This window comes from Phyllobates terribilis, unplaced genomic scaffold (assembly GCF_046119375.1).
Source record: "Phyllobates terribilis strain yellow unplaced genomic scaffold, ASM4611937v1 Scaffold_8__6_contigs__length_399053987, whole genome shotgun sequence".
In the NCBI taxonomy this organism is placed as follows: Eukaryota; Metazoa; Chordata; class Amphibia; order Anura; family Dendrobatidae; genus Phyllobates; species Phyllobates terribilis.
Window position 1 is genome coordinate 21266384 of NW_027362768.1, and position 72089 is coordinate 21338472.

The 72089-nt window shown below is 45.0% G+C and overlaps 1 protein-coding gene and 1 long non-coding RNA gene across 3 annotated transcripts; one reads left to right on the forward strand and one right to left on the reverse strand.

Moving 5' to 3' along the window:
* Positions 1–2435: 2435 nt before the first annotated feature.
* Positions 2436–59676, reverse strand: ASPM (assembly factor for spindle microtubules). 2 transcript variants are annotated; one of them, XM_073642860.1, is made up of 31 exons: positions 59318–59676; positions 56649–56792; positions 52902–54627; positions 47687–47779; positions 46989–47096; positions 46523–46669; positions 45285–45530; positions 42564–42631; positions 39927–40068; positions 39576–39706; positions 38674–38849; positions 34085–34230; positions 32907–32992; positions 30917–31135; positions 30304–30508; positions 29735–29883; positions 27493–27621; positions 24408–24602; positions 19789–24282; positions 19127–19276; positions 18069–18235; positions 17774–17933; positions 15895–16104; positions 15441–15590; positions 15131–15322; positions 7477–7669; positions 7228–7382; positions 5560–5736; positions 3761–3936; positions 3279–3344; positions 2436–3004 (listed from the first exon to the last, which is right to left on the reverse strand). In XM_073642860.1, exons 1-31 carry the CDS (start codon positions 59558–59560, stop codon positions 2902–2904), a joined length of 10746 nt encoding a protein of 3581 aa, XP_073498961.1. In that variant the 5' UTR covers positions 59561–59676; the 3' UTR covers positions 2436–2901. The 2 variants fall into 2 exon arrangements, with proteins under 2 accessions (XP_073498961.1, XP_073498962.1); XM_073642861.1 differs by lacking the exon at positions 3279–3344 and having other exon boundaries at positions 59318–59675.
* Positions 23911–30637, forward strand: LOC141156655 (uncharacterized). Its single transcript, XR_012247697.1, has 3 exons — positions 23911–24639; positions 27447–27606; positions 29567–30637. It is a non-coding gene; the product is annotated as an uncharacterized lncRNA (long non-coding RNA).
* Positions 59677–72089: the final 12413 nt, after the last annotated feature.

The following is a 72089-nucleotide window of genomic DNA, read 5'->3' on the forward strand; positions in this document are numbered from 1 at the left end:
TTTAGTAGATTGAGGGTTGAGGAAAGGACGGATTCTGGAAATATTTTTGAGCTGGAGGCGACGGGAGGTGGCAAGAGCTTGGATTTGGGGTTTGAAGGATAGGGCAGAGTCAAGGGTTACTCCGAGGCAGCGGATTGTCAGTACAGGGGAAAATGTGATGTCATGTATTGTGATAGAAAGATCAGGTGGGAAAGATATGCGAGATGGGGGAAAGATAATGAGTTCAGTTTTGTCCACATTGAGCTTGAGGTAGCGGGAGGAGAAGGAGGATATGGCTGATAGACATGCTGGGATTTTGGACAGCAGAGAGGTGACATCTGGGCCAGAGAGGTAGATCTGGGTGTCATCAGCGTACACATGGTACTGGAAGCCATGGGATTTTATGAGCTGTCCCATGCCAAGGGTATAGATTGAGAAGAGTAGGGGTCCTAGGACAGAGCCTTGAGGGACTCCAACAGAGAGGGGGCGGGGTGAGGAGGTAGTGTGGGAGTGGGAGACGCTAAATGTGCGGTTAGAAAGGTATGAGGAGATCCAGGATAGGGCAAGGTCTTTGACGCCAAAGGAAGAGAGGATCTGTAGTAGGAGGCAGTCAACTGTATCGAAAGCAGGGGACAGGTCAAGAAGAAGGAGTACAGAGAATTGTCTCTTAGTTTTAGCTGCAAGTAAGTCACTGGTGATTTTGGTAAGGGCAGTTTCGGTGGAATGGTGGGGGCGGAAGCCGGATTGTCGGTTGTCGAAGAGAGAGTTAGATGAAAAGTGGGAGGAAAGTTCAGCGTGAACGTGTTGCTCAAGGAGTTTGGAGGCAAATGGGAGCAGCGATATGGGGCGAGAGCTGGACAAGGCGGTTGGGTCGAGGGATGGCTTTTTGAGAATGGGCGTGATTGTGGCATGTTTGAAGGCAGCGGGGAAAGTACCAGAAGATAGTGATAGGTTGAAGAGATGGGTTAGGGATGGGATGAGTGTGGAGGCGAGGTTGGGGAGGAGGTGGGGTGGGGTGGGATGGGATGGGATGGGATGGGGTCGAGTGCACATGTGGTGAGGTGTGATTTGGAGAGGAGACGAGTAAGGTCTCTTTCCGCGATGTTGGGAAGGGAGGTTATGGGGGTAGGGAAATGCTGTGGAAAACAAAGGGATTGTGGTGGTCGGACAGTTAAGACTTGCCGTGTTTGGTCAATCTTGTTTTTGAAGTGTGTGGCAAACTCCTCAGCAAAGATGACATAGGTCGGAGGGGGCAGTGGAGGGCGGAGGAGAGAGTTAAAAGTGTTGAATAGCTGTTTGGGGTTGTAGGATAGGGGAGATATGAGGGTTGTGAAGTAGGCCTGTTTACCAGAGGTGAGTGCTGATTTGAATGCAAGTGTTGCTTGTTTGAATGCAGTGAAGTCATCTTGAGTATGTGTTTTCTTCCAACGCCGCTCAGCAACCCTGGACGCTTGTTGAAGCTGTTTAGTGAGGTTGTTGTGCCAGGGTTGCCTGTTGACTTGTCGCGCTCTGCCATGCACAAGAGGGGCGACCGAGTCAATAGCTGATGCGAGAGTGGCATTGTAGAAAGCAGTGACGCTGTCTGTCATGGAGTGAGGATATGGATGTCAGTGGTAGAACAGAGTCAGAGAGTGTGTGTGTGTCTAGATGTGCAAGGTTTCTGCGGGGGTGTGCTAGTTGCCGGACATGGGTGACCGGTGGGGAGGACAGGGATGAGAATGGGAGTAGATGGTGGTCAGATAGGGGTAGGGAGGAGGTTGTGAGGTTAGATAGGGAGCAGAGTCAGGTGAAGATCAGGTCTAGTGTGTGTCAGTCTGTGTGGGTGGCTGAGGAGGACCACTGAGTAAGTCCAAAGGATGAAGTAAGCGACAAGAGTTTGGATGCTGCTAGCTGGCGAGTGTCAGTGGGGATGTTGAAATCGAACCCATGATGATTGTGGGAATGTCAGCAGAGAGAAAGTAAAGAAGCCAGGTGGAGAATTGGTCAATAAAGGCAGTGATCGGGCCCGGAGATCGGTATATGACAGCCACTTGGAGATTGGAGGGAGAGTAAATGCGGACGGAGTGGACTTCAAAACAAGGGAGAATAAGGGAGGGAAGAGGAGTAGGGCTAAAGGTGCAGTTGTTAGAGAGGAGAAGACGCACTCCTCCACCATGTCTGTTACCAGGGCGAGGAGTGTGGGTGAAGTGGAGGCCGCCGTAACACAGTGCAGCAGGGGAGGCAGTGTCAGCCATGTCTCTGTGATGCCCAGGAAGGAGAGATGACGAGCGGTAAATGATGAGACATCTCAGTGTGGCTACGAGTTGCGCAAACTATGTAGCTCATCGTTTTTGGGACTGCGTCCTGGGCGATCTCCTGCAGTCCCACCGCGCCCTGTTCACGGAGGACTTTGATGTACAATTAAACCCAGTGAATGCAAAAGCCACCAAGTGAACACAAGACTCAGGAGTCGGAGATGTTAAGCACGGTTCTTTATTGTACATTATATTTTAATTGTACAAAAGGCTATTTACAGCAGGAAATGTATATTACAGTAGCGTTCCAAACAGGTGGTTTTTTTTTTGTTTTGTTTTTTTAAAGGGTTTTTCCATCTTAGCCTCATGTGGCAGGAATAATTCTGTCTAGGGGCCAGACACAGGAGGTTGTAATAAGGAAAGAGTCGGGTACAGAGCGAGCTACAGAAACAGCGTAGCTCAGCTCCCGTAGACCCAACCTCATGTGGTTGGCGCCTGGACAGAGGTGGAGGTGGGAATAACCCTTTCAGCTGAGAATAGCAGCATGGTATTGGAGATGATAATTGTATATTGGAAGCAAATCATTTTATCAAAATAAACTTTTTTTTTTTTTTTAAACAATAAAAATATTCTCATTTACAAAGCTTTAAAATTTCATTTCCAGGATCCATTTCACTGTTGGACAGACTCAGATGGACATCCCGAAGGTCAACATCACCATCTGGATGGCTTTCAAGGGGTCGACCACTTCTCGCATGTTGTCTTTTCTTAGCACCCAGTCCGGCTTTATTCTGTTAAGAGATTTGGCGATATTTTTGTAAAACTATACAAGAGAGACAGTAATATTTATAAGCTGGAAGGATTGTAGTACAAGCTGCCAAGCTGGTGTTGTAGATACAGGGTCACATAGGAAGAATTAGAGACACATGACTGAATAAAAAATAGCAGAATATATTTCATATCATTTGCCAAAGGACAAAACTCAGACTGACACACAATGTAGCCACTGACTTCATTTTTCATAAACCAGTAGTAAACATGAAAAGAAGTAACTTTGTAATATACCTTATCAGAGAAATCTGCTGCTTTCTGCTCCTGGACTGACTACTCACTTTCAGTTCATGGGTAAATCTGCGTTTAGTAAAGATAAACGATGAGATGACAGTTGGTGCTTTTAATACTCTATGGAGAGAGGAGCTGGAGGCAGATACAGGCATTCTGCTGCAAGTTCTCCTGAAATTACTGTTACATTCTCCATAGAACTTCATGAGCACCAACTGTCATCATCTCTTTCAGTAATGAGAACGTTTATATTCATGGAATGCCATAATGCCCTTTAGAGAACATGAAAATGTCATTGTGTGCCCCTTTTACACAGGGTGCTCACAACCATATCATTTTTGCCTGGAGTGTTCCCTTAACATCTCCATCCTTATAATTTTGAGGTTGGAATAAAAAGCCTTTTGATTTGTTCTAGTGACAGTCAACAGTAACCAATGGGGGAATAGAAAGAACCATTTACATCAATAACACCAAATGGAGCATACCTTGAAACAATTCTTGTCCGCACCGGTGTTGCTTGAAACGAGACATTGCCAGCATTCTGAGAAGGGCTCATTAGCTGCTGTCTGATATTTCTGGCAGTGTCCATCCTGTGTTTTCGTGCTGTTAATTTGTAAATGCTACAGACACGATCCAGAGCTTTAGGTATGGCACAGATTTCCTGAGGAAAAGAAATCTACATCAGTGGATTCACAGAATTTTAAAGTTCACTGTATTTGTTCTCCACAAATGAAACTACAATACGCTTAAAGAAGTTGTACAGTACTTTAGATTACAAAAAGTCTTAGGGGCCCCAGGGGGATACATTGGGGGGGCAAATACCTTCTGTTGCAGATAATGCCTGTGAGCGGCGCCACCGATGGCGCCGCTCACAGGCATCACGTGACCCCACGCTGACATCACGACAAGTGAGGCGTGACTCAGTGCTGGGGGCCCCGCGGTGGCTGCTGGGTTACCTTCTGCATCACACCCAGCATCCACCCACTTTCCCAATGCATGAGGAGAGGTAGAGCGCGCGGTGGATGCCGGGTGTGACGCAGAGGAATAACACCGCCCACAAACCAGCAGCCACCGTGGAACACAGAAGACAGAGACCCCCGGCTGCTGCCAGCACTTGTCATGACAAAAGCGCTGGCTGCAGCCGGGGGTCACGTGATGCCTGTGAGCGGCGCTAACTGCAACGTAAGGTAATTACAAAAATCCTTAGGGGCCCCAGGGAGATACATTGGGGAGTAATATAAAGTACTGGACAACCCCTTTAAAATGTACACATTGTGATATATTGCAGAATGCATTCAGCTAGTGGGGATCCATGGACTCACAGCACAGCTGCATCATATGAAGCTGGCGGGGATCCATGGACTCACAGCACAGCTGCATCATATGAAGCTGGCGGGGATCCATGGACTCACAGCACAGCTGCATCATATGAAGCTGGCGGGGATCCATGGACTCACAGCACAGCTGCATCATATGAAGCTGGCGGGGATCCATGGACTCATAGCACAGCTGCATCATATGAAGCTGACGGGGATCCATGCTCTCACAGCACAGCTGCATCATATGAAGCTGGCGGGGATCCATGGACTCACAGCACAGTTACATCATATAAAGTTAGCAGGACATCCATCCTCTCACAGCACAGCTGCATCATATGAAGCTGACGGGGATGCATGGACTCACAGCACAGCTGCATCATATGAAGCTGGCGGGGATCCATGGACTCACAGCACAGCTGCATCATATGAAGCTGGCGGGGATCCATGGACTCACAGCACAGCTGCATCATATGAAGCTGGCGGGGATCCATGGACTCACAGCACAGCTGCATCATATGAAGCTGACGGGGATGCATGGACTCACAGCACAGCTGCATCATATGAAGCTGGCGGGGATCCATGGACTCACAGCACAGCTGCATCATATGAAGCTGGCGGGGATCCATGGACTCACAGCACAGCTGCATCATATGAAGCTGGCGGGGATCCATGGACTCACAGCACAGCTGCATCATATGAAGCTAGCGGGGGTCCATGCTCTCACAGCACAGCTGCATCATATGAAGCTAGCGGGGGTCCATGCTCTCACAGCACATCATCATATGAAGCTGGCGGGGATCCATGGACTCACAGCACAGCTGCATCATATGAAGCTGGCGGGGATCCATGGACTCAGCACAGCTGCATCATATGAAGCTAGCTGGGATCCAAGCACTCATAGCACAGCGGCATTATATGAAAGATGGCACTGAACACAATGTAATCACATTACATCAAGCACCTACCCGAGCTCTTTGGGAGTTCAATGCAAAGATTGACAGGAGACAGCAGGTCTTTGTAAAAATGCTGCCCCCTTTATCGGACACTTTATCTCCAGCTTTCTCCCTGTAGATCTGCATTAAATCGAGGAGAATTTCGACAGAGTTGTGCACCTCGTAGACTGCAAGCACCGTTCTTTCATACTGAGGATAAAATGTATAAGGAATTCCAGTTTTAGGCTTTGTGGACATGACAGCATAGGAAATCTAAGGAAGCACTGGCAGTATAGGGAACAAAACATTGTACACTTGTGATTAAGGGGCTCCAGACATGTAAGAACAGCCACGTCAGGAGTTGTGTCATTGTGAGGTGGGACGCCAGGACTCACATTTGAGCTTGATTGATTCTTTTCCAAGCCAACAACACTTCTGAAAGGTCAGGGTTTTTTTTTTGGAATGACAGCATGTCACTGCTACAAATACTAAAATCACATTAAAAGGTGTACTTCAGATCATTCCTCTTACATATCGGGGATGGGGGGGCAATTGCAGCTGGTGACATCCAGTCTACTGATACTTGCAGGAAGAAACCTGTTATAACCCTTTAATGGACTGAAACTATAACGCAGATATTTCCAAGTATTTGTGGTAGTTATCGGGTGCAAAAATAGCATTTTAGCGGGGAATCCTTTATGAAACTGCTGCAAGGCTTTTTATTACAAATATGAATAAAGAGATGAGGGATCCACTATAGGAAAGGCATAGCATACTTTACATAGTGCACCAGACTTAAACGGGTTGTAAGGCCTTGGGGTACAAGTCGGCAGTCACTATGCGACTAGACTTGTGAATCCTCACATCGCACACAGTGTGCACACCGAGGATTCTCCGGTGCCAGGAGTGGGCGGTCATATGACCACAAGTGTGTGATTTGCAGACTTCCAGCCACATTCTGCCTAGAAGTATCGGCCCTCGCTCAAGACACTTTGTAAAGTGGCTAATGGTTGCATAGTCGATGGGAGGTATGTGTCACAGATGGCGGTTTTCTGATGTAACCCGGAGTATTTTCTCTAATGCACATAAGCACTAAGAGGTTCGTTTGGTGCACCTGGGACCGGGTTACGGGTAGTTTGGAGAGTTGGGTGGGTCTAGCTACCCACATACCTCACCTCTGGGTGTGGTTAACAGCCTATAAAATGGAGGCTGTTTGGCACATGGTCTGTGTGTCTGGAGGGAGACTCCGGTGTGTGGTTGTCTCCAGACTGGGCTGTGTACTGGATGCCTACCAGCCTGTGTGACCACAGCGCTGGCTAACCAGAGACTGTGCTAAAAGGACTCTTTTCTTTGTTTTTGCCTGCAGTTTGCTTTTTGACTGGTTTATGAAGCCAATAAACAGTTAGGAACATGCCTCCTGTTTGCCTCCCATCGCACCCAAGTGAGTATGATCCCTACAATTTGCATTGAGCGAGGTGCCGAGCAAGTCTAGTTGGCATGTGATCGCATGTATGCAAATCACGCACTTGGGGCCACACGCCGACATTGGAGGGAGCATGCTGTGAGGATTCACGAGTCTCCAGTCACATAAAATTACTGCAGACATATAGCCTAAGGCTAGACAACCACTTTAATAACCTTTCCCCCCTTTGTGCAAACACAAGCAGCGCAGACAATAATAATCCCAATCTGTATGCTCACCTTTGACAGGTTTAGCAGCACCTGAATTGACAGCTTGATTACTTCCATGCAAGGTATGCTCCGGTTACAGCTACGAATCAGGGTAAATATGGTCTTCACAGCCCCACTCTGTGCCATACTCTCACAGCAAACAGAGGACAGTCTGGTGGCCACCTCTGCAGGAGAATAAAGGGAAACAATCGGCATTGAGGATTGACCGTGACCTAGTAAAACACCTGTATCAACCTTCTGATGGACTTCTAAGCTCACCAAGATGCTGCAGAGCTGCCAGGATATAGGAGAGGTGCTTGTAGGTCAGCAGGTAATTCAGTGCAACCATCGTTCGGTTACAAAGTTTATCTTCCTCTTTTATTTCTTCATTTACTGTGTGTAGACGCAGTCGCAACTTTTTCAATACTTTGGTATCGTGTGCTTTCCTCCACTGATGTCCTCTCCACAGGGCCTACAACGTGAGAAAAAACCTCAGTTATGTACTTTGTATCTCATACAAATCAGTAAAAGACAAAACAATAAAACAATTTCACTGTAGTGTTACTTAGCAGTAAAGCACAGTTTGTTTTTCTGCTGCAAAAAGAGCTTATAGGAAAAAACTTTTTGAAAGGGGACAACCCTAGAGCAGAGTTAATGTCTCCAAAGCCTCACATCGACATCAATCTCCTGATGTCACGGCCAATGGTTTCTCCATCTGCAGTTCTAGTGATGGAGCACGGGCACGGTGTATGGTGTAAATGTAGAACGAGCTAAAAAGCTTGTAACAGAACTTCAACATGACGTTTCAAGGATGGAGCGAGACTGCCATCTACTGGCCAGAGACAGTCAAGCGGAACCAAAATACACAAAGGAAGTTGCAGGCAGGGGAGATTCAGAGGCTGGACCCGATCAGGTGACTTCCAGGAAGGAGTTCAGAGAGATAAGAGGCCAGCACGCCAAACCTGAGGGGTCTTTGGCGCCAAGCAGCAGAGAGGAGCAGACGTGCTCCCTGCGTCCTGAGAAACCCCGTGTAACAGGCCAAATCCAGAGGCCTGAGAGGTGCTCCAGCCGGGCACCGGTAAAAGAGCTCCGGATCCCTCACAGTTGTGACTCGAGTGCTGTGCCTGCTGAGGATACTAGGAACCTGATCGCTGTGCTGAGTGAGTTCGCGGAACCTGACGTCGGCCGCCGACAGACGAGGCCTGGACCCCCCTATCCAAGGCTCGAGAGACTGCCTCCAACGGCCAAGCAGAGAGGAGCTGCATACGTGAGCAGGGCCGTCACTTCCACTGCTCACCCACGGTACCGGGGACAATTGGGTTTAAGTACTCAGGTTGGGAGGGGGACGGTTGGGGCTAAAGTAGCACAACGTGATTTAATTGAATTCATCCGGAAAGAGACTCACGGCCTAGCAGGAATAACCGGTGACCCCCGCTAGGGCCAAATTCACGGTTAAAGAACTTGTGTGGTGCTTCTCATGCTTGAGGGCATCACCTTACTTTAAGAGACTGCGCCTTACTTTAAGAGACTGCGCCTTATTTTAAGAGACTGCGCCTTATTTTGAGAAATTTCGTATTTTTCTGATATTTCAAACCACTGTTCATTACCCTTGTTGCTAATCCCTTGTTTCAGTATACCTGTTGTATAAAACTGTTTACAAACATTTCTGACTGTTCTCGCCTTGTGTCTCTGTGCGTTGCATTCCGGCACCTGCATTACATTTGGCGTAGTCGGCAGGATGCAACATTCAGACGCAGAGATGGCGGATCAGTCTATGGATGGGTCCGGCCGGAGCCATATACCCCTGGGGGCTATGCTCAGCCATCTTCCCAAGTTTACAGGGGATGGCATGTCACTTTGGGACTGGGCAGAAAGACTGAGAAGTATGCTACGTATGTATCCCCTTGACCCTCTAGCCCAGGCGGAGTTGGCCCTCCTAACCCTTGATGGAGAGGCCCGACAGACTGTGATGTACCGCCCACCTGGGGACCGTGACACCGTGGATAAAGTGATAAAAATTCTAGAGGACATGCACGGTGACACTACAGATTTGGGACACTTGCGCTTACGGTTGTTTCAGCGGGTCCAAGGGGAAAATGAGACAGTAAATCAGTATGTTAGTGATATGGGCCGTCACTTCCTGTAATGCATTAAGAAAACTCGAGATGGGAACCGAGGACTGGGACCATTGGATGAGGTGTTGCGTGACCAACTGATTGCTGGCTTGAAAGACCCTTCCCTGAGGCAGATCCTGAAGGAGCGGCTGCGACTGAGCCCCGATATGGGCTTCCTGGAGGTAGGGGCTGAAGCTAGAGTCCTGGAGAGAGAAGTTCCTGTTCTCAAAGCCACAGTTAGAAGTCATGAGGCAATTGCTCCTGGATTCACCAACCAAGAGCCTGATTGGGTACGGGAAATACGTCAGGAAATTCGAGACATTCGGGATGAGCTGAATTCTATTAGGAAGACTCCTACTGCCCCCTTGCCGACGGACCGTACTGCTCAACGCGGACGGAGACCAGAACGAGAAAGACGTTCCTATCCGGCCCCAGCACGACATGTACCCGACCTATCGGCAGAATGAGGACCGGAGTGCTGGACCTGCGGAGGTAGGGGGCATATCTCCAAAGACTGTCCCAACCGAGAAAGGAGGAGGAGGGGACAGCCGTTAAACTAAAATGCCCCACGGTTGTGGAGCATACCGTGGGGTCTCGAGCTTCAGAGAGTAGAAGAGGGAGCTCTGAAGACATTGTCTCCGAGAGGCCCATTATCTGGGCTGAATTCAATGGGCAGCGGATCCGTTGTTTGATGGACACCGGGTCTCAAGTGACCACTATGCCTGAGACGTACTTCCGAAGTCACTTTCCTGAAGTCGCTCGTTCCTGCCGGGAACCCACTGTCAAACTGGTGGCGGCTAATCAACTACCTATCCCAGTAGCGGGAGTAGTATGGATGTCTGTGCGGGCATGTGGAAAGGACCTCGGTCGAAAAGGGATTGTACTGACCACCGGGCCCGGAGGCGATGGGCCCATTGTAACCCTGGGCATGAATGTGCTGAAAGAAGTCGGACAGTTCCTGGCTGAGGGCTGTAGCAAAAACAACTGGACCCGTGCCACTCGAGACCCAGCTAACAAGAGAGTGTTCCAGCACCTCGTGCGGGTCAGTCAGATTCAAAAGTTGCCCACTACCTCCCAGTACCTTGGTAAGGTATCGATACCGCCCGAAGCCACAATAACACTGCCGGTGGGACAGACTGTACTCACTTTGCCGGTGCTGGCACATGTGTCCTTAGAGGGCGTGGACATTCAAGTTGAACCAATGGAGGGAGAAGAAGCGCCCTCTGGACTCCTGATTGCTCGAACTCTGGCCACCGTGCGGCACGGTCGAGTACCCGTGCGCTGCATCAATTTAAGTGGCACCAGTTTACAGTTGTTGCCCCGACAAGAGGTGGCGCGAGTGTGCGTAATGCCGGAGGCCCTTACTAGAGCTGACGCTATAGGGCTGGCACCTGTGGAAGGAAAACCATGGACCCTAGAGGTGTCCCTCAATAGCCAGGAACATGGAAGAGAACCGTTGGCTGGACGCCACCTCCTGGAAGAAATGGAAGCTAACCTGACTGAGTTTTCTGCTGGACAAGTGAGGCAGATCGAACAACTTCTACAGCGATATCAGGGAGTGTTTGCACAGCATGAAGATGATTTCGGGTGCACTCGGGACATTCAGCACGAAATACCCACCGGAAATACTGCTCCCATCCGAGAGAGATATCGGCAGATCCCGCCTCAAATGTACCAGGAGGTGAAAGAGCTATTGGTCCACATGTTGCGGAACGGTGTGATCCGTGAAAGCCAGAGCCCCTGGGCGGCTCCGATCGTGCTGGTCCGAAAGAAGGACGGTACCCTGAGATTCTGCGTAGACTATCGGAAGCTGAATGCCTGTACAGTACGGGACTCCTATCCACTCCCCCGAATCGAAGAGTCTCTATCTGCACTAGGGAGCGCCAAATTCTTCTCCTCCCTCGACCTGGCCAGTGGCTATTGGCAGGTCCCAGTAGCTGAGAAGGATCGTCCGAAGACAGCTTTTGTTCTCCCTATGGGCCTGTTTGAGTTCAATCGAATGCCGTTCGGACTAACAAATGCGCCAGGAACCTTCCAACGGCTGATGGAGAGATGCTTGGGGGACCTCAACTTTGAAGCCACTTTAATATATCTGGACGATATAATTATCTATTCCGCAACGTTTGAGGATCATCTCCGCCGATTGGAACAAGTGTTAGAACGGCTACAAAGGCACGGCCTGAAAATTAAGCCTCGTAAGTGTCGTCTCTTCAAACGAGAAATTGAATATCTGGGGCACACTGTGTCCAGTGCAGGGGTGCACCCCACTGCGGAGAAAGTAGCTGCCGTGCAGAAGTGGCCCACGCCCGCCAATCTAAGGGAACTAAGGGCATTCCTGGGGCTCGCTGGATACTACCGCAGATTCATTAAAGACTTCGCTAAGATTGCGAACCCGCTCAATGAATTGCTGAGAGGAACAGCCGGGGGAGCCAAGCGGCAGCCCATTCAGTGGGGCCCACGACAAGAAGAGGCATTCAGAGCATTGAAAATGGCGCTAACAGATGCCCCGATTCTGGCCTACGCTGACTTTTCGCAGCCGTTCATGTTGTACACTGATGGAAGCTTGCATGGGCTGGGAGCAGTGCTGGCTCAAGTACAAGGAGGGAAAGAGCGAGTGATCGCGTATGCCAGCAGGTCACTCCGAGATACGGAGAAGAATCCGGACAACTACAGTTCGTTTAAGCTGGAGCTACTAGCACTGGTGTGGGCCATGACCGAGAAGTTTGCTGAGTACCTGTCAGGGTCAGAAGTGCAAGTGCGGACAGATCTCCAAGTGGGCCAAAGGGTTAACGCCAAACTGGGCGCGTTAGAACAGCGGTGGGTCGCAAGGATGTCCAAATTCCAGTATAAAATCGCCTATCGGTCCAAGGCCCTGAACACACATGCAGATGCCCTGTCCCGGGTCACTCAGGCGGGGCCGAAGAAGGACAGAGATGAGGAGCTCGAAGGCGACGAGATCCCGGATTTCAGCCAGTTCGCCGCTGCTGTGGTCGACGCCCAAGAGACCAGAGGGGAGCCGAGGCCCACTCAGATTCTGGGACGTTCAAGAGACGAATGGATACATCTGCAGCAATCCGACCCGGAGCTAGCAAAGTTGAGAGAATGGGTCGCCCTTAATCAGAGACCCGACCAGGAAACCAGAGCCGCTTCACTTCCAACTACCCTACAAATCCTAGGCCAGTGGGAGAGGCTCCTCCTGAAGGATGGCTTGCTATGCCGAAGAATCCAGCTGCCTCGAGAGTTTGATGTTACCTGGCAAGTGGTAGTTCCAGGAGCACTAGTAACACAGCTAGCCCAAGAAGCTCATAGAAGAGGTGCTCACTTCGGAGTAGAAAAGACCTTCCGGTGGTTGCAACGGCTGGTGTATTGGCCTCAACTGCGACAAGAAGTCGAGGGGGTCTGCCGAACATGTCGCCAGTGTGAGTTGAACAAGCCCCAGGAGCAAAGAGCTCCCATTCAGACCATCCGAACTTCTGCCCCCTTGGAAGTCTTGATGATTGACTACTTGATGGTAGGAACTTCATACAACGGTTATGGACACTGTTTAGTCATGACTGATCACTTCACCAAGTTTGCAGTAGTGACGCCCACTAAAGATCAGACGGCAGAAGCCGCAGCCAAGGCCATCTGTCAAGATTTCATCCGGATTTATGGGTGCCCGAAGCGAATACATTCTGACCAGGGGGCCTGCTTCCAAGGACGAGTGATGGATGAGCTATACCGCATCTATGGGATCGACCGTTCCCGGACAACGCCCTACCACCCGCAAGGGAACGGGGCTTGCGAGCGCTTTAACCGAACCCTGTTGCAAATGTTGCGAACACTGGAAGCGGACAAAAAGATGAAGTGGCCCGAATTCGTGTCCGAGCTGGTGTGGGTGTATAATAATCGAGTTCATGCAACCACCGGCTACACCCCCTACATGTTGCTGTTTGGAAGAAGTGGCCGAGAAATCACCGACCTGGAGCTAGACTCAGAAGACCCCGGTCCGGGCAGTAGCCCAAGTACCTGGATTCGAGAACACCAGCGTCGACTCCATACCGTGAGAAGACTGGTTGCTCAGAAGTTTCAGGAAGTAGAGCATGCAGTTCGGCCCCCGACCACAGGTGGATCGCTTCAGCCAGGAGACCGAGTGCTGGTGAGGGCTAAACGATTTGGGAGTAAGCTGGACCATCGTTGGGAGGCAATACCATATCGAGTGGTGAAGAAGGTTCACCCAGACAACCCCGTCTACGAGGTTAGGCCCGAAGGGGATGACACCGAGACATCCAGGGTGTTGCACCGTAATATGTTCCTCTGAAGCAGAAGTCTGTAACAGGGCTGGGCCCTCAGACGTGTTGGCTGAAGTGCCACATACAGGAACCTTGGGGGATGAAGAAGGGTGGGCCACAATGCAGTTGGGCCCGTCAGAACCGTTGGTGCCACTCCCGAGTGGAAGTCAGAATGAGTCAGGAAATGATTTGCAATCCCCAGTAGTTGATTCCTCGGATCTCCCGGAGTCTCCTCCGCAAGAAGAGCCCCGCAGAACTGAGCGGGCTAATGCCGGAATTCCTCCTAACCGGTATGCTCAGGAAGAGTTTATCTGGTCTCGAATCCAACAGAAAACGCAGGAGTGTGCCCAACTCCTGTCTGAGCTTGCACTGCCTGGAAGGAGACATCAATTCTGCGAGGAGTCCACTCGCCCGAGGACTGGCGAGCAAAAAGGAGGGAGGAATGTAGAACGAGCTAAAAAGCTTGTAACAGAACTTCAACATGACGTTTCAAGGATGGAGCGAGACTGCCATCTACTGGCCAGAGACAGTCAAGCGGAACCAAAATACACAAAGGAAGTTGCAGGCAGGGGAGATTCAGAGGCTGGACCCGATCAGGTGACTTCCAGGAAGGAGTTCAGAGAGATAAGAGGCCAGCGCGCCAAACCTGAGGGGTCTTTGGCGCCAAGCAGCAGAGAGGAGCAGACGTGCTCCCTGCGTCCTGAGAAACCCCGTGTGACAGGCCAAATCCAGAGGCCTGAGAGGTGCTCCAGCCGGGCACCGGTAAAAGAGCTCCGGATCCCTCACAGTTGTGACTCGAGTGCTGTGCCTGCTGAGGATACTAGGAACCTGATCGCTGTGCTGAGTGAGTTCGCGGAACCCGACGTCGGCCGCCGACAGACGAGGCCTGGACCCCCCTATCCAAGGCTCGAGAGACTGCCCCCAACAGCCAAGCAGAGAGGAGCTGCATACGTGAGCAGGGCCGTCACTTCCACTGCTCACCCACGGTACCGGGGACAATTGGGTTTAAGTACTCAGGTTGGGATGGGGACGGTTGGGGCTAAAGTAGCACAACGTGATTTAATTGAATTCATCCGGAAAGAGACTCACGGCCTAGCGGGAATAACCGGTGACCCCCGCTAGGGCCAAATTCACGGTTAAAGAACTTGTGTGGTGCTTCTCATGCTTGAGGGCATCACCTTACTTTAAGAGACTGCGCCTTACTTTAAGAGACTGCGCCTTATTTTGAGAAATTTCGTATTTTTCTGATATTTCAAACCACTGTTCATTACCCTTGTTGCTAATCCCTTGTTTCAGTATACCTGTTGTATAAAACTGTTTACAAACATTTCTGACTGTTCTCGCCTTGTGTCTCTGTGCGTTGCATTCCGGCACCTGCATTACATAATCTAACCTTTGTGGACAATATATCCACCAGACATTAGGTATAAAATGGGGCAATTGCCCACCCCAATCCATTGTTTCAATGTATAATTTCACAATTATCTCATACTGCGCCTGTCTATATGTATATAGTACACTAATAGCCCTTTATCATGCTGTAGGTACCTGAAATTTTTGGATTCCTCTGGCCACTTTAGCACGTTTTCTGCATTGAAGGAAAATCCTGACGTTTCTCTGGATTTTAGTGGCAGCTTGATGCCGGCGCTGTAACCATCCTCGCACTGTACGCTGCAGAGTGATGATCCTTTGCTGGGTGGTGTGAAAGTTTCTTCTCTGTACTCTTGAACGATACCATCTCTGCAAAAAATGCCACTTATTAGGACTTGTGCCATCACAGGTCACAGCCCGCGTCTCAGCCACATGATGGCTATACCTGTACATTTTGGCTCCTGTATACCTGAGCAAGGTAATGTACCTGTATGTAAATCACACGGATAATATGATTTTGTGCCCTTTTGAGAACCAGGTGATTTCGGAAAAACCTCTGAATCCTGATAGCACATAGGTGGTGATGAACAGCCGAGCTGAACCTCAGGAGCTGCCGCTCTCGCTTTATACGAGCAACCTGGAAGAAAAAGCATTTAAGTAAAAATAAAAGGCTAAAAAGAAAGTCGGCGGTAAAGAATAATGGTGTCGAATATTTATACTGGTGCCAGTGCTGTTAGAACAGAGAATGGATGAGACTCATGTAAGAACCACCAGACCCTCAGTTTAGGAGTCCAGTGGGCGGTCTCAAGCAATGATTGACAACCTTTTCTGAATGAGTCTGAAGTCACAGTCAATTGCTGAGAAAAAGCTGATTTCTAAGCCGTGCATAAATATTATTTTACCAAATACAATGCTGTGTACATTGTGTCTACGGCAGTCACCTGGTGTCTGAGCAGCCAGCCTCGGCTACACGCCTGCAGTCTGATCACCCAATCCTTCAGCTGCATGTAACGAAACAGCTCGCACCTTCCTTGCTGCAAAGCCCTAAAGCGCTGCTGTAGGGTCACCGCTGCACCCCTCAGTCTGAGGAACTGCTGCCGCTGCCAGAAGCCTCTGAAGGCCGCCTGTATCACACACGCTGCTCGCCGCTTCTAAAGATAAAGGACATCCGCTTTAAAGGTTTGCTTCTCCACATGTTACAGGAAGAAAACTTGTGCTATTCAGTCATGGATTACATTTCTCAGAATAAAAATAACTTCAAACAAACAAAATCGGTCAATATTTCTAACACTGAATTATTCTCATTTTTAAAGACAAAAAGTGATTTTTTTTTTTTATTTTTTATTTTTTTTTTTTTTAGAAAGCACAAAAATACAGTGAAACCAATCCTGCTCCCATACTTATGTAAGAATACAAAACCATTGCAGACACACTATGCTCAGCACAAAGTGCCTTCTTGTAATCATACTTGAAAACTAGAAAGTTTTTTAAAAAAGTGCACCGACCAAGTTTTTCTTTCCTATAGGTTCTAGCTTGTTAAAGGAGTTGTAGATAGGGCCCTGACGGGGGCCTGATACACCTACAGATCTTCAGCACGTTTAGGGGGATTACAACTTTATTTAAAAAAACAAAAACACAACAACAACACACAACCTACAAACCACATGGATTTAAAATGAAAGTTTATTCACAACTGAATCTCTAGCACAAAGTTACCCAATGAACGCGGCTGCAGATGTTGTGGGTTATGATAAGGGTATGTGCACACTGTCTTGTAGACGCCAGCGTACTTGCTGAATTCTCCAATACAAAAATGCTTCAGGAAGACGCTGTTGCTGTTTTTTTTTTTGTTTGTTTTTTTTAAGCAAATTAGTTTTTGCGGCGGCTCCACTGGAAGTGTCTTTTTCTGGAATTTAAACATTAAAGTGGCGAACGGCTTACAAGCAGAAGTGGTGTAAAAGCATGAACACTCTGCTTTATCTGTTCTCGGCTTTTGAGGATGTGACAGAAGATGGAAGATGTGCACAGCTAGTAGCTTTCACATTGCATTGCATAGGTTTATTCTTTATAGTAGTTTAAGTACTTTTTTTTCCCCTCAGTGGGTTCCAGAAGGAATCGCACAAATCCTAAAAATAGCTTCACATGACCGATTTCTCCACATCCGAGAAAAACTGTCCGATTATTCTGATCACAGTTTGATCATAGTAACATCAGTGTTTCTTGAATGTGGAAAGAAGGTTTCAGTCGAGTGCCGTCCAACTTTTTTCACGGACTTCTATCACCGATTTTGAGCTAACACTTGGATCAAAATCGGATATGCCTCTGAATTTTTCCACAGATCACTCCGTCCAAGAAGGAGAGGAGGCGGAAAAAAAATAAAAATCAGACATGTGCACAACCAATGCTATCCGTGAAATCACAGAGCACACATGCAAGAAAATGCTCCAAACATATACTTTACATACTCTGAATAAACTATTTATTCATTTCAGTGGGGAAAACACTCAGTGTGCATACGCTTCTGTATTGTTTTTTATGGCCTCAATATAAACTTGAGTTTACACCCCAAAAAAATAAAAAAAAATGTAGCTACTTAATGAAGAATTAGAAGTAGAAACAAAGACTCCAAAATGTGTGTTTTTATTTGGTTTTCAGCCTGACGACGCTCTATGCCTTTAATGCAGACATTGGGCTTAGGCCTGATTTTGTTAGCACAATACCGCAGTCAATGATCGTTGTATAGCATACAATTCACCCTCCCCGAAGGCCTGGTGGTCCCATCTTTAGAATCATATAGGTAAAATATGTGAGATATCATACCTGATGAAGCTCTCTTCTGACGACATATCCTTTATACACTGATTGAAGTGTTTTTGCAGCCTCTCGTTTTTGCAGAAACCCTTTGCGGATATGCCTTGTAACGAGGGTCTCTCGCCATCTCCTCTGAATGCACACAGCGGCCTTTCGAAGGTCAGTAAACCTAAGACCATAGACAGAAGCCCGGTCATCACTGCATTATGCTCCCAATACTGAATGTTTCTAGACAATCGTACAATCTCCATAGATACAGATCCTCCTATACATGTAATGATCCTGCCATGGCAGTACAGCTTACCTCGCCCTCTCATGCTTGCTTCTCAAACGTCTCTGAAGACTTGTAACAGTCCTGATAAGGGTCATGTAGTTTTTTCGGATAGTGTAGGATCTGTAGAACCGCTGGATCACACAAGCCGCTCTCTCCTTTTTTAAGAATGACCGGATTTGGGACCCTCGAAAGGCTGCCTGTTTTATACCAATACCAAAAAAAAAAATGGCAAAAAAATAAATATAATTTACAGCAATTTTAGCAAAACCACCTTTTTTGTAGACATAATTCAAACTCTATGAATCCCTTTGTTATAAAAACAAACAATGTAAGACTATATTATTACACTGTATTCTACTGACATCAATAGAAGTCTGGTCTTCTGCCCAACATTTATATTAGACGTCGCTATGGACTGGACTCCTCTTTCAAATGAATTTCATTTACATAGAAGTGCCCAAATTCAGGAGCTTCGCTGGAAAAGTGTTGTGTCCTAATGAGCGGCAGCATGCATGAGAAAAATGTAAAAATAATATATATGCACCAAAATTATGGCACAAAGAAAACCAACTAATAAGTTGGTTAAACCTAAATCTGGCAGAGTTTTTTATGTTCTAGTCTAAGAATTAGACAGCATTAAAGAGGTTGTCCACTACTTTTACATTGATAACCTATTCCTAGGATAGGTCATCAACTGTCATGTAGTAAAGTGATGCAGCAGAGAACCGGCGCAGTGCTGGAAACGGCAGAAGACAGTGATATGTGTGTGCATCAGCATACTTACCTTACTGGTTAGTAACAAAGGGGGCAATAAATAAATATATTATAATTTATTTTATATATAAACTGTATTTCAGAGATGAAGGAGCAGGGCGCCTCTACATAAACATGTCTGTATAGCAACAATATATGCATCACCCTCCTGACACCGATCACCAATAAGACATGTCCTTCTCTCCAATGTTCATTCTACACCAGTGTTACCCAACTCTGTCCTCGTTTTAAGGAAATCCTGAAAACATGACCTGTTGGTGGCTTTTGAGGACAGAGTTGGGGAACACTGCTCTACACGATGAGCAAAGACATACCTGTAGAACGACAGCAGCAGTTCTGCGCCTCATGTAATAGTGACGATGGAGCGCCCGGAGACAGCGTGCACGGTACCTCTGTTGTATGATTAGAGCCGCTATTTTATACTGGAGGAAACTATCTCTTTGCACATATCCCCGCCAACAGGCCTATAGAAGAAACAAGTCCATGCAAATTAAATTGTCAGGAAAGTTGTGGGAAAAAGAGTAACACCTGCAATCATGGATACACAGTTTTCTATAGAAGCTGTAGGCACAAATTAGTAGTTATTAGTGATGAGCGAGTATGTTCTGTTAACCCTTTCGCCGAGTATGCTCTGGCGAGCACCGAGTAGTTACAGCTGCTGCTCGGTGTTATGTTAAAATCACTCCCGTGTGCATGATTTGCGACTTTGACAGCTTCATTACATGTGAGGAATGCAAAAGAAACAATCATTCCTCACATGTAATAAAGCTGTCAAACAGTTGCAAATCACGCACAGGAGCGATTCAAACATATCACCGAGCAGCTATAAATACTCGAAGCTCGGCCCGAGCATACTCGGCGAAAGGGTTAACAGAACATACTCGCTCATCACTAGTAGTTACCTAATTCTAGGTGTATTGGACTGATATATATTTTTTAGATACCCTTTAAATAAGGAAAACCTCTAGATACACACCTGGATCATTATTGCAGCACACCGAGCCTTCATGAACCTCCTTTGAGCACTAAATCTTCGCATCACTGACTGCACACAGACCAGGCGTCTCCGGACGGCCAGGTAAGCCATTCTCTGCTGCCTGGTAATAGCCAGAGATCTGTACCGCTGCTGAATGACGATGGCAGCAGCTCTCTGCCTGCAGTAGAGGTTCTTCATTCTGTGCATCCTGTAGTAGGACTGCAACGTCACAGCGGATTGTCGGAGCATCACAAACCTTTTCCGGCACACGACCATACGTAGATAAGCCTGCAGTTTTCGTGCGGCTCTTTCTTGGTGCACCATCCTGCGCGCCAGCAATCCTCTGTAAGCAGACTGAATGACTACAGCAGATGCCCACAGCGACACATACTGGGCTCTCTGCAGACGCACTTGGCGACATCTTCTGAACCAGTTTTGTATACAACAAGCAGATGCTTCTACTTTTTTGAGCCTTTTTCTAACCATATAGCCTCTGAAGGCAGCTTGGATAACCAGAACTGCAGACGAGATCCGTAGGAAGGCTTTTCTTTCCTGATACATCCTGAACGCTGCCTGGATTACTAGAGCCGCTGCCGTCCTCCGTGAAGCTTTTCTCGTTTTCATAGCTCGGAAAGCGGCCTGTATGCATGTTGTTGCTTTCCTTAGGGCGGTAAATTGCATGACTGCCTCGTCCCTCAACACGTTTGCTTTAAAGCACAACTGTATTCTTCTTGTTGCTTGTTGCAAGGCGATATAGGATTTCCTCTGTTTGTACATCTGATAAGTGGCTTGGATCACGGCTGCAGCTCTGTTTCTCTGTGCCAGTCTTTTCCGGCATTTATATGCTCTCCATGCGGATTGGATACAAGTTGCCGCCTTTCGAAATGTGAGAAAAAGTGCGCGCTGTGATCTGGCTAGAAGGAGGGCTCGGTATCTTCTCTGGAGACTAGCTGTGGCACACCGAAGCAGTATATATTTCTTTCTTTGTATGTGGGCTTTAGTGCACTTTTGGATGCTCGTGGCCGCTTGGTGCATTCTTCTAATCTGTCGTCTTACTTTCGCTCCCCTAAAGGCTGCTTGAAGCAATATAGCAGATTTTTTGGTGGTTTGATACAAGCACAAATCTTGGTCCCTTGCCTTTTTTGCTCTGTATCGCTGCTGTATAGTTTGGGTGGCCTTTATCAGCCTTTTGTAGCATTTGTGATGAGCATGCCTGCGATAACTGGACTGGATGACAGTGGCTGCTTTATTCATGGCTTTCATACTTCTCCGCACCCTCATTCCCCTAAAACCCGCTTGAATAGTGACAGCAGAGTTATGCAATTTAAGAAATCGTCCCCGTACCTGTCTACATTCGACAACTGAACGGAACCACATCTGAATGGTAGAAGCTGCCTCGCGCTGGGTCCTATACAAAACTAGGATTCTGCGCATCCTGAAGTAGGACTGTATTCGAGTGGCCATTTTATGCTTTTTATCAAGGTCTTTTCTTACTCTATATCCTCTGTATAAAGCCTGAATACAAGATGCAGCTTTCCGCATTGACTGGTAGTCTCGATAATGCCGGCGGGCTATAATAGTTGTCCTATATAGTCTCTGAACACGAATGGTTGTTTCCTTTAATGTAAGATAGCTCCTGCGCTTAATGTACGTTCTGAAGTGTCTCTGGATAATTGTGGCTGCTTTTACCTGGGTTTTTAGCTCTTTTCTGACCTGCCAGCCTCTATAACTGGCTTGAAGACAGATAGCGGCATCTTTTATAAAAGAATAGCGTAAAACTTCAAAGTCTCTGATCTTCTTTGCCCGATATCTCTGCTGCATCACACATGCCGCCCACTGCATTTTTTTATAATTACACTTGCACAGGTACATCCGGTATGCTGCTTGGATTTTGGAGGCGGCCTGCTTCATTTCAGTTATTGCCTGCCTCACCTTAGCACCCCGGTAAGCAGCCTGAAGTTTTATTGCAGATTTCTGTAGGTTTAAGAAAGCTTCTCGCTCATGTAGAGCGGATCTATAGGACCTGTAACATCGCTGTATGGAGACACATGCACACTGTAGATTCTGATATCTGACCCGTGTCTTGTGCATTCTGAACATTGCTTGGATGGCGGTGGCAGCAGCGTGCATCTCTTGAAGCTTCCTTCTCTCTCGGAAACCCCTGTACGCAGCTTGAAAAACAACGGCAGCCCTTCTTAATTTGATGAACTCTTGTCTGTGATGATCGCAAAGCTTTTTCAATTTATATCTTTTCTGAACGACTATGGCTGCCTTTCGCAGCGCAAGGTACTGGCGTCTAGCTATAAATGTTTTGATCGCCCCCTGAAGGACCGTTGCAGCGTTTCGCTTAGTCTTGAATTCTCGCCGCTGCCTCATTGTCCGGAAAGATGACTGAATGCACACTGCAGCACGTCTCATCTCGCAGTACTGTAGCGTCTGCTTGTTCCTCTCCAGAGACGCGCGGTAACGTCGCTGAACGGCTATGGTGACGTTTCTTAGCTTGGTGAAGTAACATCGCTGTTTGAACATTCGATATTGTGACTGTATCACAGCTGCAGCCACATTCATGCGGCACATCTGTTTCCTAAGGCTTCTGCCTCTCAATGCTGCTTGCATAGTGCAAGCGGCCTTCTTAAGGTCAGTATATTGGCTCTGCACCGTCCTGCGTAGCAGCACGGCTCTGTAGCGTTGCTGGATCAGCGCAGCCGCCCGCCTCATGGTCTGGTACCCCACCCTCTGCTTGTGCATTCTGTACACCGACTGAATCAAAGTCACGGACATTCGCATCTGATGCAGTCTTTGCCTCGTCTTCACACCTCTATAGACGGACTGAAGTCTGATAACATTCCTCTTGAAGTGGATGTATTCTGCTCTTTGCATCCGAGCAATTACAGTGTTGCGGTACCACCTCTGTATGGTTACTGCGCTCATCCTCAATTTAAGGTACAGTTTGCGGAGTCTGTAGGAGCGGTAATAGGCCTGAACAGTGCAGGCTGCTTTATGAATATGCAAAATATTCTTCCTGATCCTCCACCCTCTATAAGCAGATTGAAGGACTGCAATAGCAGCTTTTATTTTTAAATAATGGGATCGCTGATGTTTCTGTGAAAGATGCGCTCTATAGTGACACTGAATGATCTCAGCAGATCGCTTTATGGTCCTATACTGTGATTGGCAGACATGCATTTTGTAATAGGACTGGATTACACTTGCGGCTCTGTGCAGCTTCAGGATCTCTCTTCTTACTTTTCTGGCCCTCCAGATGGCTTGGATCTTTCTTACCATCAGACAGACATGCAGGTATTTTTGCCTTTCCTTCCTACCAATCAATAAGGCCCGGTAGTGCTGCTGGATGGTTATTATTGCCTTCCTAGTTTCTACAAACCTTCTTTGGGCAAGAAATCTTCTAAGTACGGCCTGAATAATAACTGCAGCGGCATTCTGCTCATGGAGTTGCCTCCTCACTTTCAGGCCACGGTATGCAGCTTGGATCACAACAATCGCTCTCTTTGTTTTCCGGAAATTTTCCATTTCGTTCTTTGTATGTTTCTGGCCTCTGTACCAGCTCTGAATGGTGAGTGCAGATTGTCGCATTTTCAGATAGCGCTTCCTTACCATATAACATAGGTACTTTGCTTGTATACTAACCGCTGCAGCATGCTGGAGCCTCACTCTTCTACGCTGCATGCTCTCCCGGTAGGCTGCTTGCAATCGCACAGCAGACCGCTTCATTAACAAGAATGCCTTCCTATAATGCACACAATCATTGTGTGCCCGGAGTCTCCTCTGTACGGTCACAGCAGCTCTGCACAATCTTACATACTCCTTTCTCGCCTTCTGCATTCTGTACCAAGCTTGCAGTGTGGTTGCAGCGCTATTCCAGGTGCTCATCCGCTTTCTCACCAGGTATCCTCGTACAGCAGACTGGATTTCTACACAAGCCGCCTTTTTCCTGATGAAGGTCTTTCTCTCTTTAAGCATCAAAATTTTAGCTCGGATGAGTCTTTGTACAGAAATTACTGTTAGTTTCAAGGCAAGATAATGTTTTCTTTCCTGCCACATTTTACACAGGGACTGTATCTTTACTGCAGCCGCCCGCAAGGTCAGATATTTACGTCGTTCCTGAATCATACGATAGTGAGACTGAATCACAATGACTGCATTCATCGTGGCTTCCAGCTTGCGTTGCCGCCATCCACTGTAGGCTTTCTGAAGGACCAATGCAGCGCTGTTTTCTCTGTTATTCTTATCCCGTTTCCACCTCCTGTAAGCAGACTGGATAACAGCAGCTGAGGATTTTAGATGGAGATAGGCGTTCCGCTCCTGCGTAGCCAACAACCAAGAGCGCACATGGACCTGAATGGTTCTCACAGCACGCATGGTCTTTTCATATGAAGAGACAGCAATCTTAGCTCGGACTCTTGCTTGCATGAGAACAACATATCCTTTAAGAGATGTGTAATATTTCAGAGCAGCAAAACCTCTCCAGTTTTTCTGCAAAACAAAAGGAAAACAGAGTTAGTTATATTAATAGATTGTATCAGCGCTCCACCAACATAACGGAGACGCTCATGTAGTAAATGTCAATCAAAGGGCAGAAAATGCAGACAGTTACACACCTGAAGAACGACTGCTGCACAAGTCTCAATTTCTTTTTGCTTTAGAGCTCTTAATGCCACCAGCTTCTTGTAGGCCAGGTATCTTCTCCAGTGCTTTTGGATTAAAATGGCAGAAGAAATTCTCTTTAAAACCCTACGTCGTGGTAAGAATTTGCGTACAGCAAACTGGACAACACAGGCTGCCTTGTGCTTCCTCTGGAAAACAAATAAGGGGACAGAGAGGATAAGCCAGGTAAGTACATGCATATATACATACATACATACATACATACATACCGGCATCAGCCAAAGTTATATTCATGATCTTGCTCAATCAAACCAAATATGACAATGAAATACGAGAACGTTTTAGTAAAAGCAAAAAGTTAAATTAAATGCAAAATTACACAGAGCTCTAATAATTTTTTACATACATTTCTACTTTCATAAGACACAGAAATTCAGCATTTCAGTGTCTTTAAAAGGCTAATCAGCTTATGTTTTGTGAATAAAGAGACAATACTTCTCCTGCTCTTCTCAGTAACGTCGCCGCTCTGCAGACTCTGGGTCACTATGCGTGACTGTTACAATGAAAGTCTGTGGAGCAGGAGACTCATGAGGAGCGCAGTGTGACCCAGAGAGTCTGAAGAACGGTGGATAACGTAGAAATAACTACGTTACATACACATATACAGGTTTAGCGGAAAAAAGTCAATGAGGGGGGTTCTTTAAAAGGGAATCTGTCACCGCCTGGGATGTATATGACCTATTAATATGAGCATACAGGTGATAGAAATGTTAAAATCAGTCCTACCAGTATACCTCATATTGGTGTTTTTGTGAAATTGTCTTTTATATCTTTATGTTAATGACTCCTCCCACCTCCTGTCCATTATCATGCCAGCTCCCTCCCCTGCACATCAGTGCCCTGTGACGTGCAGTTGACGCCATAATCCCGCGCCTGCGTCTTGCACTCCCTCACAATCCATACGTCTTCCTGTCTTCTGTGGGAGGAAGTCACAGTGACTCGCCGACGCCTGCGCAGAAGATCCCTGAATAGTGTATTCATTGGTCTTCTGCGCAGGCAAGTCACTGCGACTTCCTCCCACAGAAGAGAGGAAGAAGTATGGATCGTGAGGGAGTGCAAGACGCAGGGATTAAGGCGTCAACTGCACATCACAGGGCACTGATGGTGCAAGGGAGGTGAGAATTTCTTCCGGGGCCTGGCAGGAATCATTAACAAAGATATAAAGACAATTTCACAACAACAAGAACACTAATATGAGGCATACAGGTAGGACTAGTTTTATCATTTCTATCACCTGTATGCCCATATTAGTAGGTCATATACATCCCAGGGGGTGACAGATTCCCTTTAAGGGGTTGCCACGGCAAAAGAGGTTTTTTTTTTTTTTAAAAAAAATATAGACATAGAAAATGCCATTTGAAAAAACACTCCTCAAAATTAAAATTGCAATGCCAAAAAAGAAATATCATGGGATAATGGAAATCACAGGTTCGAGAAATGTATTAATTCTACGCAAACTATGAAAAAATGGAAAAAAAATTGTCCAAATATCTTGATTTATTCAGTATTCAGCATTCTGCACAGCAATACACACACCTGCATTTCTTGACTGCCATTAGGAAGGTTATTATTGGTTATGTGAGGAATGTTCCGCAGCGTTGAATGCTTTTGGACAGCAGATAATCAAGATTCACTGCTGGCAGCTCCCTTTGCAATTAACAAACAATGATGTGATTATTGTGCTCCAGGGGAGACAAGTCAAGAGACATAAGAGACATTGCAGGCCATTCTAGTATGTTAAGGCAAAGCATGTGGTTCTCTGTCACAGGAGAATTTTCCAACCTGACAATGCCAGGCAACATGTTTGTGCTACTCTTTGGAAAAATGGACTGGCTCCACGACCAAATCATGTGTCTTTGCCCTTGTAGTCTCCAGATCAAACCCTAGCTAGAAATGTGTCCAAGGTAAAAGCACAGGCTTATCGTGGAAGAGGCAAAACTTCCATTGCTTCATTCCGTCCTCTGGTCTGGTGAACAAGGCAACCATCACACCAGTACTACTCCCATGATTATGGTGTGGCGAGGAATAATGTATGATAGCAGGACCCCTTAATCTTTATTCAAGGTACACCAACAGCTCAGCGTTACATTGATTCGATCGTGGAACCAGAGGTACAGCCTCATCTCCAAAGTGTCCCAGGAACCATTTTCAACATAACGCCAGGCCGCATGTTACTGCAGGCAGCCTGCATGGTCTAAACATGCTACCGTGGCCTGCAGTGTCTCCAGACTTGACTCCCTCCAGCACATCTAGGATGTCATTGGACAGCAATTGCAGAGGGAGCTGCCAGCAGTAGATCAAGATAATTTGCCCAAGTGCATTCAGCGTGGCAGAACATTCCTCAGACAACCATTAATAACCTAACAGCAGCCAAGATGTGCAAGTATGTGTTTCTGCCATTGGTGCTCATACTCAATATGGAATACATTGAGAGGTTTTGAAAAAACTTTTGCTCTTCTGTTTCCATCATTTCATAGCTCCATGACTTTTTCCTATTTGATGTTGCAATTAAAATATTGAAGAGCGTATATTCTTAAAGAACATTAAATAGCAATTCACACGTGTATATTTCAAGGGAGGCAATCACTAAAGAATTAACATGGCCACTGTCTTGTTACACTGAAGCCTGTCCAAAAGTGTTAATCGTACAGGCACCTGTGAGCATTTGTAGTAAGGACCTCACCTTTATTCCTTCATGGAAGATATGCTCCCATGCATAAAAGAATCTAATGCTGCGGCTACCAGGAGTGTTGCTGTAAGAAGAGGCTGCTCACACTGCTGTCCACCCTGCCTATCTGATCTAATACTGTGGATACCAGGAGTGCTTTGTAAGAAGAGGCTGCTCACACTGTTGTGTGAGACAGACAGCTGCCATTTTAGTAGTATAATGATGACATCCCTTAACAAAAAAATTGTGATTTTCTAATTAAAAGGTATTAAGAAATTGTTTATAACTTTTTTTCAATTCCCAGAGAACCTATAAAGAGAGATGCATACATAAATCATAAGAGGCCCCACCTGCAATAATTGTTCCTCTACTACCAGTCTGTGTCTCCTCCAAGCCGCCTGAATAATACGGGCTGCCCTAGCTTCCTTACAAATATCCAGAAGCCGAGCACAAAGGAATGAAAGGTAAATGATCACAATCTGAAATTAATAAAAATGAATAGAATAAGATTATATAGCAAACAATTTGCAAGCGTGCACCTTGTCTTGGAAACTTGCCACTGCTGAGGTGGCTGGCAATAAGTATAAAATATATTTTTACAAGCACTTTGCAATTTTAAACATTTATAAGCATGAGACAATACAGCCCACAAGTCCTCCTTCAACTTAGGCTTACAAGAGCGTGTAGATCATAGCAGTCAGTCAGTGGTGCACTAATAGGGTCCTACCCCTAGATCTAAAACAAGCAGGCACTCTGAAGTTAAATCAAGGTGATCTTTATTAGCAATCGAGTATATATTGCATTTCGGTCAACGACTTTGACCGTCATCAAATACACTGACTGCGTATGAGAAGAGTTATTGGTAAGGTTGTGTGATCACAGTGGTCCTGACACCATGCTACTAGCACTTCTCATCATACACGCCTCTCATATACGAAGTCCATCTATCTGTAGAAGGTCTAAACTATGGGCTGAAATACTATATATTGGATTGCTGATAAACATCCCCTCGATTAAAACTACCGAGTGCCTAGTTCTTTAAAGCCATGCCTATAAATTTCTTACACTTGGGTAAAGGGCATCTTCGCAATTACACAAGCTTATGCGGGCATTTTCGTTTTTGCATATATTCGGGTTTTGCACCTCTCTTTCATTGCATTGAGAGAAGCAAGACCTTTAAAAAGGGTTGTCCGGGACTTTTGGATTTTTTTTTTTTACTACAGGCCCAAGAATTAAACTGACAGGTAGTTGCTAACTTTCTGCCTGTTCTGCCCAGCGCAGATCTATGCTGGCACAGAGTGGTCATAGACCGTTCCTGCAGGCTTCAGCTGATGTCATGTCGACAGAGCAGCAGCTTCTCTTACACTCTACTGACGGGGTGTGACTGTCAACATCATGCTGATTGACAGCTGGCTCCCTGCTGCCTAACTGCAGTAAGTCAGCTGTCACACCCCATCAACAAAGCAGAGGAGTGGAAGAGAAGATCTGCTCTGTTGATGTGGAGCAGCTGAATTGCCAGCAATGACCGCTTTGAGCCAGCACTGGGTAGAAGAGGTAAGTAGTTAGCAAATACCTGCCTGCTAGTTGTTAGTCACATAGTAAAAAAAAAAATGATAAGTGATACTACAATAAACCAAGACACTCTGCTCATGAGGAGAGTGAGATTTCTCAATGATGGAGGAGGAAGAGCGGTCATGCATTCCTATTCTCTGTAAAGCAAAAATTACAGTTTCCCTTTCGATTTCTAAAGTCAACGGGATCATGTGCATGGGAAACCCAACATCCTCGCTTCAGTACTCATGATAAATTCTATAAGGCCGCGGCCCCTCTATCAGTATTCGGTCAGTATTTTTTCTCAGGAGTGGGAGCCAAAACCAGGTGAGGAACAATCAGAGAAAAAGGTACAATAGAAACAAGTCACCAATTCTGCATTCCTGGTTTTGGCTCCCACTCCTGAGAAAAAATACTGACCAAATACTGATAGTGGGGCCGTGGCCTAAGACTTGGTATGGTTGGCTGGAGCTTCAAGATTTTTCCGAATCCCAAACACTCCTTGGCCCCGATGGCTCAGTAGGCCTCCAGTGTACACCTCGCTACAAGAAGAGAATTTAATGGATATTGTTGCACTTCGTGGTTCTGGTCTCTTTGCAGTAGCTAAAGCTTGCCAACTATCTAGCCAACCCCCCTTCCTCACAGATTCCCACACTCTCACTTTTCTTTTTAACTCTAGATCCTTTCTCTTTTTCACACCTCAACTATTCTGACTGATTTCATTATACTATCATACACCCGGGGTGACTTGGGTGTGTGGTCGGCAGGAGAAAGACTTTCAGTTAGATTAACATATGTAAAATGGATTCTCAGGTGATGATTACTTTTTTCGTGATTGCATAACTATAGAATTTAACTTTGCTTTTTTTGTAGAACTCAACATGCTGGACTTTTATTTATGAAGGGAACAGCAGATGGGGGATGAAATTGGGAAGTAAGAGATTAAAACAAGCAAAAAAAAAACCCTGCATAACACAAAAACAAGCATGAGACAACCCCTTTCAGACATCACATGCAGTCACAACAAAATCTCTTCCATACCTTCTCATCCGGTATTGTATTGGACATGTCAGAGTGATGAATGACTGCGGGAATCCCTCCGAGGTCGGATGTAGCACTCTGCACAAGGCTGAAGTTTGTCTTCTCATTTCGAAGTAGCTCCTCAAATAAAGCTGAAGAAGATGCAATTCCTCGAGGACAAAAATCATAATAAATATACATTATTATAACTATTCACAAGTTCATACAAGGTAACAAAACCAAAGAAAAAAAAAAAAACGTTCTAGACCTTTTCTCCAACTTACTAGAAGTTTTACAGATAAGAAATGGAACCAGGCTATAAAGTAGAATATAAAGGGAATCTGCCACAAAGTTTTTGCTACCCAATCGGAGACTGCATCTGAGAAGTATGTCAGCCAAACATCACTGTAAGATGGGGCGGAGGAAAGTTCTCTAAGCTGTCTCAAGAACCACGTTTTTTTATACAGTATAGACCGCTGCATACAGTTTCTGGTTGTAGTTTGCCTTACTTTAGGCTAGTGTTAATAAATCTGCCCGAATGTTGTAATATTTTCTCATCACATTGCTGTAGACATAGAAACATGACTTACCCTGATCAGAAGTTCGTGGCCACATATCCAGAGAGCTGTCTGAGTCAGAGGAAGAGTTCAGTCCTATTGTTCCAGTTTTACTACACTCTACGGTCTGAGTTGTCCTCTGACATATGGCATCTGATGGCACGTAACTTGGATGGTAATGATTTATTAGGTAACAGAATACCCGACCATCAGAAAAGAAAACCGTAAAGTTTTCAACCTGCCAAAAAATACAGTCAGTCAGTCTTCACATTTAAGGTATGTTCACACAGTATTTTTTGCAGCATTTTTTTACATATGCAAATGGAGAGTGCTGCGTATGTTACGTGCATGAAATAATTGACAAGCTGCAGTTTTGAAAACTTCATGAAAGCTAAAAAAACACAACTATGGAATTGCACTTTTTTGCAATTTCACCACATTCTTTTCCCCGCTTTCTAGTACATGGTAATGGTAAAATCAGTGATGTTGTTTAAAAGTACAACTTGTCCTGCAAAAAAACAAGCCCTCACATCGCCATATTGACAGAAAAATTAAAAAAAAGTTATGGCTCTGAACAAGAGGAGCAAAAAAAAAAAGAAAGTGCAAAATGCTCCAGTCATTAAGGGGTTAACAGATGAGGTCTTACCTTTGTCCTGTAGAAGGCACATACTGCATTGACCCACTCCAGAAGCAGGAGGACTCGCTCACTGTAATTGTCCGGCACTAAGGGCTCACTGTCTCGCTTCTTTGACATAGTTGGTGCAGAGAAAGCAGAGAGCGCGGCGAGTTTTTTCTGCACACTATAACTGCTTTTAAGAAACTTTATTTCCTCTTTCAATTGATCGATATTGAGCAAGACATCCACCTATATTGTGATTAGCAAAAATTAATAAGTTCTCAGTCAAAGCATATTATGCAATAAATCTGACACACTACATACTTAAAGGGAGCCTGCCACTTACAAAAGGTCACCTGCAGATACAGTGCTCATATGCAAGTAAATCATGCCTGGATGCCTTACTGGAGTAGCGGCTGTAGGAAGAAAATTAATCTACACTCTCCCTGCAGCCGCTCGCTTCTAGTCATTGGTGCAGGGGCCATTATAGTCACAGCTCACTACACAGTGAGCTGATGTCACCCACCCTGGTCTGACAGCCGGCTCTACAAGCATGCACACTCCGGAGCAGGCTGTCAGACAAGGTGCAGGGGGTCATGTTGTAGAGAGCAGAGACTGTTACATCTCCCTACACCACCATGATGACTGCAAGCAAGCTGCTGCAATGAGAATAGATCTTTCTCCTTACAGCCGGGGTTCCAGTGAGCCTAACACATTATGGAAATGCCATTAACTTGCAGATTACCACTAAATTTGCAGGCAAGTCATGTTTATTTCCTTGGTGACATGGTCCAGTCAAAAGGAGTATTTCAATCTCCAATTTCATATTTACCAATATGTAGTAGGTGTAATAAATAAATAAATATTATTACATCATCAAATACCTCCAATTAGAAATGTAATTTAGTTTGAGTCACTATGTCTCTTTCCTCATGTGCAGGCATTGCAGGACCTTAGGTATCCATGGTTACGGCCACTAGCAACTAGCTGTCACTATATCAGTGGTTGTAACCATGGATACCTAGGGTCCTGCAATGCCTGCACATGAGTAAAGAAAGACATAGCAAAACAGAAAAACTATACTACATTTCTAATTGGAGGCATTCTCTAATATTATTATACCTACTACATATTGGGATAAAATCTTGGAGATGGGAATACCCCTTTAAGTTATTATGTAGAACACTTGTGTTCCTCCAGCAGGGAGCCATTTATCATAACAGTCTTAAAGGATAACTGTCAACATTGATCTTCAGTAAGCCAGCGCTCCCCTGCCTCCCGGCTGGTGTCCTGATTCTTGGAATGTTTAGGCTAGTGGAATGGTTGCACCACTGGTCCGAACTGTGCGCTCTCCGATGCTGCAAGCAGAGGCAACTCTGAAGTGGAGCCGACAGGATCCAGCAATCTGACCAGTAGCAGAGCAACACTTACAAGCACTATAGGAGTATAGAAGGAGCTTGTAAGCTTATGTAAGGTCCTCGCCTATGAGACTTTCTACCACTAATAGACTGAGGTGGTGATCTGTTACTTGGGCAATGAGCACACTAGGATTAAAAATACCTCCATTCTTGAGAACAGAGTGGATTTTTAACAAGTAGATTGCAAAGTAGCTTATGGTTATAAGCACTTTGCAATGTTACCCATTTAAGATGATGAGACAACCCCATTTAGAGGTCTCCATATAAAATAAAGTTGGCAAAAAAAGAACAGTTTGAACCAAAACAGTTGTTTGATTGGTCTAAAACTTAAATTTATTTGAAATGACGTTTTAATTAAAGTCATTTTTGTTGGGGGGATGTGGTGTTGCCTAAAGTGCTTCTAGCCTTGGTGAGATGAGCACAGGTCCATTTTCTGTGTCACTACAGGGGGAGCTGCAGAGGTGCTTCAGGGGTTTTATTACACACAACTTAGCAGAAGTATTAGTCGTTTCAGAAACATTTCTTGGACAAAGGGAAAAGGTGAATAAAAGTTATGTACATGTGGATTTCTATCTGTGAATTTTACTAGTGAAAGATTGTACCTGAAAAGTGAATACAATTTGCCATAGCAATGCCAGCGTTCGTTCACGATGTCGGTCTACAATGTCCTTGGATGTTATAGCGACACCTGCAAAGAATAACAAATTACAATATATAATGGGAAAAGTATGGCATTTCATCATAACACTTAAAAGGAGCAGATGATGTACATGTGAATGGTAATGCCATATTACTCGTCAAGACTAAGGGTGCCATGTGAATCAGCACAATAATATAACAACCTACACTACTTGCACTAATTTTTACAATTTTAGATAATTTGAAAGGCGCACAGGTGTTTGCCATCTGATAAAGCGATGGTTTAATCACTGGGAAATACCATCACTGTCCGGGCCCGACCCCTGGGACGCCCTGTCATGCACAGAATCAAAGCTTCTTCTTTCTTCGGATTAGCGAGGATCCAGATTTATCAGATCGGAATAACGTTTTGGGTGGGGAATCATAGCAATTCTTCAAAATTCTAACAAGAACAGTAATTGCACAACTGGCTCAACCAAGTACGAGCAGACAAAAACTGGCAGGAAAATAGGCTATAGATATTTTGAATGATAAACAGAAAGGATTCTCATCTAATACAATATGCCCTCACTTTAAAGGGAATCTGTCAGCAGGTTTTTACTAGGTTATCTGAGACCCGGATAACGTAGGGGCTGAGAGCCCGATTCCAGCAATGTGTCACTTACTGGGCTGCTTGGTGCAGTTTTCAGACTCCCCATTTTCTCTGATGTACTGTAGATGTTGCACAGGTCAGAATGCTGAGCTGTGTATAACCCCGCCCACACCACTGATTGGCAGCTTCCTGTGTACACTGTCAGAAAGCTGCCAATCAGAAGTGGGGGCCGGGGTTACACAAATTGGCAGGTCTGGTCTTAACATGAGACCTAGTCCTGCAGTGATAATCTCCTGCTGATAAAACACTGATTGTATTGAAACTACAGCAAACTGCTGAGCAAATGACATTCTTGGAATCAGGGTCTCTGTCCTCACCTGGTGTTTCCCTCCAATTAAATAGCAAAAAACCTTCTGACAGATTCCCTCTAATGCTAGGTAGTGTTTAGTTATACCAAATGGCATGAAAATGCTAAATCCGGGCATGCATATTAGAAGTCCTATAGGATAAACGGAATGGAGCTCTACTATACAACGGCTCGTCACTTACCACGTTCATCTTTCAGCTGTACCTCTCTTTCTGTAAAAGCTTGAAAAGCTACTTCCACATTGTGCATCTTCTGTAAGCGACTTATTGCCGGGACTCTCAGCTTCTTAGATAAGCTCCAGTTTTGTGTTAGAAGCTCCATTGTTCTCCTGTTCATAGAAGGGATCAATATAAGGAGAGCAGAAATAATGGTGCATAATGTATATACAGGTGCATCTCACTAAATTAGAATATCGTCAAAAAGTTAATTTATTTCAGTTCTTCAATACAAAAAAGTGAAACTCATATTATATAGAGTCATTACAGAGTGATCTATTTCAAGTGTTTATTTCTGTTAATGTTGAGGATTATGGCTTACAGCCAATGAAAACACAAAAGTCATTATCTCAGTAAATTAAAATAATTAACAAAAAACACCTGCAAAGGCTTCCGAAGCTTTTAAAAAGGTCCCTTAGTCTGTTTCAGTAGGCTCCACAATCATGGGAAAGACTGCTGACTTGACAGATGTCCAGAAGGCAGTCATTGATGCACTCCACAAGGTCCTGGAGTCTGGAGGGAGAGTGGAGAGGCTCACAATCCAAGTTGCTTCAGGTCTAGTGTGAAGTTTCCCCAATCAGTGATGGTTTGCGGAGCCATGTCATCTGCTGGTGTAGGTGCACTGTGTTTTATCAAGACCAAAGCGCAGCCGTCTACCAGGAAATTTTAGAGCACTTCATGCTTCACTCTGCCGACAAGCTTTTGGAGATGGAAATTGCATTCTCCAGCAGGACTTGGCACCTGTCCACACTGCCAAAAATACCAACACCTGGTTTACAAACAACAGTATCACTGTGCTTGATTGGCCAGCAAACTCGCCCGACCTTAGCCCCATAGAGAATCTATGGGGTATTGTCAAGAGGAAGATGAGAGACACCAGACCCAACAATGCAAACGAGCTGAAGACTGCTATCAAAGCAACCTGGACTTCCATAACACCTCAGCAGTGCCACAGGCTGATCGCCTCCATGCCACGCCGCATTGATGCAGTAATTGATACAAAAGGAGCAGTGCATTTACTGAATATACAGTACAGACCAAAAGTTTGGACACACCTTCTCATTTAAAGATTTTTCTGTATTTTCATGACTATGAAAATTGTACATTCACACTGAAGGCATCAAAACTATGAATTAACACATGTGGAATTATATACTTAACAAAAAAGTGTGAAACAACTGAAAATATGTCTTATATTCTAGGTTCTTCAAAGTAGCCACCTTTTGCTTTGATGACTGCTTTGCACACTCTTGGCATTCTCTTGATGAGCTTCAAGAGGTAGTCACCGGAAATGGTTTTCACTTCACAGGTGTGCCCTGTCAGGTTTAATAAGTGGGATTTCTTGCCTTATAAAAGGGGTTGGGACCATCAGTTGTGTTGTGCAGAAGTCAGGTGGATACACAGCTGATAGTATTACTGAATAGACTGTTAGAATTTGTATTATGGCAAGAAAAAAGCAGCTAAGTAAAGAAAAACGAGTGGCCATCATTACTTTAAGAAACGAAGGTCAGTCAGTCCGCAAAATTGGGCAAACTTTCAAAGTGTCCCCAAGTGCAGTTGCAAAAACCATCAAGCGCTACAAAGAAACTGGCTCACATGAGGACCGCCCCAGGAAAGGAAGACCAAGAGTCACCTCTGCTTCTGAGGATAAGTTTATCCGAGTCACCAGCCTCAGAAATCGCAGGGTAACAGCAGCTCAGATTAGAGACCAGGTCAATGCCACACAGAGTTCTAGCAGCAGACACATCTCTACAACAACTGTTAAGAGGAGACTTTGTGCAGCAGGCCTTCATGGTAAAATAGCTGCTAGGAAACCACTGCTAAGGACAGGCAACAAGCAGAAGAGACTTGTTTGGGCTAAAGAACACAAGGAATGGACATTAGACCAGTGGAAATCTGTGCTTTGGTCTGACGAGTCCAAATTTGAGATCTTTGGTTCCAACCACCGTGTCTTTGTGCGACGCAGAAAAGGTGAACGGATGGACTCTGCATGCCTGGTTCCCACCGTGAAGCATGGAGGAGGAGGTGTGATGGTGTGGGGGTGCTTTGCTGGTGACACTGTTGGGGATTTATTCAAAATTGAAGGCATACTGAACCAGCATGGCTACCACAGCATCTTGCAGCGGCAGGCTATTCCATCCGGTTTGCGTTTAGTTGGACCATCATTTATTTTTCAACAGGACAATGATCCCAAACACACCTCCAGGCTGTGTAAGGGCTATTTGACCAAGAAGGAGAGTGAAAGGGTGCTACGCCAGATGACCTGGCCTCCACAGTCACCAGACCTGAACCCAATCGAGATGGTTTGGGTTGAGCTGGACCGCAGAGTGAAGGCAAAAGGACCAACAAGTGCTAAGCATCTCTGGGAACTCCTTCAAGATTGTTGGAAGACCATTTCCGGTGACTACCTCTGGAAGCTCATCATGAGAATGCCAAGAGTGTGCAAAGCAGTCATCAAAGCAAAAGGTGGCTACTTTGAAGAACCTAGAATATAAGACATATTTTCAGTTGTTTCACACTTTTTTGTTAAGTATATAATTCCACATGTGTTAATTCATAGTTTTGATGCCTTCAGTGTGAATGTACAATTTTCATAGTCATGAAAATACAGAAAAATCTTTAAATGAGAAGGTGTGTCCAAACTTTTGGTCTGTACTGTACATTTCAGTAGGCCAACATTTCTGATTTTTAAAAACATTTTTCAAGCTGTTATAAAGTATTCTAATTTACTGAGATAATGACTTTTGTGTTTTCATTGGCTGCAAGCCATAATCATCAACATTAACAGAAATAAACACTTGAAATAGATCACTCTGTTTGTAATGACTCTATATAATATATGAGTTTCACTTTTTATATTGAAGAACTGAAATAAATTAACTTTTTCATGATATTCTAATTTAGTGAGATGCACCTGTATGTGTGTGTGTACAAATCCTTTGCAGAACGGACCTTCAGTCATGTAGGGTAATTTACTTCTAATCTGACCAAAAATGTTGTGTGCAGGCAGCGACCACGATCGAATCAGACACTGAGCCAAAACACTGAAAAATGAGACTGCCAGCATTTATTAGGATGTATTGTAATAAAGTCATGGATATTGTGACAACTTAGAAGTCTCAAACATAATGTGACATAAACCTGTCTCAGGAGAATTTTTCTGAACCACCCCTATTTATAAAAGGTACAAGGGACCGTTATGGATACTTTTGGGGTGTTCACCAGGAGCTGTTTATGCATAAACTTTACATACAGTAAACAGCCTAAAAAGCATGATAAAATACACCTTCACCTTTACATAATCTGGGCCAGAACAAGCCGCAAACGAGGCTACAGCATTCTCCAGGTCCAGAATATGGTAAGAGTTATACGGGGCAATGCACACAAAAATGTAGGAAAACTGTCACCTGTTTAATAAGCTTTATTTTTTCAAGAAAAAGTCAGCTCTGTCACTTGTGGTTTGTAACTATATAGGTGCGAGTGGTGACACGACCACACTTATGACACAAATGACCTTACTTTGAGGGTACTTAAAGGGATTATCCAGGACCAAATTATTTTTTTTTTACCATGAGCCAAAAAACTAAACAGGCAGCTAGTTGCTAACTATTTGCCTGCTCTATGCAGCATTGGCTCAGAGGGGTCACTGGCTGCGCCGGCCGACGTTGAGCAGCTGAATCGCCAACAGAGCAGCTCCTCTTCCAGGCTGCTCGGTCGACATGGCGTGACTGCCGAGGTCATACTGATTGACAGCTGCCTTCCTGCAGTTATGCAGCAGGGAGATGCCTGTCAATCAGCATATCGTCAGCAGTAATGTCTCATCAACAAAGCAGAACGGAAGAGAAGAAGCAGCTCGCTCAATGTGACATTAGTGGAAACCGCAGAATTGCCGGCAGGGGCGGTCAGAGACCATGTGCCAGCAGAGACCTGTGCTGGGCAGACTAACAGCCTGCTAGTTCTTAGGCACATTGTAAAAAATTAATATAGTCCTGGATAAAAGAATTAGTTTAGATGTCTGTTTGCCATCTGTCTGTAACAAATTCAGTAGATAAAAGTGCAGCTCTGTCGATTTGAAAAATGCATGACAGACAGAACAGATGAAAACTGATGATATGAAACCCAGTCAAGTGGATGGCTCCAATAAATGAAACTTATTTGTTTTTATGCTCCCCAAAAGTATCATAAATATGGAAATGAAAACTGATGTGTGAACACAGCCTAAAATTCAAGTAGGCTGAGGACCTTAGTCTCTTAATGGGAACATAATAACCACTTCCAAAATACATGTTCAATTCTAGAACCGCTCACATTTACAATCATAATCTGATCTCCACGCTCAGGAGAACTGTGGGGGCCAAGTATTGTGGCATAACAAAGGCCTGTAATAAGCACCGACCACAGAGACACTCGGGCTCACCATGATCTCTGCACAGAGGCCTTTATAAACTCCCTGCAGCTGTTGTACTGTATAGATTTCTAGGACAGGCCTTATATAATGGTATATCATTTATAGATTTCTAGGACAGGCCTTATATAATGGTGAAGTCATTACTCACACTAGCCGCACACCACACTGCAAGTCCACAGCCAGGTTTGTCACTGCAAAGTCAAATTCATCTAGAGGAGTCTGGACATGGACGACGGTTAGACCCAAATAGCCAAGGTGGCGCGAGAGATCTCCTTCCCCACACAAGAAATCACGAGAGAAAGCCAACAAAAGCTCCTTAGTAGCCTGTAAAGAAAATCGTGAAAATCAGCCAATTCTGTAGCAAAATGGCTGGAGCTTATTTTACAACTGTAAACTGGGATCAAACATTTATCCTGTAATGTCCAGTGTATGGTTTTCAGTGGGAATGCAGTGTGCCTGACAGATCACCCCTCTGGATCTATTTTTTTTTTTTTTGCAGGTTCAGTTTTGGCAGTCAAAGGATGACCTGGAGTATAAAGTTGGCATACATGCAGCTTGTAGGTGCGCGTTCACACTGGCCACTAAACAGACCACCTCTTTGAGCTGTATATTAGTGTTATTTTCAAGCTCTGTTGCCATTTATTTTCTGCAGGGTACTTGCTCATTTTGTTTTTATCTTAGGTTCTGACAGTCAAAGGGGCTGTACACTACTTAACAACCCCTGTGCAAGCAATTCAGGGCATGACAGAAAGGAAAAACAATGTGTGATCACTTTCCGCAGCAGCGCGGTCATCAATGTCTGCGCGGCTGTTCCTGGCGGATGACTATCACATGACCGATGAGGTCAATCAGTGTCCAGCGCGGCTCATCAATATTCCAGAGCGATCAGCAACCTCTGATTGTAACACTATCATGTCTAAGTACAGAGAAAAGCAGCGCTGACATGGATGTACAGTGCTGCTGCCGGAGGGGAGTATACATGGTTTTTATTTTCTATGGGGCCCTGAATTGAAGTACCAATGCCACTAGCTGCCATTTCAATTTACAGACCTTGAACTCAGCATCTCTACAGAATAAGCAGGGGTCATGATCGATGAGACGGGACTGTTTAGCATAATCAAGAAAGAAAACCAACAGTAACAACTTCTTCAAGGTGAACTTCGACAAAGCCTCTTCGTGACCTGAAAAGATACAATTTAAGATGTGAAAACTCAGAAAGACATTATCGTAAGACCGGACAAATGGCAGGAGCCAGGGAGTGGAGACATTAAATGTAGGCTAGTGGTGTATGCATTTATGGGCATTTTTCCAAAAAGAGCTCAGCCATATGAGCAGTCAAATTGCTCCTAGAATCGCCAGCAGTCACCAGCGGCGGCAGCACAGCACAGACTGCGTACTTACCATCCCGATACAGGTGAGGCACTGAGGGGTGTCTGTACTCTGCCCCAATGTCAGGACTCCAAAGCAAGCGGCTGAGGATGAACAAGGCCAGACCAGTGACATCGCTATTACTCTCCAATGGAATCAGCTCCCCGTATATAGTCTGCCAAGGAAAAAATGTAACTCAACCATCAAGCTCAAAACACTAAAGAAAAGCCCTCACAATCAGCCAATAGTGATGGGGGAAAAAATTATTCTATGGAGGCCATGTTTTCAGTCCTTAACATTTACAGTCATTTGGGTACATATACTAAAACATATATGGGTTTCTTTAAACAGGTTCTCCTCTGGGTTTTTTTTTTGTTTTTTAAAAGGGAATAGTGACCAAGGTTTTCCAATATAAACTATATCTATCACCTTTCAGCCACGTTTAAAAGCAGTCCTGCAATATCTCCATACGAGGCCGGCTGCCCCGCCTAGCTAAGAAAATAGCTTTTGTAATTGTCCCACGCTGCACACTGATCGGTACCGTCTGGTCCAGTGGGTGTCTCTGGACCAGCTAAGCTCCTTTGCCATCCACGTAATCGCAGTCCTCCTGCCTTTTTGCCATGACTGATGTGGACGATGCAAACCCCATAGTCTGCTGCGCCTGTGCAGTTCCTGTTCCCTACTGGCATGGCGGGCACTGACGTCACTGGAACAATTGTTCCCACCCACACTCTCATCAGGAACTGGCCGGAAATGACGCGGCGGAAGTGGATGACATCATCACGCATGCGCAATGACACCGGCGTGCGCCTTGGTAACACCTGGCAATGCGGATATTTAAGGAGAGCCTCTACACACAAAACCACAGCTCCCTGAGGAAGCATACGCGAAACACACGTCAGGGCTTCAGTGCAGTACTGGGTCCCTATCTTCAACATGGGTGAGTCTTGGAGGTTGTTCAGATTGAGTGTCATTTGACTTCTCTTTACGGCCCTCTCCCTTTACCCCAATTACATTCATTTTTCAAGTTTGTGATATATACCACCTAGTAATAGGCATTTCTCTTGTGCTCCACTTGGACAGCACTTTCTAAATCGAGATCCACTGAGGTTTATTTACACATGTGCTTTTGTATTTCTTGAATCATGTAACATCCTCATAGATAACCCCATGTGGACCTAATGGGTTACCGCTCTGATTATGTGTATTCCCCACCATTGACCTGCTATTTTTAACAACCTGCTTTGTTTTTTATCATGCATGTAAAATAAAATTGATATTTTAGGCACATTCAATTTGTCATCTCTTATGACTTCTTTGAGGGTATATTACTCCATTTTTTTGTAGGCTTGATTTGTACTAGGAGTACCCACATTTATTGATTGCCAATTATTGTCAAAACTCTTTGCCATATTATTCGGTTCAATTGTTTGCATGTCTGTTCCCTACTGTGTAGGGCCGAGATTTGTCCAGACTGTGGATCACGTAAAAGATGTCAATCAAGGCAGGAGGACAGTGATTGCGGGAACAGAGGCGCATAGAGTGGTCCAGTGATACTCATAGACCAGGTGGTGCCGAGTAGCAGATGCTATGGGACATTTATAATGTCATTTTCTTAGGTATGTGGAGCAGCTGCACTTATGCAGATGTTGCAGAATTGCTTTTAAATGCTACTGAAAAGGTGGTGTAGTTTATGTAGGGAAAACCTGCTTATAGGATCCCTAAAATAAATGAATTAAAATAAAAAACAGAACTACTCACAAAAAGGTACATTGAAAATGTAAATGAAAAAAGTGACAAGATAGGAGGTCTCGCAAAATCCAAGATGGGCAATATGTGAAGGAGGCTTTGTATTCTTCCTGGTTTCCATGTTTGGTTACAAAGAGATATTTCTCTTATCACAGAAAATCCCCACAAAATCCTGAAACATTTTTATATGGCTTCTGCCACCCATCACTTGCGCAAAAAAAAATGTAGTTAAATATCTACTAAAAATTCCTGAACTCTCCTGATCCCGTTGCGTCTCTCCATTGCAGAGATATTCACATGTGTTTCTTCTGGAGAGCAACATGTGAAATCTCTGCTCCCTCAGAGTGGTAGACTCCTAGAACAGATGCTGTGCTGTGATTGGCAGCGTCAGGGAGGGGTGAAAGTGAACACCCCTAGAGAAGACTGTGAAGACTTGCACCACAAGCAGAGATTTCACATAATGCACTGCAGAAGAAATAAATGAGAATATCTCTGCAATGGAGGGACGCAAGCCAAATTGGAAAAAAGTGGAAGAATCGGGGAAACTCAGGGATTTTTTCAAGATATTTGAGTCAATTTGTTTGAGCAAATAACAGGTCCTCAAAAACCATCATAAATCACCCATGTTTGATTAAAAAGATAATATTTGGAAAGGTAGAGAGGGAACGTAAGAAAAATATATGGTCCCTGTTGGGCAGAGAAACGGAAAATAGAATGGTTTCCAATTCTGCCCAGGAATCTATGGATCTAACAATGGAGTGAATACAGCCAAACTGCCGAGGACCTACAAATCTCACTACAACAAGGAGTAACTGGACAGACAATGGAGATGGACCCTGCAACAAGCAGTCACATGAAACTCCAGAAATGAGCTTGGAAAAGTTGCAAGCAAAGAAATAAAGTTTGTAGTGAAAATATTACCTCCAGTCCTACACGGAGCCACAATGGATTATAGGACAGCAGCCAGTTCAGGATTTTCTGTCGTTCACCTTAATAAAAAACAGATCCATCACTGCAATGTACACACTGCAATTCCTAAATGATTCACCAGAAATACCATCAATTTATAAGACTGAAAACAAAACTCCACTCACTGACCGAATGATTAAAACAGTAAAAGTAGTTTTTCTTCTCAATGGGAAAAATTGTAAAAGGAATTTTCCAGTTTTAACCATTTCAATCAGTGGGAACTTTTTATTTTTAGTCAGAAGCTACAAAAACGACAAATGTGAATTTAGGATACTAGCAAGTAGCGTCTAGGCAATGGATACTCTACCAAACAGATCTCCAAAAACAAATGGAAAAATCTAAGGCTGTGTTCACATGCAACGCTGACGCTGCATTTTTCGGAAGTGGTCTGCGCCAAAATACGCAATAACAATCTTCTGAGTTTTTTTGCTGCATTTTCCTTGTCATTTGGGTGCAGATTCGAAGCTGCGTTTTAGTATCAAAGAGCTTTGATTCCGCACTTTTATACAGAGAATGAAATATTATATATATATATATATACACACACACACACACAGTGCCTACAAGTAGTATTCAACCCCCTGCAGATTTAGCTGGTTGACACATGCGGAATTAACTTGCCATTGTGACATTTGTACTGTAGATCAGCCTGGAAGTGGGAAATGCACTGCAGCAAATTTTTTTTTTTTTTTTTTTTTAAAAAAAACGTTAAAAGTTAATTCAGAGTGTCATTTATTATTCAACCCCTCAAACCACAAGAATTCTGTTTGGTCCCCCTAAAGTATTAAGAAGTAGTTCAGGCACCAAGAATAATGAGCTTCACATGTGTGGATTAAAGATCTCTTTTGCCAGCCTTTTCTGACTATTTAAGACCCTCCCCAAACTTGTGAACAGCACTCAGACATGGTCAACATGGGAAAGACAAAAGGAGCATTCCAAGGCCATCAGAGACAAGATCGTGGAGGGTCACAAGGCTGGCAAGGGGTAGAAAACCCTTTCCAAGGAGTTGGGCCTACCTGTCTCCACTGTTGGGAGCATCATCCATAAGTGGAAGGCTTTAGGAACTACTGTTAGCCTTCCACGGCCTGGACAGCCTTTGAAAGTGTCCTCCTGTGCTGAGGCCAGGCTTGTCCGAAGAGTCAAGGCTAACCCAAGGACAACAAGGAAGGAGCTCCGGGAAGATCTCATGGCAGTGGGGACATTGGTTTCAGTCAATACCATAAGTAACGTACTCCACCGCAATGGTCTCCGTTCCAGACGAGCCTGTATGGTACCTTTACTTTCAAAGCGTCATGTCAAGGCTCGTCTACAGTTTGCTCATGATCACTTGGAGGACTCTGAGACAGACTGGTTCAAGGTTCTATGGTCTGATGAGACCAAGATCGAGATCTTTGGTGCCAACCACACACGTGACGTTTGGAGACTGGATGGCACTGCATACGACCCCAAGAATACCATCCCTACAGTCAAGCATGGTGGTGGCAGCATCATGCTGTGGGGCTGTTTCTCTGCCAAGGGGCCTGGCCATCTGGTCCGCATCCATGGGAAGATGGATAGCACGGCCTACCTGGAGATTTTGGCCAAGAACCTCCGCTCCTCCATCAAGGATCTTAAGATGGGTCGTAATTTCATCTTCCAACAAGACAACGACCCAAAGCACACAGCCAAGAAAACCAAGGCCCGGTTCAAGAGGGAAAAAGTCAAGGTGTTGGAGTGGCCTAGTCAGTCTCCTGACCTTAACACAATTGAAAACTTGTGGAAGGAGCTCAAGAATAAAGTCCACATGAGACACCCAAAGAACCTAGATAACTTGGAGAAGATCTGCATGGAGGAGTGGGCCAAGATAACTCCACAGACCTGTGCCGGCCTGATCAGCTCTTATAAAAGACGATTATTAGCTGTAATTGCAAACAAGGGTTATTCCACAAAATATTAAACATAGGGGTTGAATAATAATTGACCCACACTTTTATGTTTAAAATTTAATAAAATTCAACTGAGCAACATAACTTTTTGGTTTGTAAGATTTATGCTTCTGTTCATAAAACCTACTCTCGAATGCAGATTGAAGGCTCTAACTAAATTTGCATCTTATCAAACCAGCTAAATCTGCAGGGGGTTGAATACTACTTGTAGGGACTGTATGTATATTATTTATTTATTTATTTATTTATTTATTTATTTATTTATATATATATTTATATATATATTTATATATATTTATATATATATATATATATATATATATATATATATATATATATATATATATATATATATATATATATATATATATATATATATATATATATATATATATATATATATATATATATATATATATATATATATATATATATCTATCTCAATAGCATCTAGAACTACAGACGTTTTGAAGAAATCACACCCAATTTGCTTGGACTGTGAAAAGCAGATTTGCTGCACAAAAAAAAACAAAAAAAGCAGTGACAAAATGCAGTATTTTGGGAACATGCGCTAAGGATTTGGATTCTGCGTCACCTTAGTCCCATAAATTGCTACTAACGGGCATCTATGGATGTAAATGAGGGAACCAGATAAAGCTCATGGGACACATACAGAGCAGAGTCACGACATCACATAGGTCCAAGAAGCGGTAATGCTAAGCATAATATAAGGAAGGGTTCACCGTACCGATGTCCTTCCACAGGTGCCGGTCCTTCCTCACAAGAAGACGACGGGCTTCGATCTCTACTTCTAATCTCCGTATGGCTCTCACCACAGGCTCGGAGGTAAAGAGGCGGCAGGCGGATCGCCTCAATTTATTCAACCTGCACCGAGCGGTGTACGCTTTCAGAGAAACCTCCTCCTTGGTGGGAGCCTTTGGCACGCTCACTTTATGATTGTTCTCAGCCCCGAGGATCAAAGCGGCTGCGTTAACTATTGAGAAATAGAAATACATTAGACACCCAGACAAGTCCACAATGGTATCAGGAACCTGTCAAAGTGTTGATGGTGCAGTCTGATCAGCGAGCGGCTCTGAACAGAGCAAGGGGAGCTGAGCATGAGATACTAAATCTTTCCCCACAAAACTAGATAACTAATGTCAGTACTACCTCTGCTCGTTTTGGTCTGAGCAGTCCAGTGGGATGCCCTACTCAATGACTGACAGCAGTCTGTGTACACACCTGCATATGGGGGACGTCTGTCAATCATTCTGTGAAACCGCCCACTGGACTTCTAAGCATAGACAGAGCAGGCACTTAAAAGTCCAAGCGAGGCTGCAGTCACATCCATGTGAAGTGTCCGAGTGATGCCAGATATTTTATCAGAAAGCACACGAACCCATAGAGTTAAATGGATCTATTCAGACAGCCGTAAAGGACTGATCCAAGAATGAGATCCATGAAACTCCAATCATGTCCTTTTCAGATCAGATTTTGAAGATCAGAATAGGACATACTTAATAGGTCTCTATGCTGTCAGATTAAAAAAAAATATAATAAAATCTGGCAGCACAAAGACACTTCACACAGATGGGTGAATGCAGCTTTATACTGAAATTTTGCTTTCAGCAAAACTATAAAGTTAATCTTAGCTCCTCCTGCTCTAACCATGCAGTCTTGCAAAACCCGAAGTAAACAGGAGGCAGCGCATGTGCAACATTCACTTTTCGTTAGAAGAAAGCATGCTTGGGGATTTTTGAAACTCCCATAGAAGTGAATGGAGAGACGTACATATACCACCACCTCTGGTTTCCTAGCAGAACAAGAAGAACCCGATTCTAGAGATAATTGCAGGTCCCTGAGGTGGGACATGCATCTATTAGACATTTATGACATGTCTTGTGTATATGCCAGAAATCTCTAATATGGGAATATTCCTTTAAACTTTGGTGAAACTCTAACATGTACGGATTTTATTTTACTGACCTTTCATAGAATCCATTTTGACAGCGAAGTCATCAGGTGTGAGAATAAAGTTCAGCCACCAGGTAAAGCCCCGTTCCTGCTTCGCCATCCACCGTTCATCATAAAACATGTTTATGGCAGCGAATGGCATGGGGTGTCGAGGGATAACTGAAAAACACAGAATTGGCCTCCAATGAGTGAGACCCGTCTTAGCAATATAGTAATGATCACAGAGCCTTGATTCAGGCAGAGCGACATTATTACACAGCAAGGTGTCATTACTACAAGGTCCGGAGGCTGGGCCGATTGTACATGCCTTTCAGGGGACAATGCTGGTTTTACACTGTACAGAGGTAAAGTGTAAATTTAAAGTGTATATATAATGCAGATATCATTAGGGATACAGAAGGATAAAATCCTGGACTACAACACCATCATTTTTGACACAATCAACCTAAATCATACTCCAGAAGAGCAGATCTGGTACCTGTTTTGGGGGGCTTCATAAACGTCAGCTTGGACTGAGCAACAGCAACTACCCTCTTTGAATTCTTAAAAGTGATGGCCGACTGCAGTTGTGGCAGCTCCATGCGCTCTAGAGACAACATGTAAGGAAGGAATTACTTCAGTCCTGATAAGTCATACACAATGTATTTTATATGGCTATAATATAAGTATAGAAAACACACAAAGTATTAACATATAGGACCTAAGGAAGGACTCCCGGTTATTATTTTCTTTCTCTAAATCTGTGTACATGTTAGTGTAGTGTATTAATATACTCACCTACAGTCGCTCTCCCCGGTATCCAGCGCCATTCTGCTCCTCTTCTTTGTGAAATCACCGCTGTTCAGACTCTCAGAGTCGTTCTGTGTGTGAGCCGGACGTCTCTTTTACAATGTAATGCAGCCTCTCTTTCTCTAACGCTCCATAGACTTACACTGTAAAAGCCATTTCCAGGTCACACAGAGCAGTGATGTCACTGAGAAGAGGAGCAGAACGGTGCTGGACACCGGAGAAGATTGCAGTAGTGAATACATTACTACACTTACATTAACACAGGTTACGGAATAAAAAAAATCATGGAAGTGCTTCTGTAATTAATGTAGGTCCGCTGTATGGCAAGGGTGACAGGAGTTCTTCAATCCTCCTTGAAATAAAACCCCTTGAACAACATTTCCATACCTTTGTGAAGAGTTCTGACAAAGCTGGTTTTCATTTTCATACTTTCAGCTTTAACCTTGTGGACTTTTCCAGCATTTCTCAATGTTGAATTGGCTGTAAAAATGGTAAAACATTGATGTCAGTGGTGTCAGATGAAACAGACAGGTGACAAACTGATGACCATTAACTTCTCTGGATAATAGACACAGCTGCCACTACATATTTTACTTTAAAGTATTAAGAGGTTTTGTCATGTTGTATCTTCAGGAGCACACCGTTCCCCTGCCTCCCCACTTCCTTTCTGGGCCGGTGCGCTCCTGAAGATTGACGATATGGACCAGCGGTATGGTCATAATGTAGGTCCGAACTGAACATTCTCCCAGGAGCAGCATCTAATCAACGATCCTAATGATCTGACGATCCGGCCAGCTTCAGAGCTGTGCTAAAGCAGAGAGGCTGTGAGAAGCCCGTGCGCTCCATCTACAGTATGTAACCGACCACTCAAACTGCAAGGTGGCCAGCAACCTTGGCAACGGGCTGTTAACTAGAAAATTAGAAAAACCCTTAATTCTTGAGAATGAAGAGGATTTTTTTTTAAAAAAAGGGTAGATTACAAACACTTTTCACTTTTACCCATTTAAGGACTTCAGTCAACTTATTTAAGCCACAAAAATTGGCACTATTCTGAGATTTCTGGGGATGGGTGTGCCTAAAGCAGATAGTCGTAACCTCATATAGCAAGTCCCCAGTTGGGGAACATGGGGGTTGTGGAATAAAAGCCAGAGCTGCCTGACTAGTGGGCTACCTACACCGACTAACCATTCCAAAATGGAATTATCTGAGATAAATGCTCGTACCTGGCATCACTGACAGTCATTTGGTTCTGACAGCAGCAACAGAGACAGAACATTTCCAGCAACTAATGATGACGCGTCTGACGGTAGTAATTAGGAAGGTCACAAAGCAAAAGTGATGTCCTGACCCCACCAGGTAAGATCCAGACTCTGCAAACTTCTGCCCTGTAACCCATCAGCTGCACTTTTTCATCATTCATCTAATGAGTGCTTTTTGGTGAAACAATAATCTCATATCTTAACCCTTTCCCAACCATTCGGTTTTCAGGGTTTTTGGCATTTTTTTTCTACTCCCTTTCTTCTAAGAGCCATAACTTTGATTTCTGGATTCACATCCAGAAAACGAGACGAATTGTAGTTTCTAACAACACAATTTCATTTCTCAATGTACTGAAAAATGAGGAAAAAATTCCACGTGTGGTGAAATTGAGTAAAAATAAAAGCAATTCCACAATTGTTTTTTTTTATAGTTTGTCGTTTATTTAAAGGGGTGGCCCGTCCTCAGGAAAGTGGGCCCCAAACTTAAAAAAAAAAATCAACAGGTATTTACCCTCTCTGGTTTCAGGCCGAGCCCAGTGATTGGCTAGTGCAGTGACGCGCGCTGTTGACATGACGCTACTCCTGCAGCCAAAGCACCGGGACCGGAGCAGAGGCAGGGAGCTAGCACTGGGACTAGGGACGACTAGTACCTGCTGAGTTTGGATTTTAGTAAGGGGCCCACTTTCCTGAAAGCAGATAACAGCTTTAAGTGCTTAAAAAAAATTCATTTGCGCACCATTTACAGAGTTTTGTAAAACGTTCATTATCTGGTCAATGGAACGGTTAGAGGATTTTTTTTTTTCATGGGGACCTGATATTTTAATTGATACCATTTTGGGATAGATGCAACATTTTGACGGCTTCTTACAGCAGTGAACAATAAAATGCAATTCAGATTTTTCCAGACACAGTGATATCACAGGTTTGTTTTTGTTTTTTTGTTTGTTTTTCACCATTAAAAATTAAGTATTGCTTGGATTTTTTTTTCCCCCAACAATTTAAAACTTTTTTTTTAGCCTTTATAGAGTCAACCCCACTTAGGCAATAGTATAGCACAGTACTGCACTATATAGTGAACTTCACAGAGGACACAGGAGCACAGTCACTGTGGGCACAGGAAACCTCAGCAGGCGCCAACCCACAATCACATCATAGGCACAAGGTGGGAGAAAGTAGATCGCTGTGTGGAACAACACTCCCCAGTTTGCACACTTTAAATGCTGCTTTCAAAATGACAGGCATCTAAGTGGTTAACAGCAGCAGGCAGGGCTCAGCATCTCTTTCGCTGTTAGATGCAGATGATGGCTGTGTAACACGCCTATTATCTGTAAGGAAAGATGCAGGCTTCGCTCCTGAGCCTGCATCAAGCAAAGGGACCCAACATTGGCCGTACTAGTTGGCGGGGTTAAACTGCTGAGTATATACTGTCTGTATGGCATGTTAATTTGAACAAAGAAGTTTTTTTTTTTTTTTTTTATAACATTCATGGAATCTTAGGCTACGTACCCACTTTGCGTTTTTTCAAGCATTTGTGCCGCGGAATTTCTGCAGCGAAAACGCTTAAAAAAAGCTTGGTAATACGTGCCCCATGGCCCCCAATGATGATCCGCATGTGCTGTGCACATGCTGCAGAAATTTCTGCTGCGGATTACCATTGCGGAAAAATATGCAGCGTGTCCATTCGTTTTGCAGACACGCAGCGTAATTTCCGCCATTGACTTGCACTGAATTGCTTAATATCCGCATGACTACATGTGCACATGCGGATATTAAGCGATTTAATGTGCGGATGGTACCCGGGTCTGGAGAAGAGGAGACTCTCATCCAGACTCAGGTACCATAGTACCTGTAAAAAAAAAAAAAAAAAGAATTTAACATAAAAAAATATATACATTATACTCACCTTCTGATGTCCCCCGGTCTCCTCTATAGTGCGTCCTGGCTCCCCGGCGGCTCGCGATGGTGTAAAAGGACCTTCCATGACGTCATTTAGTCATGTGACAGGTCACGTGACCGCTGACGTAATTACGTCATGGAAGGTCCTTTTACACCACCGTGAGACCGGAAGCACCGGAGAGAAGACCGCGGGCCATCAGAAGGTAAGCATAATTTTTTTTTTTTTTTACCATTTTTATTCTTTTAACTATTAACTTGGTCACACTATATATAAATCCATGCAACAAGCATGGATTTATAATGTGACCAAGTTGTCAAGCACTTTTCCAAGTGATGCTAAAAATCGCTTGTAAAAACGCTTGATAACCCGCATGCAAAAATGCTTGACAAACGCTTCTACCTGGCAGGAAAAACCCATGTAAAATCCGCATGCCTTTTTCCTGCAATGGAGATGCAGAAAAAAATTTGCAGCATTTCTGCATCGTGGGCACTTAGCCTTATAGAAGTTGACTAAAACAAATTTATTTTATTTTTTTCCTTACTCTTAGGGTATGTGCACACGATGCAGAAATGAAGCAGAAAATTTCTGCATCATTTCTGCATCTCCCTGGCAGAAAAAACGCATGCAGATTGTGCATGCGTTTTTCCTGCAGAATACATGCGGATCCACATGCAGATTCACATGCGTTTCCGCATGCAGATTGACAAGCGCTTTCCAGGCGATTTTAGCATCACTTGGAAAGTGCTTGACAACTAGGTCACACTATATAAATCCATGCAAACAGCATGGATTTATATAGTGTGACCCGAGAGAGTGTATATACTTACCTCCGATGGCCCGCGCTGTCCTTCTCAATCTGTTCTCCCGGCTGCCGGCAACTTTGAATTGAAAGACCTGCCGACGTCAGCGTCACGTGACCCGTCACATGACTCTGACGTCACCGCAGGTCCTACAACTCACTGTAAGTGCCGGGAACCAAGCGGGAGCGCTGCGCGGGCCGACAGATGGTAAGAATACATTTATTTTTTATTTTATTCTTCTTTTACAGCTTTTTTAATGGTACCTGGGTGTGGATGAGACTCTCCTCTCCTCCACACCCGGGTACCATCCGCACATTAGAACGCACCAATTACGCAAGTACAAATGCTGTCTTGCGGAATTGGCGCGTTCTAATGCAAGTCAATGGCGGCGAAATCGCCGCGTTTCCGCAAAATTAATTGACATGCTGCGGATTTTTGACCGCAGCGTTAACGCTGCGGAAAAATCCGCATCATGGGCACAGCACATGCGGATTTCCATTGGGGAACATTGCTGCCCTTCTACCATGCGTTTTTCATGCGTTTCCGCGGCGTTTACGCAACTGCAAAAACGCCGCGGAAACGCATGAAATACGCATCGTGTGAACACAGCCTTACAAGTATCATCTTTTGGGGATAAATGTCCCCCCCCCAACCAGGACAATTAATTACATCAGTTTATACGTTATAAAGTTCTGTTAGGCTGTGTTCACACGATGCGTATTTCATGCGTTTCCGCGGCGTTTTTGCAGTTGCGTAAACGCCGCGGAAACGCATGAAAAACGCATGGTAGAAGGGCAGCAATGTTCCCCAATGGAAATCCGCATGTGCTGTGCCCATGATGCGGATTTTTCCGCAGCGTTAACGCTGCGGTCAAAAATCCGCAGCATGTCAATTAATTTTGCGGAAACGCGGCGATTTCGCCGCCATTGACTTGCATTAGAACGCGCCAATTCCGCAAGACAGCATTTGTACTTGCGTAATTGGTGCGTTCTAATGTGCGGATGGTACCCGGGTGTGGAGGAGAGGAGAGTCTCATCCACACCCAGGTACCATTAAAAAAGCTGTAAAAGAAGAATAAAATAAAAAATAAATGTATTCTTACCATCTGTCGGCCCGCGCAGCGCTCCCGCTTGGTTCCCGGCACTTACAGTGAGTTGTAGGACCTGCGGTGACGTCAGAGTCATGTGACGGGTCACGTGACGCTGACGTCGGCAGGTCTTTCAATTCAAAGTTGCCGGCAGCCGGGAGAACAGATTGAGCAGGACAGCGCGGGCCATCGGAGGTAAGTATATACACTCTCTCGGGTCACACTATATAAATCCATGCTGTTTGCATGGATTTATATAGTGTGACCTAGTTGTCAAGCACTTTCCAAGTGATGCTAAAATCGCCTGGAAAGCGCTTGTCAATCTGCATGCGGAAACGCATGTGAATCTGCATGTGGATCCGCATGTATTCTGCAGGAAAAACGCATGCACAATCTGCATGCGTTTTTTCTGCCAGGGAGATGCAGAAATGATGCAGAAATTTTCTGCTTCATTTCTGCATCGTGTGCACATACCCTAAATCTGGTAAGAAGTAGCCAAGTGTCAGACAATATATGTTGGATCACCAGTGGGTCAGATTGTCCCCTACGTGTTCCTTACCTGTTCTGGCTGGCGGGGCGTGCTTGTTGCCATGCTGTGCCTGGACAGTTGCTCTGGAGATCTGCATTTTCTTGGCGTGAGCGGCCGCACTCGGCAGGGAGTCACTGGAGGACACAGAGGCATCTCTAAAGACTTCCTGACTTTTTCTCTTGTGACCACAGATGGATGTGGAAGCCTTCACAGAGAATTTAGCCCCGATGGATCCTGGCACACTTCGACCTGAGAAGTCTGACACAGTTACCACAGGCAGATCTGGGAGAACGACCTGAGGGTCCACAGTACCATCCGATTCAATGTTCTTCAGTCTTCGGCGGGATTTCAGCGGAGGTTTATGTTGGATTTGGTTGCGATCTGCTGCCTTGACTTTTACAACAGTGGCTGATGCTATGGGAGGCTTTACAGGACCCTTGGTGCCAGTGTCTTCATTCAGCAGAGGTTTAGCCTGATTTTCATGGTCTTCGCCAGCCTCTACATTAGTAACAGTGTCTGATATTATGGGCAGATCTTTCACTTCCTCATTTTGTGGAGAATGGAGCCCATACTGCCGTCCCTTGTAATCCCGTACCTTTGTAACAGTGGATGGGTTTACAGGTGGTTTTCCTGGAATTTCACTACCAGTTGCACCAGCACTCTCTGGTCTTCTATTTCCATCCAGGGTGCCCAGTTTTGTAATGGTGGAGGATATGATGGGTGGTATTACATGAGCATTAGAACCAGCTCTATCATTTTTCAACAAACCAAGCCTTTTATTTTGCTTCTTTATACAAAACGTTAGCCTGGCGTTAGCCGGCTCAAGATCCTCTATAGCTCTGCCGGGCAATTCTTGGTTTATACACCCCCTTACACATTGCGTCATCTTCACCTCTTCATGGATAACAGAACATTTGCATGAAGGTGAATTTAAGGAAAAAGGTTGAAAAGCTGCCGACTCAGGAGTAAGGAAGTTGTCCTTCACAAACTGATCTGGTGACAGGATTGGAGTCTGTGAAGCCGCGGTTAGATAGTCATCAGAGACCGCGTATCCGTGGTTTAAAAAGGACTCTGGACTCAGTGTGTTTCTCTGTGGGGTCTGTACAACTGTGGGTGGGGTCCGGCTTCTGGAGAGTACATGTCTGCCATGTTCATGCGAAGACTCCTGAAAGGAGTGAAGAGTGTGCGAGTGTGTCACTGTGACCTCAGAGCTACAGCGCCCCGGAGGAGATACGGCTTCATACTCATGGATTACACCCGGGGTACAGATAAAATTACCTGGATGGCTGGGCGTGGAGATAATTGGGGACATGGTCACTCTGTTCACCCTCTGATCACTTAGAGTCCACGCCTCCTCAATGAGCACGTCCCTCTGTACAGTGGATGTAGTGGTGACTTCCTGAATGGTTTTGCTGTACTCCGTACTGCACAGGACAGAATAGGTTTTTGATCTTCTTAGCGATCCGGGAGTAAAAGCTTGGAGCTGGTTAGCGAGTGGGCCGATAAGGTCAGCCGGGACCCTATTCTCCACGTTCTGTCTAGGCTCCGTCACTGGAGAGGGTCCGGACACAGGCTTGGACAGATTCTCACAGGACTGTAGGGGGCTTCTTGCCCTCTGTAACGTCCCATGACCGCTCTTGTTTGCCACACTGAAAGTTTTGGTTTTGCCGCCATTAGGACAAGGCACCTTGGTCTTCAGCATAGAGGCTTTGGATCCCACTGGTGAATACTTTTTTACGATATTCCATTTGTTTCTCTGGAAGACAACAAACAGTATTAATAATGAAGACAACCAAAAGCGGAGTATAAGTGTCTCCGTCCTCACCAACACCTAGCACAATGTTTTCTCTCCTCCTCTCATACACTCTATAGTGCATTATGGCGCCATTCACATTGCTGTCCTATTGTTTACAGAGGACCTGTCAGCAGGAAAATGAGTTGTAAAGACACAACTAAAGGTGTTTGTGAACGCAGTTTAAAAATACATTTTATCTGAAGATATCCGTGTTCTCCTTCAATAATCACTCGTTATTCTAATGAGGTGCAAGTGCAGAGGGGCTAGAAGCGGCACTTCTCCTGCCATCAGGGTATTCGCCAGCCCCTCCAGTCTTTTATGACTTTTTAAAGGGACCCTGTCAGAAGAGAATGACTGTACAAACCAAGTACAGGCGCTCGATGCATCACGGCGGGGTCGATCATTTATATACATCTTCCCGCCTACTTGGTTTCTGTCCATCTCCACCCTTTCCTGGCTCTATGAAGCCAGAGCTGTCAATCAAAGAGGAGGTGGACGGAAGGCGGGTAGAGATTAAAGGGAATGTGCATTTATAATGGAACCAGCGCAGGCCGCCCATGCTCCACAGTCAGGATGGTGATGTCACTGTTCCAACAGAAGCTGGATCGCTGCGGCCTGTGATTAGCTGGTAACGTAGAGCAGTGCATCACCTTAAGGCATCCAATGCCACTCTGCTGAAGGTACCATACCCCTTATCATCCATATGCCCTGATAGACACTGTACATGTGCTCTGTCTTTGAGGGATACTCTCACATTGGTGAATCTCCTGTTCGTCCAAGAAACTAGAATATACAGGTACATCTCACTAAATTAAAATATCATCATAAAGTTGATGTATTTCAGTTCTTCAATACAAAAAGTGAAAATTATATAGAGTCATTACAAACAGAGTGATCTATTTCACGTGTTTATTTCTGTTAATGTTGATGATTATGGCTTACAGCCAATGAAACCACAAAAGTCATTATCTCAGTAAATGAAAATAATTAACAAGAAACAACGGCAAAGGCTTCCGAAACGTTTAAAAAGGTCCCTTAGTCTGTTTCAGTAGGTTCCACAATCATGGGGAAGACTGCTGACTTGACAGATGTCCAGAAGGCAGTCATTGACACACTCCACAAGGTCCCAGAGTCTGGAGGAAGAGTGGAGAGGCTCACAATCCAAGCTGCTTGAGGTCTAGTGTGAACTTTCCACAATCAGTGATGGTTTGGGGAGCCATGTCATCTGCTGGTGTAGGTCCACTGTGTTTTATCAAGACCAAAGTCAGCGCAGCCGTCTACCAGGGAATTTTAGAGCACTTCATGCTTCCCTCTGCCGACAAGCTTTTTGGAGATGGAAATTTCATTCTCCAGCAGGACTTGGCGCCTGTCCACACTGCCAAAAGTACCAATACCTGGTGTAAAAGCAACAGTATCACTGTGCTTGATTGGCCAGCAAACTCGCCTGACCTTAACCCCACAGAGAATCTATGGGGTATTGTCAAGAGGAAGATGAGAGACACCAGACCCAACAATGCAGACGAGCTGAAGACTGCTATCAAAGCAACCTGGGCTTCCATAACACCTCAGCAGTGCCACAGGCTGATCGCCTCCATGCCACGCCGCATTGATGCAGTAATTGATACAAAAGGATCCCCGACCAAGTATTGAGTGCATTTACTGAACATACATTTCAGTAGACCAACATTTCAGATTTTAAAAACATTTTTCAAGCTGTTATAAAGTATTCTAATTTACTGAGATAATGACTTTTGTGTTTTCATTGGCTGTAAGCCATAATCATCAACATTAACAGAAATAAACACGTGAAATAGATCACTCTGTAATGACTCTATATAATATATGAGTTTCACTTTTTGCATTGAAGAACTGAAAAATTAACTTTTGATGATATTCTAATTTAGTGAGAAGCACCTGTACTAGAATGCCCATATAATTACATGGTTACAGAAGCAAAGATGTTCATTGCTATAGTCCTGTACCTTTTTTTTCACGGGAAGCTCTGCGCGTCCCAACAATACAGCCTGGTGCTTCACCACATCGTTTACAACGAATGTGACTAGTTCTCGGATCCCCCCTTCCTCTAATGGGGTCCATGTGATTGTCAGCGGAAGAGATTCAGACGGCTGCAAAAAGAAGAATAAAAAGTTATCAGAACTGAAGGTGAATATGTACGATGATTCCTTCTATAGGGGCGATATGTCAGCACATGGGGGCGGGAGCCATTCACTGTACCATTATACAACACTACTAGTGGTATATAGCACCGAATACATCACATGGAAGCAGAGAAAAAAGCTGGAACAGAAGTGATCATTCACCTGATGTGCCCTTCTGTCCTCATCTTACACAGTATCGCGCACCAGCACATGACATGGTGCTCTCATCCGTATAGCATGCAGGGCAAACACCTTCTACCACCCACCATATGCCCCATGTCCCTTACCAGCTTTCTAGTAGCCCTCTTGGCTGTGACTGGTGCTAGTTGACAACAGGAGCTTTGTATTTGGGCCGGCCACCATCAGTGCCAGTGTGTACTCCAATCAGACAGGGGCATTGGAGACCGTATATATAAAAGGAGCCCCCATCACCAGTCTGGTGCTGCTCTTTCACTGATAAAGCAGCGGCAGCCCCAGATTGGTGATTTTCTAAATATAATCCAGTAATGAAACCTTTCAGAAGTGTCCATATTGTCCCCCGATAGGGCCTGATATTCTAGCAATGTCAGATCCAAGCGTCCAGGTTGTGGGATCCCAATATGCAGAGCGGGATCTCAGAATGCTCAGCAGCGGTTTTCACAGCTAAAGGGCCAGATGTTAGACTTGCGCAGCGCTGCCGCACCGGATACCAAGCGGTAACAGGAGTACAGCGGTTCAAGTATGGGTTAGTGACCAGTGCGGATCCGGCCCCTTCACTGTGAGGACGGCTGCGGAGCATTCAGAGATCCCACAACACGAACGTTTGGCTCTGATGTTACTAGAATGTCAGGCTTTTCAGGGAACATTTCCGACACTTCTGAAAGGTTTTATTACTGGATTAGTAATTGCAGATTGTTTTGCTGAGCTTTTGGAGCTGAACTCCTAGGGAAAGTTTTGAAAGTTTACTCTCAATTTCTGCTTCAGAAATCTCAGTGTGAGCATTGGTGACTTTTCTAAAATAAAAGTCACCAGTTTGTGGCTGTCACTGTCTTATGGGAATCCGTCGTATTAGATAACACTATTAACCTGTACATATAGGGTTAATCTGTAGATTAATAGCGTTATAAAGGTGCCCAGCCACCGTTCTTAAAGGGGTTGTCCAGGTGGTGTGTCCAGGAGTATGGATATGGTACACTTGCTGTCACATGACTGCCCAGTCTCACCACCTGGACAACCCCTTTAAGAACGGTGGCTGGGCACCTTTATAACACTATTAATCCACAGATTAACCATATATTTTCAGGCTAATTGTATTATCCAACTCGATATGTTCCTATAAGACAGCGGCAGACACAAACAGGGAACTTTTCCAAAATAAGGGTATGTTCACACTGAGATATTTAAAATAGAAACTGAGTGGAAACTCTCCGGATCCACCAGCCAGGACCCCCCCTCCCCCTCAGGGCCGGTCACAGCCAGGACACACCCCCCCCACCCCCCTCAGGGCCGGTCACAGCCAGGACACCCCCCCCCCAGGGCCGGTCACAGCCAGGACACCCCCCCCCCCAACCCCCTCAGGGCCGGTCACAGCCAGGACACCCCCCCCCCAACCCCCTCAGGGCCGGTCACAGCCAGGACACCCCCCCCCCCAACCCCCTCAGGGCCGGTCACAGCCAGGACACCCCTCCCCCTCCCCCCTCAGGGCCGGTCACAGCCAGGACCCCCCTCCCCCACCCCCCTCAGGGCCGGTCACAGCCAGGACCCCCCTCCCCCCCCACCCCCCTCAGGGCCGGTCACAGCCAGGACCCCCCTCCCCCCCCACCCCCCTCAGGGCCGGTCACAGCCAGGACCCCCCTCCCCCCCCACCCCCCTCAGGGCCGGTCACAGCCAGGACCCCCCTCCCCCCCCACCCCCCTCAGGGCCGGTCACAGCCAGGACACCCCTCCCCCCCACCCCCCTCAGGGCCGGTCACAGCCAGGACCCCCCCTTTAGGGCCGGTCACAGCCAGGACACCCCCCCCCACCCCCCTCAGGGCCGGTGACAGCCAGGACCCCCCCTTTAGGGCCGGTCACAGCCAGGACACCCCCCCCACCCCCCTCAGGGCCGGTGACAGCCAGGACACCCCCCCCCCACCCCCCTCAGGGCCGGTCACAGCCAGGACACCCCTCCCCCCACCCCCCTCAGGGCCGGTCACAGCCAGGACACCCCCCCCCCCTCAGGGCCGGTCACAGCCAGGACACCCCCCCCCCCCTCAGGGCCGGTCACAGCCAGGACACCCCCCCCCCCTCAGGGCCGGTCACAGCCAGGACACCCCCCCCCCCTCAGGGCCGGTCACAGCCAGGACACCCCCCCCCCCCTCAGGGCCGGTCACAGCCAGGACCCCCCTTCCTGAAGGGGCCGGTGCTAGGGGCCCCCGTATGTAGTGTCAGCCCTATGTGCACACAGCTGCCGGTCACACAGTCCTGTACAGGGCTTGCTGGTAGTTTTGGTCCCGCAGCCCCGCCCCCACATACCGGCACTAGCAGCTCGGTCTCCGGCACGCTGAAGCCTCGGTGCTGGGGCAGCCTGTGCACGGTTACTTGGACCAGGTCCGCTGAGGGATTCTGCAGCATTAGAACCGCCGTGCGGGCGGAGCCGGGGCGAACACACCCGAAGCTGACGAACGGCGGCCGAGAGAAGTGTGTGAGGGAGAGCACCGGGACATCCTCGGGGGGCAGGGCCTTCCCCGCGGCCACCGGGGGCGATATGCTCAGCATGTCTCTCAGGTCGGCTCCTCCGCTCTCTCACCGCTCACATAAGCTTATCTCTCCGGCTACGGTCAGAAACGGATTTCAAATATCGGAGCTCAGTGATAGGTCCCGCTGTACCCTTCTCCCCGCCTACTTTCTGGGCTCATCCAATAGGAGCATGATGTGGACGGATGTCCCAGCCAATCAGCGCACGTACTATTTCGGATGACGGGAGGCCGAAAAAAAGAACCAATGAGATGCCGGAGATTTATTCAAAATACAGCATCCGGCGTGCGCTGTGGTCACGTGATAGCAACAGAGACAACATCACCACAACAACCGCATCACTGCTAGAGATGGGAGGGAAGTGGTCGCGGCCCCGGCCGGCACTCCGCCCCTAGCTAGTGGCGATTGCTGGAGGCGGCCGACAGCATGATAGACCTATAGCTGCTGAGGAGTGCGGCAGTAGTGCGCATGTGCGACCACTACTGCCGATTCACTTCTATGGCACAGATGAGGTGGCTAATGGTTGTATCTAGTCCCCTGGCAGAATAGAGCGGTGGTCACACATGCGCACTACACTCCTTTCATTTCAGGATCGCTGTAGAATAAAGTGGAGAGGAGCTGCTCATCATCAGTCTTCCAGGGACCTGTTTTCTGCTCAAGGAAATGCTCCTTAAAGCACCTGTCAGCAGGATTGTGCTCAGTAAACCACATACACTGTCAGGTGGGCGACATTACACTGATTAATATGATACCTTGGTTGATGAAATCCGTCCTGTGGTTCTTGTGTAATCTTTACTGTCAGTTTGGAGATAATGATATGCTCGTGCTCCAGGGCAGCCTGTGGGGGGCGCACTATCTGGTGCTCTGCTTACATATTCATCTCTATGCTTTTAACCCCTTTAAAGCCCATGACGTACTAATACCCGTCTGTGCACTGGGCTTTAAGAGCCTGACCCGTATTAGTACGTCATCGCGATCGCGCGCGCACACAGGCTGTGCGGGCGCGATCGCTGCCGGGTGTGAGCTGATTGTCACAGCTGACACCCGGTACTATGTGCAGGGAGCGGTCCCGCACCACTCCCGGCACATTAACCCCCGCAATGCTGCGATCGAAGTCGATCGCAGAATTGCGGTGGCAAGTGGAGGTGATCGCAGATACTCTCCTCCTCTTCCGGCCTCCAGCGCTGTCTGCCGCGGCTTCCCAGGAGTTGAAATGACGACCCGATGCCGTCATGACAACATCCGGGTCACCAGGCAGCAGGAACATTGTTTGATCATGCGCACTGCACGACCAAAAAATCTTCTCACTGTGCAGCGCTGACTGCCTGCATGGCACAGGGATGGTGCTCCATCCCTATGTTATGAAGGCGATCAGATAAAAAAAGTTAAAGTCCCAGAGTGGGACAAAGTAAAAAAACTTTTAGAAAGTGAAAAAAAAAATTGTAAAAATATTTTAAAAAAAATAATGCACCAAAAATAAAAATATAATGTACTCATCAATAAATATTATTATGAAAAAAAAGCAAACAAACAATAAAAGTACACATATTTGGTATCGCCGCGTCCGGAACGACCTGACCTATAAAACTGTCCCATTAGTTAACCCCTTCAGTGAACACGGTAAAAATAAAAAAGCAAAAAACGATGCTTTATCATCATACCGCCAAACAAAAAATGAAATAACACGCGATCAAAAAGACGAATATAAATAAAAATGGTACCGCTGAAAACGTCATCTTGTCCCGCAAAAAAACAAGCTGCCATACAGCTCCATCATCCGAAAAATCAAAAAGTTATAGCTTTCAGAATAAAGCGATGCAAAAAAATAATTTTTTCCATAAAATAGCTTTTATTGTGTAAAAGCGCCAAAACATAGAAAAACAATATAAATGTGGTACCGCTGTAAACGTACTGACCCGAAGAATAAAGCTACCTTATCAATTTTACCACACGCGGAACAGAATAAAAAAAAAAAAAAAAAACAATTCCTAAATTGTTGGTTTTTGTTTATTCTGCCTCCCAAACATCGGAATAGAAAGCGATCAAAAACTGTCACGTGCCTGAAAATGGCACCAATAAAAACGGCAACTCATCCCGCAAAAAACAAGCCGTCACATGACTCTGTCTGCCAAAATATGGAAAAATTATAGCTCTCAAAATATGGCGATGCAAAAACTAGATTTTACAAAAAATGCGTCTTTTAGTGTGTGACAGCTGTCAATCATAAAAATCCCATATGATTCTGGTATCACTGTAATCGCACCGACCCGAAGAATAAAGTCGTCTAATCACTTATACCACACGAGGAACGGCGTAAAAAATAAACTCTCGGGTTAGGGTTGTGCTAGGGTTAGGGCTGGGGTAGGGGTTAGGGTTGGGGTTGGGATTTTTTCAAAGTAAGAAAAAAAGATGCCGATATGGCGACTAGTGTTGAGCGCAAGTGCTCGCTACTTGAGTTTGCATCGGGTGCTCTGGTATGCATTGAGTATCGTGGGTATTTGAGTGACATGCTCGAGTTTCCGCCCCATATGCTTCACGGCCAAAAAAACTTTGCGGGGATTGCCTGCCATGCACGAGCGATCCCCGCATGTTTTTTTTTGGGTGTCTAATAACCGTGAAACATGCGGGGCAGGGACTCGAGCATGTCACTCGAGCACACGCAGTACATGGTGCATACCTGAGTAGCCGATGCAAACTCAAGTAGCGAGCACTTGCGCTCAAGACTAATGACAACTTATTCAATATGATGACCTAATGTTATCAAATTCTGTGTCGTACCTCTGGGTTCAAAATGTTCACTATACCCCTTGATAAAATCCTTGAGGGGTCTAGTTTACAAAATGGGATCACTTGTGGGGGGTTTCCACTGTTCAGGCACACAGGGGCTCTCCAAACGCGACATGGTGTCCGCTAACAAATTGAATGGAAAATCGGCTCAAATTGTTAGCGGACACCATGTTGCGTTTGGAGAGCCCCTGTGTGCCTAAACATTGGAGCTCCCCCACAAGTGACCCCATTTTGGAAACTAGACCCCCCCAAAGGCACCTATCTAGATGCATAGTGAGCACTTGGAACCTCCAGGTGCTTCACAAATTGATTCGTAAAAATGAAAAACTGGAAAAAAAAATACTTTTTCATTTTACGAATCAATTTGTGAAGCACCTGGGGGTTCAAAATGCTCACCACCCATCTAGATAAGTTCCCAGGGGGGTCTAGTTTCCAAAATGGGGTCACTTGTGGGGGGTTTCCACTGTTTAGGCACATCGGGGGCTCTCCAAACGCAACATGGCGTTCGCTAATTATTCAAGCAAATTTTACAATCGAAAATTCAAATGGCGCTCCTTCCCTTCCGAGCCCTGCCGTGCACCCAAACAGTGGTTTTCCCCCACATATTGGGTATCTGCGTGCCCAGGGGAAATTGCACAACAAATTTTGGGGTCCATTTTTTCCTGTTACCCCTGCAAAAATAAAAAAAAATTGGGTCTAAACTAACCTTTTTGTGAAAAAAGTTAAATGTTCATTTTTTTCTTCCACATTCCAAAAATTCCTGTGAAGCACCTGAAGGGTTAATAAAGTTCTTGAATGTGGTTTTGAGCACCTTGAGGGGTGCAGTTTTTAGAATTGTGTCACTTTTGGGTATTTTCTGTCATAAAGACCCCTCAAAGTGACTTCAAATATGATGTGGTCCCTAGAAAAATGTTTTTGTAAATTTTGTTGGAAAAATGAGAAATCGCTGGTCAACTTTTAACCCTTATAACTTCCTAACAAAAAAATTTGGGTTCCAAAATTGTGCTGATGTAAAGTAGACATGTGGGAAATGTTATTTATTAACTATTTTGTGTGACATATCTCTCTGATTTAAGGGCATAAAAATTCAAATTTTGAAAATTGCAAAATGTTCAAAATTTTCGCCAAATTTCCGTTTTTTTTCACAAATAAACGCAAGTGATATCGAAGAAATTTTACCACAATCATGAAGTACAATATGTCACAAAAAAACAATCTCAGAATCAGGGGGATCCGTTGAAGGGTTCCAGAGTAGAGATGAGCGGTGTTCGACTAGAACTGTTCGCCAATCTCAAATTCGAGCTGTTTTGGGCGGTGTTCGAGTTGTTCGACGAACCCGAACGATTTGCAAAAAATTCGGCTGTTCGAGGTTATGTTCGATAACTGTTCGTGCACCAAAAGCGTGTCCTGCATGTCTGGCGCTATTTAGAGCACCAATCATGCAGGGATTGTCTGCCACTCACTGTAATGCCACAGCCATGGTGGTTGTGGCATTACAGTGATTGCCCAAATCGATGGGAACAGTGCCAACAGTGAAACATGAAAAGCGGCAATTCAGCAGCGGCATACACCGGTACCCGACAATTTAGAACCGAAAGAATAGAGCTTCACACATAGATTAGATAGATAGAAACATGTCAGTCACATATATATGAAGTACAGTGACAGTGTTGATTACTGTACTTGTCATTTAGCGTAAAGGATTTATCAAAAAAAAATAATAGTGTTTTCATGCACCGTCTCTTTAAAAAAGCCGGCCGGCAATTCAGCATCTGTACCCGACAATTTAGAATAGAAGGAATAGAGAATCACACATAGATTAGATAGATAGAAACATGTCAGTCACATATATATGAAGTACAGTGACAGTGTTGCTTACTGTACTTGTCATTTAGTGTAAAGGATTTATTAAAAAAAATAATAGTGTTTTCATGCACCGTCTCTTTAAAAAAGCCGGCCGGCAATTCAGCAGCGGTACCCGACAATTTAGAATAGAAGGAATAGAGAATCACACATAGATTAGATAGATAGAAACATGTCAGTCACATATATATGAAGTACAGTGACAGTGTTGCTTACTGTACTTGTCATTTAGTGTAAAGGATTTATTAAAAAAAATAATAGTGTTTTCATGCACCGTCTCTTTAAGAAAGCCGGCTGGCAATTCAGCAGCGGTACCCGACAATTTATAACAGACAGAATAGAGCTTCACACATAGATTAGATAGATAGAAACATGTCAGTCACATATATAAGAAGTACAGTGACAGTGTTGGTTACTGTACTTGTCATTTAGTATTAAAATAAAGGATTTATTATTAAAAAAATTGGCGTGGGGTTCCCCTTAATTTTAGGCTCTAGCGGAGGTTAAGCAGACAGCTGGGGCAGATGTTTGAAGCCTGGGAAGGGGGTAATACCCACGGAGCTTCCCAGGCTACTAATATCAGCCCCCAGCTGAATACCTAGCCTTTACTAGCTATTAAAATGGGGGACCCCCCCAAAAAAATGACGTGGGGTCCCCCCTAATTTAATAGCTAGCAAAGGCTAGGCAGACAGCTGGGGGCTGATATTAATAGCCCAGGAAGGGCGCTAGAGACTAAAATTACGGGGAACCCCACGCCTATTTTTTTTAATAATAAATCCTTTATTTTAATACTAAATGACAAGTACAGTAACCAACACTATCACTGTACTTCTTATATATGTGACTGACATGTTTCTATCTATCTAATCTATGTGTGAAGCTCTATTCTGTCTGTTATAAATTGTCGGGTACAGATGCTGAATTGCCAGCCGGCTTTTTTAAAGAGACGGTGCATGAAAACACTATTATTTTTTTTTGATAAATCCTTTACACTAAATGACAATTACAGTAAGCAACACTGTCACTGTACTTCATATATATGTGGCTGACATGTTTCTATCTATCTAATCTATGTGTGATTCTCTATTCCTTCTATTCTAAATTGTCGGGTACAGATGCTGAATTGCCAGCCGGCTTTTTTAAAGAGACGGTGCATGAAAACACTATTATTTTTTTTTAATAAATCCTTTGCAGTAAATGACAAGTACAGTAAGCAACACTGTCACTGTACTTCATATATATGTGACTGACATGTTTCTATCTATCTAATCTATGTGTGATGCTCTATTCCTTCTTGTCTAAATTGTCGGGTACCGGTGTATGCCGCTGCTGAATTGCCGGCCGGCTTTTTTAAAGAAAGCGTCTTCTGAGCAGTTTGTGAGCTTTTGGACACCTTTGAAGGTGTTTTCTATATGTTCCTATGTGTTTTTGTTTGCCTGCCATTGGTTTTAACGGTGTTCGACGGTGTTCTAAGGTGTTCGACGAACCGAACCGAACCCGAACACTACGGGGGTGGCTCAACACTATTCCAGAGTAATTACCTCATAAAGTGACAGTGGTCTGAATTGTAAAAATTGGCCTGGTCATTAACGTGCAAACCACCCTGGGGGGTAAAGGGGTTAAAGAGAATGTATCATCCCCTGGGACCTATCAGACCTCTACTATGGGCATACAGGTGATAGAAAAGTAAATCTATACACACCTATGTCTATATGCCTCATTAGAGATCTGATTGTTATGTATAGATTTACATTTCTATCACCTGTATGCCCATATTAGAGGTCTGATAGGTCCCAGGGGGTGACAGATTCCCTTTAAGGCGTCGGACTGGAGTGCTTTGGGCCCACCAGAGAGAATCATTCCTGGGGCCCACTATGTAGCTACATAGAAATAATACAAGTCTACCAATTGTGTGGTAAAACGTGCTAATATTGTGGTGTAACATAATAACACAATGGTTCACATTTATCAAAAATTTAGTAATTTAAGCCAAATCTTGTGTACTCACTTCAACTCCATTATTCCATATTTATCAAATTTCGTCACTAATGATAAATTTGGTGCAAATTATTTAACACAACATTGTAAGCATGGTAGCAAACTCAGTGTTAAAAAAGAGCTGACGTCCATTGTGTTAAATGTTTCATAGTTATATAATTTTGTACAAATGGCAACTTTTTATTGATGTAAAAAATGTTGCAATATAAATGCATTTGTTCTATGCCTTTTTTAAGAAAGCCAGAGCCGGTAAGGGCGCTCCTCTCACCATGCATATAAATAAAATCAATACAAAACATTAATCCCTTGGCACAGATGAACATACAGTGCCAGTACACCTACAGCAGGATCCGCATGCGTGGAGTTGGCTCAGGAGTGGAGCCCGCTTCACATGCAACATCCAGAGGACATGTACCTGTATGGTTACCATTCAGTGTTACTCCTGTGAAATCCAGCATTAGGCTGGATTCATATGAGATCATTATTTCCACTATATACTGCAATACTATTATATTAAAACATACAAAACAAGCAGGGGTGTAATAATCGCTGTCATAGAGGGTGCAACCAGGACGAGACCCATGCTTGAGCGTGGCCCGCCGACACTGATTTTACCTGGATGTGTGTCCTCTGATGCGCATTCTGCTGACATTATTGTGACGCACCGGCTCCCTGCACTGCAATACACACTGCCGGCCAATCAAAGGCTGACAGCATATGTCGCCTCACCAATGATGGGTTGCACATAGCAGTGACTTCGTGCACTGCCCTTGGTGGCCCGCAGAAGTCAGCTCCCAGCTGGGGGAACATTATACCAGGATAGCAAACATTATACCAGGATAGCGAACATTATACCAGGATGGCGGACATTATACCAGGATGGCGAACATTATACCAGGATGGCGGACATTATACCAGGATGGCGAACATTATACCAGGATGGCGAACATTATACCAGGATAGCAAACATTATACCAGGATAGCGAACATTATACCAGGATGGCGAACATTATACCAGGATGGCGAACATTATACCAGGATGGAGGACATTATACCAGGATGGAAGACATTAGATCAGGATGGAGGACATTATACCAGGATGCGAACATTATACCAGGATCGCGAACATTATACCAGGATGGAGGACATTATACCAGGACGGCGAACATTATACGAGGATGGAGGACATTATATCAGGATGGAGGACATTATACCAGGATGGCGGACATTATACCAGGATGGAGGACATTATACCAGGATGGAAGACATTAGATCAGGATGGAGGACATTATACCAGGATGCGAACATTATACCAGGATCGCGAACATTATACCAGGATGGAGGACATTATACCAGGACGGCGAACATTATACGAGGATGGAGGACATTATATCAGGATGGAGGACATTATACCAGGATGGCGGACATTATACCAGGATCGCGAACATTATACCAGGATGGAGGACATTATACCAGGACGGCGAACATTATACTAGGATGGAGGACATTATATCAGGATGGAGGACATTATACCAGGATGGCAGACATTATACCAGGATGGCGGACATTATACCAGGATGGCGAACATTATACCAGGATGGAAGACATTAGATCAGGATGGAGGACATTATACCAGGATGCGAACATTATACCAGGATGGCGAACATTATACCAGGATAGCAAACATTATACCAGGATAGCGAACATTATACCAGGATGGCGAACATTATACCAGGATGGCGAACATTATACCAGGATGGCGAACATTATACCAGGATGGAGGACATTATACCAGGATGGAAGACATTAGATCAGGATGGAGGACATTATACCAGGATGCGAACATTATACCAGGATCGCGAACATTATACCAGGATGGAGGACATTATACCAGGACGGCGAACATTATACGAGGATGGAGGACATTATATCAGGATGGAGGACATTATACCAGGATGGCGGACATTATACCAGGATGGAGGACATTATACCAGGATGGAAGACATTAGATCAGGATGGAGGACATTATACCAGGATGCGAACATTATACCAGGATCGCGAACATTATACCAGGATGGAGGACATTATACCAGGACGGCGAACATTATACGAGGATGGAGGACATTATATCAGGATGGAGGACATTATACCAGGATGGCGGACATTATACCAGGATCGCGAATATTATACCAGGATGGAGGACATTATACCAGGACGGCGAACATTATACTAGGATGGAGGACATTATATCAGGATGGAGGACATTATACCAGGATGGCAGACATTATACCAGGATGGCGGACATTATACCAGGATGGCGAACATTATACCAGGATGGAAGACATTAGATCAGGATGGAGGACATTATACCAGGATGCGAACATTATACCAGGATGGCGAACCTTTTACCATGATGGACGACATTATACCAGGACGGCGAACATTATACTAGGATAGTGGACATTATATTAGGATGGAGGACATTATACCAGGATGGAGGACATTATACCAGAATGGAGGACATTATACCAGGATAGAGGACATTATATCAGGATGGGGGTCATTATAACAGGATGGCGAACATTATACCAGGATGGAGGACATTATATCAGGATGGGGGTCATTATATCAGGATGGCGGATAGTATATCACAATGGGTGATATTATACCTGGATGGAGGACATTATATCAGGATGGGTGATATTATACCAGCATGGAGGACATTATGTGAGAATGGATGACATTATATCAGGATGGAGGGCATTATATCAATATGGGAAATTATTTCAGGTTGGAGGACTTTATATCAGGATGGACGACTTTATATCAGGATGGACGACATTATATCAGGATGGACGACATTATATCAGGATGGGGCACATTATACCAGGGTGGGGCTCGTTATATCAGGATGAAGGACATTATATCAGGATGGAGGACATTATACCAGGATGGCGGATATTATATCAGGATAGAGGACATTATATGAGGAATAGGCACATTATACCAGGATGGAGGACATTATACCAGGAAGGGGCAAATTACACCAGGATGGAGGACATTATACCAGGGTGGGGCACATTATACCAGAATGGAGGACATTATATCAGGAAGGGGCTCATTATAGCAGGATGGAATACATTATACCAATAAGGGGCACATTATATCTGGATGGGGCACATTATACCAGGATGGCGGACATTATACCAGGATGGCGGACATTATATCAGGATGGAGGACAATATACCAGGATGGTGAGTATTATACCAGGATGGAAGACATTAGATCAGGATGGAGGACATTATACCAGGATGCGAACATTATACCAGGATGGCGAACATTATACCAGGATGGAGGACATTATACCAGGACGGCGAACATTATACTAGGATGTAGGACATTATACCAGGATGGCAGACATTATACCAGGATGGCGGACATTATACCAGGACGGCGAACATTATACCAGGATGGAGGACATTATACCAGGATGGTGGACATTATATCAGGATGGGTGTCATTATAACAGGATGGCGGACATTATACCAGAATGGGGGTCATTATAACAGGATGGCGGACATTATACCAGGATGGAGGACATTATATCAGGATGGGGGTCATTATAACAGGATGGCGGACATTATACCAGAATGGGGGTCATTTTACCAGGATGGCGGACATTATACAAGGGTGGCAGACATTATACCAGGATGAAGTTCTTTATACCAGGATGGCAGACATTATACCAGGATGGCAGACATTATACCACGATGGGGCACATTATACCTGGATGGGGCACATTATACCAGGATAGCAGACATTATACCAGAATTGCGGTCATTATACAAGGATGGAGGACATTATACCAGGATGGGGGTCATTATACCAGGATGGCGGACAGTATATCACAATGGGTGATATTATACCTGAATGGAGGACATTATATCAGGATGGGTGATATTATACCAGCATGGAGGACATTATGTCAGAATGTATGACATTATATCAGGATGGAGGACATTATATCAGTATGGGAAATTATTCCAGGATGGCGGACATTATACAAGGGTGGCAGACATTATACGAGGGTGGCAGACATTATACCAGGATGAAGTTCTTTATACCAGGATTGCAGACATTATACCAGGATGGCAGACATTATACCACGATGGGGCACATTATACCAGGATGGCGGACATTATACCAGAATTGGGGTCATTATACAAGGATGGAGGACATTATACCAGGATGGGGGTCATTATACCAGGATGGCGGACATTATATCACAATGGGTGATATTATACCTGGATGGAGGACATTATATCAGGATGGGTGATATTATACCAGCATGGATGACATTATGTCAGAATGTATGACATTATATCAGGATGGAGGACATTATATCAGTATGGGAAATTATTTCAGGATGGAGGACTTTATATCAGGATGAAGGACTTTATATCAGGATGGACGTCATTATATCAGGATGGACGACATTATATCAGGATGGACGACATTATATCAGGATGGGGCACATTATACCAGGGTGGGGCTCGTTATATCAGGATGAAGGACATTATATCAGGATGGAGGACATTATACCAGGATGGAGGACATTATATCAGGATAGAGGACATTATACGAGGAATAGGCACATTATACCAGGATTGAGGACATTATACCAGGAAGGGGCAAATTATACCAGGATGGAGGACATTATACCAGGGTGGAGGACATTATATCAGGATGGAGGACATTATACCAGGATGGCGGACATTATATCAGGATAGAGGACATTATACGAGGAATAGGCACATTATACCAGGATGGAGGACATTATACCAGGAAGGGGCAAATTATACCAGGATGGAGGACATTATACCAGGGTGGGGCACATTATACCAGAATGGAGGACATTATATCAGGAAGGGGCGCATTATAGCAGGATGGAAGACATTATACCAATAAGGGGCACATTATATCTGGATGGGGCACATTATACCAGGATGGCGGACATTATACCAGGATGGCGGACATTATATCAGGATGGAGGACATTATACCAGGATGCCGAACATTATACCAGGATGGAAGACATTATACCAGGATGCGAACATTATTCCAGGATGGCGAACATTATACCAGGATGGAGGACATTATACCAGAACGGCGAACATTATACTAGGATGGAGGACATTATACCAGGATGACAGACAATATACCAGGATGGAGGACATTATACCAGGATGGAGGACATTATACCAGGATGAAGGACATTATATCAGGATGGGGGTCATTATAACAGGATGGCGGACATTATACCAGAATGGGGGTCATTATAACAGGATGGCGGACATTATACCAGGATGGAGGACATTATATCAGGATAGGGGTCATTATAACAGGATGGCGGACATTATACCAGAATGGGGGTCATTATACCAGGATGGCGGACATTATACGAGGGTGACGGACATTATTCAAGGGTAGCGGACATTATACCAGGATGAAGATCTTTATACCAGGATGGCAGACATTATTCCAGGATGGCAAACATTATACCAGTTATATTACAGCAACAATCTTCTTTACAGTACAGTCTGAGTTTCTTGAGCAACCGGCTCCAGTAACAATACAGTAGTTTCTTCACAAGGCACAGTATTACAGTCTCTTCGGTAGCACGATTCAGCATAGATTAGATCTCTTAGCAGCACACTTCTATGCATACACAACCACAGGCTTTTCCTTCACAAGGACACAGTAGTACACAGCATTCTTTATCCTGCATGGAGATGGAGGGGGGAGGGTTTGATGAGGGAGATGATCCCTGTGACACAATTCCTTCCAGTCCTTATCTTCCTGCCCGATAATACTCTGCACTGTTGGTTCAGGGAGTTTATCTG

Excerpts from the sequence above, each read along its gene's own strand:
- ASPM (XM_073642860.1), bottom strand. The coding sequence starts at position 59,560 with ATGCTGAGCATATCGCCCCCGGTGGCCGCGGGGAAGGCCCTGCCCCCC. Across the intron at positions 47,097-47,686 it reads TGTCAGAACTCTTCACAAAG|AGCGCATGGAGCTGCCACAA; the intron begins GTATGGAAATGT and ends TGTTGTCTCTAG. Across the intron at positions 3,937-5,559 it reads TGAACTCCCAAAGAGCTCGG|GAAATCTGTGCCATACCTAA; the intron begins GTAGGTGCTTGA and ends TCTTTTCCTCAG.